Source organism: Diceros bicornis, chromosome 10, assembly GCF_020826845.1.
Source record: "Diceros bicornis minor isolate mBicDic1 chromosome 10, mDicBic1.mat.cur, whole genome shotgun sequence".
Taxonomy (NCBI): Eukaryota; Metazoa; Chordata; class Mammalia; order Perissodactyla; family Rhinocerotidae; genus Diceros; species Diceros bicornis.
In genome coordinates, this window is record NC_080749.1 from 71,872,773 (window position 1) to 71,944,861 (window position 72,089).

The window sequence follows — 72,089 nt, forward strand, 5'->3', positions numbered from 1 at the left end:
GAAATATGCCTCCATAAAACTCATTCCCAGAAGGAAATGATGGCAAGGTTGTACCTGAGTCAGTAGGAAAGCTACTATTCTTCTGAGAAGTCACAGAGTCACAGAAGGAGTCATATGGTCAAAGAAAAGAATAAGTGTGCCACATATAATCTGTGATTAATGCTAAGAGCAAATTACTGTATCTTCCAAATGTTTATTAAGCGTCTTGTACAAATCAATATCCAAGTGCCCAGTAGGTGCTCAAAACATACTAGATAGATTGAGAGAGAGAGAGAGAGAGTGAGAGATACATACATACATACATAAATACATACATACCTATATACATACTACATACACGAAGAGAGGTGGGGGAAATGACTGATTGGTGGAGCAAATGAACAAATCAAAGAACACATGAATAAACAGAGAGATTTATTCCACTGACTTTAAGCCAACAGAATACTTACAGCCTCTCTTTTGTTTTATGCTGGAAAAATAGTGTTTTGTTTTAGACCTTGAAAAATATGGTGATTTTTTTCTTTGCTGTGAAAGTTAATGAAGTTAATATTAAGATAATAAATTAAATTCAAGTAAACATATTGTTTTTACAATCCTGGCATATATACTATAGATACTTTTACACTTTACATACAAACCCACACGCTTTTTTGCTTTCTTCCATGATTTTTTAAACTTACCACTTAACTACTTATTTTTTAATTTTGAGTGAAGGAGACGGTGTTTCTCGTTACCCTAACTTTGAATTTTCAGTCTATATGAAACTCAAAGATGATGAATATGAGCATACCTAGTATAGCAAAGCTATATCCATCATTTTAGTTTGGGAACTGTTATAATAGAATCTTAGTTATTACTAGTGAATAGAATCAATGAACTATGAAGATATTTCTCTATGTAAAGTGTATAGCTCCTTTCAACAAAAGGCTTTCAGGTGTCATTCTTTTATTATTTAACACTTTGTTAAATTTATTGTGTGATTAGCCAGAAAGTGTATTGATTGTTAGTACAACCTAATTCAACTGAGATATTTTATTGAAAAATCATCATGAGATATACTGACAATCAATAATACTTGGCAAAAGCAATTTATACCATATGATCACTTTCTTTAACACAGAAAAATTTGCATGGGAATAAACATTTCAATAAATAAACACAACCACTAGTAAAATAAATTCATACTGATTCCTAAAATGAAAACACAGAAAGACACAGACACACATAGGATATTTTTAAAGTAAAATAGACTGATAATTCGTTCAAATATCCCTGTATCTATGTATTCAATGTCTCTTAAAAAATCCTTTCCTATTCACTTGGTTTCAGCACTTATTTTGCTTTTAAGTGCAATCCATATGTTATAGATTAGTGATGAAGTAAAAATTCACATAATGTGGAAACACACAAATGATAATTCATCACCCTACATACTGGCCTCTTATTCCATGTCCTGTGTTTAAACAGCTTTATTAAGATCTGATACATACACCATAAAATTCATGCATTGAATATGTTCAATGGTTTTTAGTATATTCACAGCAACCACCACTACAATCTAAATCTAGATTTTATCACCCCAAAAGAAATCCTGTGCCCATTAGCCATAAGTCTCCACACACGTCCCTGTCAGCCAGCCTTATGAAACTGCTCATATACTTTCTGTCTCTATAGATTTGCCTATTCTGTACACTTGTATATAGGAAATCTTACAACATGTAATCTTTGGTGACTGGCTTCTTTCACTTAGCATAGCATTTTCAAGATTTATTCATGCCAAGTATATGTTAAAATACTTCATTCTCTTTATTGCCAAATAGTATTCAATTGTTATAGATACACGTATTTATTTATCCACTTAAAAGTTGATGAACATTTAGGGGCTGGCTTGGTGGCATAGTGATTAAGTTCACGTGCTTTGCTTCGGCAACCCAGGGTTAGCAGGTTCAGATCCCAGGCACAGACCTATGCACTGCTCATCAAGCCATGCTGTGGCGGCGTCTGATATACAAAATAGAAGAAGATTTTCTCAGATGTTAGCTCAGGGACAATCTTCCTCAAGCAAAAAGAGGAAGATTGGCAACAGATGTTAGCTCAGGGACGATCTTCCTCACCAAAAATAATAAAAAAAAAAAAACAGACATTAATCCTGTCACAGGTCTGGAGGCTAGAAGTATGAAATCAATATGATGTCATGATTAGTCCTTCTGAGAAACTAGAAAGGAAAGATATGTTCTAGGTCTATCTTCCTAGCTTTGTAGATGGCCATTTTCTTCCTTTGTCACTTCACATCAACTTCCCTCTACACATAACTTTCTGTGTCAGAATTTCCCCCTTTTTATAAAGACACCAGTCGTATTGGATTAGAGCCCACCCTAATGACCCCATTTTAATTTTATTACCTCTGTGAGGACCCGATTTCCAAATAAGTTCATATTTTGAAAGACTGGAGGTTAGAACTCCAACATATCCTTTTTTGGGGGGGACACAATTCAATCCATAACTAACATATATAATTTTAGTGATTTTCTTTGATGGGGGTGTGAAACTTCATATACTGAAAAACAGAGGACACATGCTTGGGATATTTATATTTGAAATAGCTTCAATGTTTTGCACCTAATGCAAAATGACATTTACCTAGATAAACATTAGCCTATGCTTTCCAATCATTTTTTTAAGAGGGAGTGGGTGAAAGATGATATATTCTTTCCAATAGTGGCTGAGAATTAGCTATAATGTTATTAGTTTATATTTTAAATTTTGTAAGTATGGAATTACATGTAGAATGTATTAGAGTCAGAATGGGTTGTTTCACAGTCTCAGAATTACAAATTATTGCTATGCAAAGTTTCTTCAGTTTTGCTTTAAATTGGCTCATAATCTGATTCTTATAGGGCCTGGCACTAATATGAAGCATTCACAGTTTTATATGGTCAACATTGCCCTCAGGGGGTAAATATCATTTCACTTGTAATTATCAGAGTCACTTTCCTAATTTTTTTTGTTTTATTTGGTTTGTTATTCTCTGGTCAGGATTATTTTTAAGGATTTGAAGATACCAAACCAAATAAGATATATTGAATATACCCGAGGTCTATTAATGAAAAGAGAGACACGATAGAAAGTAATCCAGAGAAACTCAATATCAGGAAAGCATTTCTTTTTCACTAGTTTGACCTAAAATATTTGGCTCTCAAAAACAATGATTAAAACAAAGCAGCTGGTTTTGTTTTGTTTTATTTTGATTTTACATATGGGACTTGAAAGACATAAACTTCTAGGGATATCTCTGCGCCAGGAATTTAGATCTTTGCAATATTTCTCTTTAATAGGGCCCAGAATCCCTGAACAGAATGCAGTTTCTATTTCTGGGATAAGGAAGAACACAGAAGCTAGAAAATGCAGATACTATTAATTGTATCTGAAGAGCTTTTGAATGCGGCTTGTTGAAGGAGGCTGTAAGCCAAGCCTAAAGACCAAAAACAAAAGTAATTTGTAATTTAAGAAAAATGGGCAATCATACACAAATCAAAATTTTAGAACAGTAGCATTCAGACTAAGTAAAAAACATATTTTGGTTCATGTAAAAGAAAATTAAGATAAAAATTTTGGCCACAGAAAAGGCCAATATATTTCTTTAACTTGGTTTAAATGACATGTTTGGGGAGTCTCTGTACGAAACATATTTGGACTATCCTGTTAATTAGGTCTTCCTGCTCGGTAATGTTTGCGTAGAATTGGTCCCAAATCCCAGGCCATGCTGTATCAAGATTTATGCTTTATAGAAGATTACAAAACATACCCAAGAGCCCTAGGATCTCATGCTCACCTATTACTTTAATTTCCTACTTGAACTGAAGTAGTTGAAGTTTTGAATTATTATATTTTCTTCTACATCCTATTTTTTTCAGTCTGCCCCCTGAGTTTGTAAAATATTCGTTAGTTTCCTCTTTATTACATCTCCCCCCCACACACACAGATACACACACACTCAATTTAGAAAACACACTCACATACAATTTATGTGTTGTGAGAGAGGAAAATGATGTGCTTTGCTAGAAAACAAGATAATTAAAATAAAAAATAGATACATTTTAAAAATTCCTTATCCTTTTACCATACTATCCTCTTATATTCATTCTTATCTGTTCCACATCCCTAAATTCCTATAAATTTCCTTTGAAAAATACTATTTCTACCTCCAGTGTTACCAACCTTTTGATACAAGCACACCTTGGAGACATTGCATGTTTGGTTCCAGACCACCATGAGAAAGCGTCACATGAATTTTTTGTTTCCCAGTGCATATAAAAGTTATGTGTGGACTCTACTGAGGTTATTTTTATTTATTTATTTATTTATTTATTTATTTATTTATTTATTTTTATTTATTATTTTTTTTTGTGAGGAGGATGGCCCTGAGCTAACATCTGCCAATCCTCCTCTTTTTGCTGAGGAAGACTGGCCCTAGGCTAACATCTGTGCCCATCCTGCTCCACTTTATATGGGACGCTGCCACAGCATGGTTTGACAAGTGGTGCGTCGGTGCGCACCCAGGATCCGAACCAGCGAACCCCGGGCCGCCGCAGCGGAGCGCGTGCACTTACCCGCTTGTGCCACCAGGTCAGCCCCTCTACTGAGGTTATTAAGTAAGCAATAGCATTATGTCTAAAAAAACAATGTACATAGCTTAATTAAAAAATATTTTACTGCTGAAAAATGTTAACTACCATGTGAGCCTTCAGAGTCGTACTGTTTTTGCTGATGGAGGGTCTTGCCTTGATGTTGAAGGTTGCTGACTGACCAGGATGGTGATTGCTGAAGCCTGGGGTGACTGTGGCAATTTCTTAAAATAAGAGAGCAATTAAGTGTGCCACATAGATTGACACTTCCTTTCATAGATGATTTCTCTGTAGCACGCAATGCTGTTTGATAGTATTTTGCCCACAGTAGAACTTCTTTCAAAATCGGAGTCAATCCACTCAAACCCAGCCACTGCTTGCTCAACTCAATTTACACAATATTTGAAATCCTTTGTTGTCCAACAATTGTCCAACAATCTTCACAATATCTTCACCAGGAGTAGAATCCATCTTAAGAAACCATTTTCTTTGTTCATCCATAAGAACCAACTCCTCATTTGTTAAACTTTTATCATAGGATCACTGCAATTCAGTAACATTTTCAGGCTTGACTTGTAATTCTATTGCTATTTCTATCACATCTGCAGTTACTTCCTCTATTGAAGTCTTGAACCCCTCAAAGTCATTTATGAGGGTTGGAAGAAGTTGATTCCAACAGTTGGCTTAAAATATTCAGTAAACTGTGTTGTAAACAGATGTTCTGTCATCCAGGCTTTGTTGTTCCATTTATAGAGCACAGGCGGAGTAGATTTAGCATAATTTTTGAGGGCCCTAAGGTTTTCAAAATGGGAAATGAGCATTGGCTTCAACTTAAAGTCACCAGCTGCATTAGCCCCTAACAAGAGAGTCAGCCTGTCCTTTGAAGCTTTGAAGCCAGGCATTGACTTCTCCTCTTTAGCTATGAAAGTCCTAGATGGCATCTTCTTCAGATATAAAGCTGTTTCATCTACATTGAAAATCTATTGCTTAGTGTAGCCACCTTCATTAATTATCTTAGCTAGATCTTCTGGATAACTTGCTGCAACTTGTACATTAGCACTTGCTGTTTCATCTTGCACTTTTATGTTATGGAGACAGCTTCTTTCCTTAAAAGTCATAAACCAACCTCTGCTAGCTTCAAACTTTTCTTCTACAGATTCCTCACCTCTTGAGAGTTAGGGCCTTGCTCTGGATTAGGCTTTGGCTTAAAAGAATGTTGTGGCTCTTTTCATCTTCCATCAATACCACTAAAACTTTCTCCATATCAGCAATAAGCTGTTTTGCTTTCTTGTCATTTGTGTGTTCACTGGAGTAGCACTTCAAATTTCCTTCAAGAACTTTTCCTTTGCATTCACGACTTGAGTAATTGTTTGGTGCAAGAGGCCTAGCTTTCAGCCTGTCTCAGCTTTCAACATGCCTTCCTCACTAAGCTTAATCATTTCTAGCTTTTGATTTAAAGTGAGAGATGTGTGAATCTTCCTCTCACTTGAACACTTAGAGGCCATTGTAGGGTTATTAATTGGCCTAATTTCAATATTGTTGTATCTCAGGAAATAGGGAGGCCTGAGAAGAGGAAGAGAGATAGGGGAACGGTTGCTGGAGCAGTCAGAACACACACAACATTTATTGATTAAGTTTATCGTCTTTTATGGGCACCATTCATGGCACCCCAAAACAGTTACAATAGTAACATCAAAGGCCACTGATCACAGATCACCATAACAAATATAATAATGATAAAAGAGTTTGAAATATTGTGAGAATTACCAAAATGTGAGATGGAGACAGGAAGTGAGCAAATGCTATTGGAAAAATGGCACCGATAGACTTGTTCCATGCAGGATTGCCACAAACTTTCAATGTGTAAAAAGTACTATATCTGCAATTTGCAGTAAAGCAAAGTGCAATAAAACAAAGTATGCCTGTATTCCATGCCATCTTGGTCCTAGCCCTCAGCCTGCAAAGCTTTTCAATGTAATTTCTTATGCAAAGATTTTTGTTCCTATTAAGATTTCTATTTCAAAATATTAAAATGCAATCTACCTCTCCCAGCACACAGGATATGAGTATATAATTTCTAAAGTGTCATCTAGCTACAATATTTCAAATTCCATAAAATATTAGGTGGATGCTGGAAGATGATGAATTAGGAAGCTGCAAGAATCAGTTCTTCTAATAAAACACCTATTGAGTCCATAAGAAGTGTCAAAATCAACTTCTGCTGAAATCCAGATACTAGCCAAACTCTTACAGCTTCCAGGACAGTGCTTGATAAAGAAAGAGGCTGGTAAATTTTGGTGAATTTTGGTGTTTTGCATAGCAGCTGCCATCCCCCATCCTCAAGTTCAGCAACAGGCAATGGTAGGACAGTGGCCTGGTGTGGCTTGCTAATACCAGGGTAGGCAATAAGACCTTGACCTCCAAAAATTGGCTTTGGATGTTTTGATCTGCCTAGTGGTTCACTGAGGGACTGGCAAAGAGGTAGGACATTCTTTCAACTCCCAGGATCTCAAGTGAATTGTCAGGCAGCATCTGTTGAAAGAATTTAAAGAGGAAGAACATCTTTATTATTTTCTTATTGGATTTAGGTATTCAAGAAAATCTTTGTGAGGGTACTGACTGACTATAGAGATAAATAGATAGAAATTTCAGTGACTATACTGACAAAGAATATGGATTTTGCAAAAATAATCTTAATTAACTAAACAGATAACTGAGCCCCCAAAAGTAACAACAAAAAAATTTCCAGGGGGGAGTGAGAATCTGATTTCCAGAGCCACCGCATTATGATATTCCATGTATCCAGTTCTTGGTAAAATATTATAAAGTATACAAAGAGGAAAATATGGTTCATTCACAGGAAAAAAAATTGACAGGGAACCATTTCCAAGAAAGCCTAGTCATTGGACTTACCAGACAAAGACTTTAATTTAACTATCTTAAATGTGCTAAAAAAATAAAAGCCAAAGGAAACCATGGACAAAGAACCAAAGGAAATCAGAAGAATGAAGTATGAATTAGTAGAGAATATCAATAAAGATATAGAAAGGATAAAATGGAACCAAATAGAAATTATGGAGGTGAAAAATACAATAGTGACAATGAAAATTTTACTATAGAGGTTCATCAACATATTTGAGAAAGTACAAAAAAGAATTAGAGAATTTGAAGATTGGACAATTGAAATGACCCAGTCTGAGGAACAGAAAGTAAAAGGTGTGAAGAAATATGAACAAAGCTTAAGGGACTTATGGGATGCCATCAAGTGTGCCAACATCTGCATTCTAAGAGTTCTAGAAGTAGGATAGATAAAGAGACAGAAAAAATATTTGAAGAAATAATGAGAGAGGATTCTGTGATGATGTCAGAGTAGAAGGCATCAGGAATCTGTCTCTTCACCTAGATAAGAAACACACTGGCAGAATCTGTATAATGTAACTATTTTTAGAACTCTGGAGTCTATTGAAGACTTGTAACTTCCAGGGGAAGGCTTAAATTGGACAATAAATTGTAGTTAATTTTAGTAAATTTCAGCTTTTAGCACATAGAAGGTAACCATTCCCCTTTATCCAGCCACATGGCAGGCAGCCCTGCACATGTTCCAGGAGGAGCTTCCACAGGTAAAGGTAGGGTAAAAAAGATCCTGTCCTCCATATATCAAAGATGTGTGCTCTGATTGCTGATTGCTGATTGCTGACTCTGACTACAGAAGTGCAAACAAAAAGATGGCAAGCCATTGTTGTTGCACCTCCCGTTGTTATTGTAATCCCCTCTCCTTATAATTGAAGTGACTTTCAGGGGACTTAAAGGACTGGTCCTCTTTTTTCCCCTTCCTTCATTTTTCTATTTTTCCCTTTTCAGGATCCAAACATTAAAGATTAGGACATTCAAAAACAACTGCATACATAGGAGAAATTAGAAAGTCACCGTCCATGCCCAGGGAAAGGTGCAGGTACAGGAAAGACCTGAAAAGACCATAAATTTACACTGCAGGATGATTCTCAGGACAGAGACAGCCTATAACAATAAAAAAACTAGTAAGTAAAAACATAAAAAACAGCAAATCCTGGTGAAGGGTGAAGGGGCAAATCTGATGTTTGCAGTTACCACATTATTAGATTTAAATGTCAAGTTTTCAACAAAAAAATCACTATACATACAAATAAATAAGAAAATATGGTCTGTTGAAAGGAAAAAAAAAAGGCAACAGAAACTGTTTCAAGGACAACAGAAACTGTCTTTGCAAAAGTCCTGATGGCAGATTAATTAGACAAAGACTTTAAAATGACTGTTGTAAAGATGCTCAAAGAACTAAGAGAAGACATGGAGAAAGTAAAAAAAAAAAAAAAAAAATTAATGAATGAACAAAATAAAAATATCAGTGAAGAGATAAAAAACCTAAAAAGAAACCAAAAAGAAATTCTGGGCTGAAAAGTACTTCAACTAAAATAAAAATTCACTACAAGGATTCAAAGGCAGATTTGAGCAGGCAGAAGGAAGAATCAGTGAACTTGAAAATCGAACAATGGGAATTATGGAGTTTGAGCAATAGAAAGAAAAAAAACATTGAAGAAAAGTGAACAGGGCCTAAGGGATTATGGAGCACCTTCGAGTGGATAAACATACATATTATGGTAGTCCTGGAAGAAGAAGAGAGAGAGAAAGGGAAAGAGAGGATATCTGAAGAAATAATAACTGATAACTTCCTAAATTTGATGCAATACATGAATATAAACATCCAAGAAACTCAGTGAACTCCAATTAAGAAGTACTCAAAGATACCCACACTGAGACATACTATAATCAGACTGTGGAAAGTCAAAGAAGAAGAGGGAATCTTGAAACCATCAATAGACAAGTGACACGTCACATACAAGGGATCTTAATAAAATAACCAGAAGACTTCTCATCAGAAACTTTAGAGGCCCAAAGGCAATATGCCTATATATTCAAAGTCTCAAAAGACAAAAACCTGTCAACCAACCAAGAATTCTATATCTAACAAAGCTGACTTTCAAACGTGAGAGAGAATCTAAGACATTCCCAGGTAAACAGAATCTGAGGAAGTTGAATATCATTAAACCTGCCCTGCAAAGAATGTTCAAAGGAGTATTGCAGGGTGAAGTGAGAGGCCACCAGACAGTAATTTAAAGCCATATGAAGTAATGAAGATACCAATAAAGGTAAATATATGGGCAATTCATATTATTGTAACAATGGTTCATAACTCTACTTCTTGTTTTCTACAAGATTTAAGAGACAAACACATTATTTAAAAAACCAATTATGAGTCTAAAAGCTAGTATTATTGTAACTTTGGCTTGTAACTCCATGTTTTGTTTTAACATAATTTAAGAGATAATACATTTAAAGAATTATTAGTTTATGTTTTGGGGCACACAATTTATAAAGATATAATTTTATAACATCAACAACTAAAAATCATGTGAATGAAATTCTAAAGGAGCAGAGTTTTGTGTGTTATTAAAGTTAAACTGACATAAATTCAAGTTAGAATGTTATAAATTTAGAGTATTAAATGTAATCCTCATGGTAACCACAAAGAAAATAGCTATAAAATATACACGAAGGGAAATAATAAAGGAATTTAAACATTTTACTATTTTAAAAAATAAGCGAAACACAAAAGAAGACTAGTAATGGAGGAAATAAGGGACAAAAAAAGCTATAAGGCATATAGAAAACAAATAGCACAATAACAGAAATAAGTCCTTCCTTATCAGTCATTACTTTAAGTGTGACCTTATGTTAGGCCACAAATTAAGTCTCAAAAGATTTAAAAAGATAGGCAGCATTCAAAGTATCTTCTCTGACCACAACAGGATGAAGATAGATATAATCAATAACAGATGGAAAACTGGAAAACCCACACATGTGTGAAAATTAGACAACACACTCTTAAACAATCAGTGGATGAAAGAATTAATCACAAGGGAAATTTGAAAATACATAGGGATGAGTGAAAATGAAAACACAACATAACAAAACTTATGGGATTCACCAAAGGCAGTACAAAGAGGAAAATTTATAGCTATAAACACTAAATTAAAAAACAAGAACCACCTCAAACTAACAATGTAACTTCACAATTTAAGACACTATAAAAGCTAGCAGAAAGAAGGAAATAATAAATATTAGAAGATAAACAAAATAGAGAATAGAAAAACAATAGAGAAAATCAATGAAACCTAAAGTTAGTTCTTTGAAAAGATCAATAAAATTGACAAATCTTGAGCTAGATGAACTAAGATAAAAAGAGAGAAGACTCAAAATACTAAAATCAGAAACAAACCAAGGATATTACCACTGGTTCTATAGAAATAAAAACGATTAAAAGAGAGTACTAGAAAAATTACACACCAACAAATTGGATAATCTAGATGAAATGGACAAATTCCTAGAAACATAAAACCTACCAAGACTAAATCATGATGAAATAGAAAATCTGAATAGGCCTATGACTAGCAAGGAGAATAAATCAATAATGAAAAATCTACCAACAAACAAAAGGCATAGAACTGCTGGCTTTACTGGTGAATTCTACCACACATTTAAAGAAGAACACTAGTGCTTCTCAAACTTTTCCAAAAACTTGAAGAGGAGGAAACATTTCTTAACTCATTCTTTGAAGCCAACTTTACCTTGGTACCAAAGCCAGAAAAAGACACTCAAAGAGAACTACAGACCATTATCCCTTATGAACATGAATGCAAGAATCTTCAACAAAATAGTTGGAAACCAAATTCAGCAGAATATTAAAAGGATTACATACCATGACCAAGTGGGATTTATTCCTGGAATGCAAAGCTGGTTCCATGTGTGAATATTAACATAATACACTATATTTACAGAAAAGAGAGATAAAAATGATCCTCTCAATTGATGCAGAAAAAGCATTTGACTAAATTCAACACACTTTTATGATAAAAACACTCAACAAACTATAAATAGAAGGAAAATACCTCAACATAATAAAAGCCATATATGAAAACCCATAGTAAACACCACCCTTAATGGTGAAAGATCAAAAGCTTTACCTCTAAGGTCAGGAGCAAGGCACTGATGTCTGCTTTCACCACTTCTGTTCAACATAGTACTGGAAGTTCTAGTGAGAAAATAAGGCAAGAAATGAAATAAAAGGCATCCAAGTTAGAAAGGAAGAAGTAAAAATATTTCTGTTCACATATGATATGATCCTATATATAGAAAACCTTAACGTTTCCACACACAAAAACACTATTAGAACTAATAAGTGAATTCAGCCAAGCAGCTGAATACACAATACACAAAGTTTAGTTGCATATCTATACAATAACAATGAACAGTCTAAATTGGAAATTATTAAAACAATTCAATCTACAATAGCACTAAAAAGAAAAAATTACTTAAAAATGAACTTAACCAAGGAGGTAAAAAAAAAAAAAACTTGTACAATGAAAATTGCAAAATATTTCTGAGAGAAGTTAGACATAAATAAATGGAGACATATGCCATGTTCATGGACTGGGAAACTTTATATTATAAAGATGTCAATACTACACAAAGAGATCTACAGATTTCAATGTAATCCCTATCAAAATCCCAATGATGATTTTCGCAGAAATAGAAAAACCCATCCTAATTCATCTGGAATCTCAAGCGACCCTGAATAAACAAAAAATCTTGAAAAAGAAGAACAAAGCTGGAAGACTCACACTTTCTGATTTCAAAACTTACTACAAATATACAATAATCAAAATCGTGTGCACCGGCATAAAGACAGACATAGAGACCCATAGAATAGAGAGAGAGCAAAAGCTCCACAATCTTGGATTTGGCAATAATTTCTTGATTATGACACCAAAGACTCAGGCAAGTAAAGAGCAAATAGACAGACTGGACTTCATGAAAATTTTAAAAATTTGTGCATCAAATAACATTATCAACAAAGTAAAAAGGCAATACACAGAATAGTAGAAAATGTTTATAAATCATATCTAATAAGGGTAATATCTAGACTAAAACTCAGCAAAAAAACAAACAACCTGAATAAAAAAATGAACAAGGGACTTGGATTAACATTTCTCCAAAGAAGATATACAAATGACTAATAATAAGTACATGAAAAGATGCTCAACATCACTGATTATTAGGGAAATGCAAATCAAAACTACAATGAGATAACACCTCACACATATCAGGATGGCTACTATTGAAAAAAAAACAGAAAATAACAAATGTTGGTGAGGATACAGAGAAATTGGAACCTTTGTGCACTGTTGGTGTGAATGTAAAGTGGTACAGGCACTGTACCATATTGAAAACAATATGGCTGTTCCTCAAAAAATTAGTATTACCATATGATCTAGCAATTCTACTTCTGGATATATGTCCAAGTGAAATGAAAGCATGGTCTCAAATAGATATTTGTATACCCATGCCCATATGTTCACGATAGCCAACACGTGGTAGCAACCAAAATGCCCACTGATGAATGAATGGATAAGCAAAATGTGGTCCATACAACAGAATATTATTCAGCTTTGAAAAGGAAGGAAATTCTGACATATACTACAATATAGATAAACCTTGAAGATATGCTTAGTAAAATAAGCCAGTCACAAATAAAACAAATACTGTATGATTCCACTTATACGAGGTACTTAGAGTAGTCTAAATCATAGAAACAGGAAGTAGAATGGTGGTTGGTGGGGAGAAGGGGAGAATGGGGAGTTTTTGTTTAATAGGTATAAAGTTCAATTTTACAAGAGGAAAAGAGTTCTAGAGATGGATGGTGGTGATAGAAACAATTCCATTTACAATTAACATCATCTAAAAGAATAAAATATCTAGGAATAAATTTAACCAAGAAGATGAAAGCATGTTCACTAAAAAGTACAAAACATACTAAAAAAAATTAAAGAAGACTCTAATTAAATGGAAAGATAACCCATGTTAATGGATTGGAAGACTTAATAGTGTTAAGATGACAATACTCTCCACAACAATCTACAGATTCAATGTAATCACTATTAATTTTTCCAATTTTTGAAAAATTAGAAATTTGATCCTCAAATTCATATTGAATTACTTGGGGCCCCAAGCAGACAAAACAATATTGAAAAAGAAAAACAAAATTGAAAGATCCACATCTCCTGATTTCAAAACTTAATACAGAGCTATATTCACCCAAACAACGTGATACTGGCATGAAGATAGATGGATAGATCAATGGCATAAAATTGAGAATGCAGAAATAACCTCATATATCTATGGTCAATTGATTTTAACAGTGGTCTAAGACCATTGTATTAATCATCTTATATTCATCCCATTCATAAGGGAGGGAGTCTTACCTGGGGTTTAGGGTATGGATGAACACAATTGGCCCTGGGAAGATGAAACTGATAGCAGTTTATTAGTCAAATACATTTAGAGTTGATCCATGAAGGGGGGACACTGCATGCCATACAAGGTCACACTAGAGTTGCGCTTAGGAACAGAATGAATGACAAGGTGCAGGCAGGGTTTGTAGTATCAAGAGGTTGAGGTGCCCCTGGTGCCTTCAGGAGGATGTGATGGTTTATTTGAACAATTTCTGTGGGCTGGCAGGGAACTGAAACTCACTGTTCAGGGATAAACGGGATCTGCGCTTGGTCTGTTTGATAAGGAGGGTTGTTTGGATAGGGGCCCCATTGCTGGAGCAGCATAGAGAGTGAAACTTTCAGTTAGGCCATTCGAGGCACTCTCTATTTTATGAGGTCTCAAGTCAGCTCATAATATTAGACCATAATATCAAGCCTTTCACCACACACATGCAAAAGAACGAAATCAGACCTCTAACTCACTACTTATACAAAAATTAACTCAAAATGGATAAATGCTCTAAATATAAGAGCTAATATTATAAAACAGAAGAAAACATAGAGGTAAATCTTCATGACATCAGATTTGGCAATAGATTTTTAGATTTGACACCAAAAGCATGAGCAACATAAGAAAAAAAGAGGAAATATCTGCACTCCTGTATTCATTGCAGCATTATTCACGATAGCAAAGATGTGGAGGCAGCCTAAATATCCATCCACAGATGAACGGATAGAGACACTGTGGTATAAACATACAGTGAAATGTTATTATGCTTTAAAAAGGAAGGAGATCCTGCCGTATACGGCAACATGGATGAACCTGGGGGATGTTTTTGCTGAGTAAGGTAAGCCAGTTAGAGAAGAACAGACGCTGTGCCATTCTACTTGCATGAGGAATCTGGAATAGTCAAATTTATGGAGGCAGAGAGTACAGGGGGTGGTTTCTGGAAGCTGGGGGAAGGTGGAAATGGGGAGTTGTTTTTCAACAGGTATAGAGTTCAATTATGCAAGATAGCTAAGTTCTAGAGATCTGCTGGAAAACATAGTGTCTGTATTCAAGAATACTTAAAATTTTAAGAGATTGGATCCCGTGTTGTGTTCTTACCACAATAAAATGAAAAAAAAAATAAATTAGATTTTATAAAAATTTTTAAAAAGCTATTTTTTAATCAAATGACATTATTAAACAAGTGAAAAGACAACATAAAGAATGGAAAAAAATATTTGCAAATTATGTATCTAATAAGGGTTAATATCTAGAATTTATAAAGAACTCTTAAAACTCAACAACAAAAAGACAAACAACCTAATTTAAAAATGAGCAAGGGATTTGAATAGACATTTCTCCAGAGATAATTTACAAATGCCCAACAAGCACTTCAAAAGATATTCAAGGTCATTGATAATTAAGGCAATGCATTTCAAAACCACAATGAGATACCCCTTCACATCCACTAGAATGGCTATAATTAAAAGGGACAAAAAGTAACAAGTGTTGGTGTGGATGTGGAGAAATAATAACCCTTATGCATTGCTTGTGGGAAAGTAATAATGATACAGCCGCTATGGAAAACAATTTGACAGTTCCTCGACGAGTTACAATAGAATTATCAGGGGGCCGGCTGGTGGCGCAGTGGTTAAGTGCGCCCGCTCAGCTGCGGCGGCCTGGGGTTCACAGGTTTGGATCCTGGCTGCGCACCAATGCACTGCTCGTCAAGCCATGCTGTGGCGGTGTCCCATATAAAGTAGAGGAAGATGGGCACAGATGTTAGCCCAGGGCCAGTCTTCCTTGGCAAAAAGAGGAGGATTGGCATCGGAAGTTAACTCAGGGCCAATCTTCCTCATAAAAACAAAAAAAATAGAATTACCATATAATCTGGCAATTCTGCTGCTAGGTATATATCCATGAGACATGAAAATAGATGTCCACGTAGAAACTTGTACACAAATGTTTATAGCAGCATTATTCATAATAGCCAAAAGGTTGAAACAACCCGAATGTCCATCAGTGGGCTGAATGGATAAACAAATTTTGTTATATAAGTACAGTGGAATATTATTCAACCATAAAACAGAATGAAGTATTGATAAATGTTGCCACTTGGATGGACCTTGAAAACATTATGCTAAGTGAAATAAGCCAGACACAAAATGTCACATATTGTATGATTCTTTTTAAACAAAATACCCAGAATAGGCAAATCCATAGAGTCAGAAAGCAGAGTACTGGTTGCTAGAGTGTGGGGGAAGGAAGGAACAGAGAGTGATTACTTAATGGGTATGGAGTGTTCTTCTGGAGTAATGAAAAAGTGTTGAAACTAGAGAGAGATGGTGGTTGCACAACACTGCAAATGCACTAAATGCCACTTAATTATACACTTTTAAATGGTTAATTGTGTATTATGTTTATTTCATCTCCATTAAACACGCACACATTCACTCACACATGCACACATGCGTGAAACAGACTCTCAATCCTTCAATCTGAAGTTTTAGCCATTTTCATCTTCTGGGAAAACATAGTGTGGGAAAACATAGTGTTGTTGAAAAATATGCTTCCTTTTCTGAAATTATGAATTGAAAGTATAAGGTTAATCCAGTTCTTATTTTGGGATTTATAAAAGTAAAATATACATCTGACACTAATGTGCCTATGATATAGACCTATATTTCATGGAATTTTTCAACTAAAATTTTACTGTATTGCTGATGGAAATCAAGAAATACATAATGACAAATAACTTCATTTAAAATTCTGAGGAGTGGTTAGATAAGAATTCTACCTTCCATATCCAATTTCTCAAAATATGTATGCCTTTCTTGGGTACAGAGAGCCAAATAATTTCTTTGTATCTTCTAATTTTTCTATTATCAATAATTCAATTAGACTAAGCCTTCAACACAGCTTGTCTTGTTCTCTGACTTACACACACTTACTTGAGGGTTAATATAAGTGATCTATTTAATGCTATTTTATGAAATACTGCCTTCATATGCTATCTCAGGCTTCTTCTCAGGAATGGGATGGCACTTCAGGGAGTTACTTGATCTATGCAAATTGAGCACGGAGCTATTGCTCTGTCTTTTCCGTCTTGGCCTGTAGGGAGCTAAAAAATGAACACCAGGTGCATCCTGTGGTAAGTTTTTGAGTACTGCTTCCCTTTATTTGGAACAATATGACAAACTTGAAATGTACTAACCATTTTATGACAGAAACTGACATAAATCAGAGATGTTTTCTGAAGAAAAGGAAAATAGTGTAAGGAGAAAGAATCTACAGTGAGTAGCTGAGATGCATTGGAGGAGAGAATGTTAACCATATCTTGATTTTTTTCCATAGGATTTCCCACACTTAACATACCTTTCCCTCAAGATTGTCTTAGGAGAGTCTAGTATTTGTGACATAACACATGTCAGGGCAAGGTCACACATAACAGGATGCTTGAAGAAGTACCAAAGGACTGGGGAATATAGATTTTAATATCAACAGGTTCAAGTTGCTGACAGATTGGACATACTTGCTGAGACATCTGATCCCACAGGAAAAGTGCATTTCAGAAACTGATAGCTGATCTGACTGTTACAGTGTACTGGGAAAAGGGAAGCAAAAAGAATGTGTTAAGGCTGAATGAACTTGTAGTTTTCTGATTAAATTTTGTGATTCTGATAGATTTTAATTATTCAAAAATGTGTTGTAAACTAAGATAAAAATCAAAGCAAATTTTTTTCATGGAAACTGATTATGTTTTATTTGTGAAGCTACTGATGAATAAGAGTATGCAAATGTATTAGTTGAGATTTTGTTCTATGAAAGAATGTCGTATGCAGGCCCATTAAAATATATGTATATTAGAAAAAATTAGATATTTCCACAATTACGTCCAATAATACTGTCAGTGTCACCATTACAAGGAAAAGATGGTGACAAAATATATTAATCATTGTTCTCTTGAATGTAGTGAAACTTAAATCCGATAATATCATGTCTCTTAATAGATTTTCCAGTATATGCCTGAGGATGTTTCTAACAGCAATAAAGACTTCATCCAAGGCAGCAAAGATGAGAGCTGTCTGTCACTGGGAGTTAGTGCTAATACAAGGTTTCAAGTGAGGGTATTGATTAACTTACAAGAGGAAGGAAGCTACTTTTAGAACATGTGACAGGATATTTAGGGATTTTCTTTAAATCTTTATCTTCAAGAGCTAAATGTTTTTCTCTCCTTTCTCCAGAACTTGCAAAAATCCAAAAATAAAAGCACGTCATAATAACACATCAATAGATTTTTATAAATTCAAATGACAGAGTATTAAACACTTATGTTCAAGTGTTATAGTTTGCCCTGCTCTTTTTATAACTAGATAGCGGTACATATGTATGTGTACATACGCATATACATATATAGCATATGTATATACGCACAAATATACACACACATACATATATATAATTTTAAATACATGGTAAATTTTATTTAGAATGAATAAAACAAAGTCTTTTTAAGCTAAAATAGAAAAACTCATTGTACCAAGATTTTAGATCAAAATGGTTTGTTAAGCTAGTATCTAAAACTTGATGTAAGGTTGTAATGGCTAAAAGTAAAAAAAAAAAAACAGAAAACCTTGGGCACTGTTGGTATGTGGTAGAACACATAGAAAACTATATTATAAAATCAATCATTTTCTCCATCTCCATGATTCAAAGAGACTGTTGCCTGGACCATACTGTTGTGCTTCTTACAGTCAGAAAATTGGAATAAATCTCAAGATCTGGTTTTAATTGTACTGATTCTGGTTATGCATCTTATATAAACAAGGTCATCATTTCCATTTAACTCACTGAAATTTTGTAAGGGCAAATATCACCTTACCTGCCACAGAAATACTCCACATTTCAAAGTCTACTTATCCCCCTCTCACCCCACATCAACTGTTCTGATCCCTCCAGACTTGAACCTAGATATAGAACAGAAAACTGTGTATAATGAGGCACATGGCTAGTTAATGCAAACAGTTGTGTCCTAATTTTCCCTCAAGATGGTACAAACAAGTTTGAGAAAAAATTGGAAAAGAATTTTAACCAATTTGAATATTTGTAGACTGTACTCAAAACTTGTTTTGGGAACCATCAAATCAGGACCACAGCAAACATTTACCTCTCTGTAGCTACCAACCATTCCAATTGTTTCTCATGTTATGTAAAAGATACATTAGATATAATTACAGAGATATAAATATACACACACATACATATGTATAATTTTAAACACTTGGTAAATTTTGCAATATCCAAATAATAAGGGCAAAAACAAACTATTTCTTTTCTAAACCTATGGTCAGATTTGCAGCATCACCTTGGAGCTATATATAAAGCCTTTCATTTTAAAATATTGCAAAAGACTTTTCAAAAATAAAATATATTTTTTATTTACGTTTCTTTTTTCTTCACTTTGTTCCTACTCCTCCCTGTTTGCCCTGATACGACTTCTCTATCTCTTCTGTTTTTCTCTGTCTCTTCTAAAAATGTTTTATATAGTGAGAGAGAGGAGTTAAAATAACTTTATCTGGTAAAATAAAAAGGTCAATATATGTAATTTATATATATATATATAGGATATCATTTCACATAAAGTTTATAAATCTAGAGAAAACCTACTTATAAAACCATGAGTTGCGTTTTATAGCTGATAATAAAAATAAATGACCATAGGTGGAATTAACTCATGTATTTCTCCATTTTCTACCCTACCATCTCTCTGCTTCCTAACTACTAACGAGATAACAATAAATCGATAGATCAAAATAGCCTTATTGCTGATGCCGACTTCCAAAAATAAGTGTCTTAGCACGTTACCCCCATATTTCCCAATCTACTAATCTATTTATATGACCATTTTTTTTCCTTAATTTTCTGAACTTTTAGTGACATCAGTTATCTGCTTTTATTCTCTTCAATTCCCTTGTCACAGTGGAAGGAGAAGGGAGAAAAGATAAACTCAAGGATTGAATCTACCATCTTTAAATAATTTTTCTAACTAGTGTCTAAATTCCTGATTGTCATAAGTAGATTGTATATGTTTTGCAGTGCATGTTCACAGTTAGTTGTTGAAGGAATGCATAAATATTAAAGTCAAAATACCTACGTGTAGTTTATTTTATTTTTATTTTTTATATATTATGTATTACTATTTTATTTTAAAGGCAAAATAAAAAGTTTAGTACTCCATTTTATCTAAATTTAAGAACTAAAAATATCTCATAAAAAGAAACCAGGAATGATCTAAAATGTAGTGAATTTATTAATTGGAAATACATAAATAAATAATTTAAACTTTTTGAAAAACAATTTTTTTCTAAAAGTTTAATATTTATGGTTAATTAAAAGTTATGATCCTTTTTACAACAAAAGAGCTATAATTTTAGATAAGGAACATTTGTTGTGGTAGTTGTTCATTATTTCCCCCTCGAGATTACTTCCATTCCGTCTCATTTGCCTTAAATAAAGCATCTTCAGTAGTAACAGATCATTGGAATGTCCAGGTTACAGTCTCACACATCTAGTGATTGTGCCTCAAGTCCATCAAGGAAAGAATGCACAAAATATCTTCTTAACCCTAGAGATAAATATATTCATTTTTATGTTGGTAATTATTTAAATTTATACATTAATCTTTTGTTTCAGAAGTGCCTTTTTGATACACTGTATATAGATTATAAAATTAAGAACAAATATGACATGTAGATTTCCAAAAAATATTCATATGCAAAAAAATAAGCAAAGTAAAACCATTATCATGTTTAAAATATCTGACAATTTAACAGAGCATTTTTTTCCCTGAAATCGATTATATATAATTTCTGGGATGTCGATTCCAGCATCTTCTATAAAGACTTTCTTTTATTTAGATGTTAGACGAATACTTTGCACAAATAGAATGAGATCTGTAGATGCTGGCAGTACCTGCAATGGATGAATTCATATATTACTCAGCTCATTTCTTAATGATAGATCCTTTTCTAAATGCTATGACTTAAGAGCTATAGGAATATACAAGGCTCAAAAGAGTGCCACAAATGTGAATGTAGAGTTGAGACATTTGTTTTTACTTAGGGCAACAAATTATTTATTGAACTTTTAACATCTTGTGAGATGAATCCAGGGAAAAAGGAACTGTTTGACCTGGAAAGTTCATCGGGATTGCTTGGTGGTTGGTGTGTCTCCTTGGCAAGCTCAGACATGAGCCTCAGAGTTTACTTGTTTGTGAAAAAGCATTGATATCATTGCAGTTTTATTCTGTGAGGCATAATTTAATGAACTAAAGTGTTAATCGAGCTATTTAAGAAAAATTTAAAAACTTTGAGTTTATTAAAACAAAAAATGAAAAAAGCATGCAATCTTATATTTTATACCAGTAGAAAATATAAAGACTGAGAAATGTGTTTTGTTCTGACATTTACCAAATAACGTCAGTGCACTGAATCTACTTTCTGTCCCATCACTAAGACTCATTGGTAATTTTCCTAAGACAAACGCTAGTTCTTTAAAAAATATTTTTCTGTTTATGCATCTTTTGGTTAAAGATACCAAATAATATTTACAGGACAATATTGTTGACTATATTCCACATTGTAATAACTTTGTATGATGACAGTTGGTAATTAGTCTTATCAGTGCGATCATTTTGCAATGTAAATAATTTGACACTTTGTAATGTCAAATCACTATGCTGTACGCTTGAAACTAATACAATAGTGTATGTCAAGTGTACGTCAATAAAAATTAAGTAAATAAAACATTTACAGGATAATTTTCATCTCAATTTTAAAAATACTATTGAATCTCTGACCATACATTTTCAAAGTAATGGTTAAAGAAGTATATATATGATGCTATTATTTATTAATAGAACTAATGCAATCTAAATATCAGGATCAATAGAAGTATAAGACAGGTAAAGACCAATGAACCACAAAAGCATGTGGAGCTGGTTGAGGATACTTATTCCACATATGTTGCCTAGCAGTAACTCCTACCCAAGGCTGATGCTAACTCTAGGAAGCAATTAACGTTGAAGTGACTGGAAAAAATCCATGAGAAGGCAATGCATCACGTCGAGAAAAAATGCCCCACTTTTAAAGATGCTTAGTAGGATACACAGTCTAAAGCTGGACCAATTTCAAAAGGATCATTGGTTCCATAAACAGAGATTTCCAGGTACTTACAAGAAGCTTCAAAAATGATTTTTTTAAAAAATGCACAACAGAGCTATATCTGTTATTCAGAGCTATACCTGTTATAGCATTATCTTCACAAAATGATAATAAGGATATAACTTTTCATCCATCTATGACAAAGTAGTGTTACTTTAATCTGTAGATATTATGTTTCAAAATACAATCATGAGTAAGATGTGAGCTTAAATTGTATTTTAGCAAGAGCACCATGCTTCATTTAACTTAGTAATTCAGGAATATTTCATAAAATTTAATTAATATTGTATACAATATTACCTCAGTTATAGAAACATAAACATAATAATAAAAATGACAATATTAAGCTTCCCTGTTCTATAAGAGAGGAAAATGATGGATTATAGCATAGTGTAAAAGGGATCTATGGATTCTCCAGTTCAGTGTAACCATGCCCAAAGCCAATAATTGAAACAGCATATTCTGAGAAAAAGCATGAACTGAACTTCCTAGAGTGAATAAGACATTGGTATCGCTCAAAGAAAGCTGTTGTGAGTAAATACTAAAGAGTAAATGGAGCTAAATTATTTTCTAATAATTTCATTTCAAAAATATTAATACTTTCCTCCCTACCCACAAACTATCTGAATAATTCAATGCTTTTAAAGAAAAATTTTATAAAGTCTGTAAAAATACAGCCAAACCAAGCATCTGCAATCTAAAAGATATCCCACTGGATTAATGAAGTATTTTTAAGCTATGTGCTACGTAGCACAAGAGCTATTCTATTAATAAAGTGGGGCGGGGGGGAGTTGTGGGGAGGGAACAATTGCAAAAGCCAAAAAATAAAATAAAGACTAGTTGGGTTATTGCTGGGTGGACAGGGGAAAAGAGAAGGCAAGCAGAATAGATTCTTCACAAAGCAGCTCCAGTTCCATCTGCTTCATATTTTGGGCATGCAAGTAAAGCTGCATTTGAACAAAGCTTTTCATGGATGAAAAAAAAAAAACACTCAAAAAATATCAGGTGGTTTCTATAATATATCATAAAGCAAGTTTAAGGAGATATAGCATTAGTTACTAACATCATTTGCCAAGGTAATGAGTATTCGGAACTTGTATGCTTTTGGGCTATTCTGAAATATAGGTCAGGCAGTCATATCAAAACTAATTAGAAATTTAGTTAACATTTTGAAATAACATTTAACAAATATTTAGGTCAGTAAATTCACATGGAAATAAAAGTTCCTTATATTAACATAATGAATTTTCCGTCACATCCAGGTAGCTGAAGGGAAGAAGACATTGCTTTAATGTATTTAATGAGATCTCAGTTGTAGATTTGAATGTAATCATTTCAATCACTATGTTCTTAAGTCATACATCACACATTATTATTTCACACCAAAAAGAAAAGTTATCCACTATTCCTTTTTCTCTAAACAATGATATTTTCTGTCTATAATCATCATCTTTTCATTTATTGCTATCTGAAATAATCTTACTCTAGTTACTCATTTTTAGCCTTTCTCCCTTTAAACTCTGAAAAGGTTAGAGTCCTTGCTTATCTTGTTCAATTCTATATCTTCAGCAACTAGAAGAATGTCTAGCACATAATTAAGCAATCAGTAAATTTTGTTGAATGAATGAATCATTATGACCCATTGGTTAAGACAATTTCTCTACACTTTAGTTTCATAATCTGCAAAAAAATGAGACTGGTGAGGAAGGGAATTGTATTAGGTGTTTGTTCAGATTTCGCCAAACTCTAAACTGTAAGTAATTTAAGTGTTCAATCCTCAAATAAAGCTAAGTGAGGGGGCTGAAAACCAGTATTAAATACCAAATGTATAATATTTCAACATGTAAGAAGTCTAGAAGTAAACATTATTTATTGCTCTTAATAAGGAATGCTATTTCCATGGTGAAAGTCTGTCTATGAATGTTATATTTGGTCATGAACAAATTGCAGGCAGGCTGAGTGGATATAAATAGTCAATAGCTATATCCTTTTCACCTTGAACATGGTAACATTGATGATATGAACATAAATATACAAATGGAAAGTACATGTAAAAATACAAGTTAATTAGAGAAAAAAATGAAATTTTAATCAAGACCTTAATTCCATTAATGCTCTGCTTTAAGAAACTATATCTACAAAATTTCAAGCTAATGTTTTAGCCCTTTGCTGAGTGCTATGAATAAAAATATAAATAAGGTTTTGGTAGAGAGATTGCAAGTTAGGAGAAAAGAAAGAACATTATTTTACTTTCTGTCACAAATCATTTTGGATATAGAATTTTCAGCACAATCACTATTTCCCTTTTTGTAAGTAGCTATGTTATACATAGTTTGATGATGTTATGATGAGGCTGAGATTCTTTAACTGTTTACTAATGGAATATGAATTTACTTTATGTGGTCTATCCTACAGCATATTTTCCCTCAGAAAAAGAACCTTACATTTTGTGTGTGTGTGTGTGAGGAAGATCAGCCCTGAGCTAACATCCATGCCAATCCTCCTCTTTTTTTGCTAAGGAAGACTGGCCCTGAGCTAACATCTATTGCCAATCCTTCTCCTTTTTTCTCCCCCCCCCCTTTTCTCCCCAAAGCCCCAGTAGATTGCTGTATGTCATAGTTGCATATCCTTCTAGTTGCTGCATGTGGGATGCAGCCTCAACGTGGCTGGACAAGCATGTGTCGGCACACGTCTGGGATCCGAACCCAGGCCGCCAGTAGCGGAGCATGCGCCCTCAACCACTAAGCCACCGGGCCGGCCCCAGAACCTTACTTTTTAACATTAAATAAAATGCATTAAGAATACATTCAATCCTCAACAAAATACTAACACTGAGTTCAAGAATACATTAAAAGAATTATACACCAAGATCAAGTGGAGTTTATTCCAGCCATGCAAGGATGGTTCAACATATGCAAATCAATAAATGTGATACACCACATAAACAGAATGAAGGATAAAACTCATGATCATCTTAATAGATGCAAAAAGGAATTTGACAAAATTCAATATTCATTCATGATAAAAACGATCAACAAACTGGGTAGAGAGGGAATGTACCTCAACATAATAAAGGCCGCATATGACAAGCCCACAGCTAACAGCATACTCAAAGGTGAAAAGCTGAAAGCTTTTCCACTAAGATCAGGAACAAGACAAGGTTGCCCACTCTTGCCACTTTATTCAACATAGTACTGAAAGTCCTAGCCAGAGCATTTAGGCAAGAAAAAGGAACAAAATGCATCCAAATCAGAAAGGAAGAAATAAAATTGTCTCTATTTACAGATGACATGATCTTATATGTAGAAAACCCTAAAGACTCCTTCAAAATACTGTTAAAACTAATAAGTGAATTCAGCAAAGTTGCAAGATACGAAATCAACATACAAAAACCAATTGCATTTCATACATTAACAATGAACTATCTGAAAGAGAAATTAAGAAAGCAATCCTATTTACAATAGCATCAAAAGAATAAAATACCTAGAAATAATTTAACCAAGGAGGTGAAATATCTGCACACCGAAAACTATAAGACATTGATGAAAAAAATTGAAGAAGATACAATTAAAAGAAAAGGTATTTTATAGTTTTGGATTGAAAATATTAATATTATTATATATATATATAGTATCCATTCTACTCAAAGCAGTCTACAGATTCAATGCAATCCCTACCAAAATCCAATGGCATTTTTCACAGATACAGAAAAAACAATCCTAAAATTCATAGGAAATCACAAAAGACCCTGAACAGCCAAAGCAATCTTGAGAAAGGAGAACATGGCTGGAGGCATCACATGTCCTGATTTCAAACTATATTACAAAGCCATAGTAATCAAAACTCTATGGTATTGCCATAAAAGCAGACATATAGACCAATGGAACAGAATTGAGAGCTCAGAAATAAACCCTTGCATCTTCATTCAACTAATATTTGACAAGGGTGTCAGGAACACACAATGTGGAAAAAATAGTCTTTTCAATAAATGGTGTTGGGAAAACAATATTCACATGCAAAAGGGTGAAAATGAACACTTATCTTGCATCATTCACAAAAATTAACTGAAAATGAGTTAAAAACTTCAATTTAAGACTCAAAACTGTAAAACTTCTACAAGAAAACATAGGGGCAAATCTCCTTGACATGGGTTTTAGCAAATATTTTTTGGATATGTCACTCAAAGTACAAGCAACAAAAGCAGAACCAAACAAGTGTGACTACATCAAACTAAAAAGCTTCTTCAAAGCAAACAAAATGTTGAACAAACTGGAAACGCAATCTGTGGAATGGGAGGAAATATTTGCAAACCATATATTTGATAAGAGATTAATATCTAAAATATATAAGGAACTCATACAACTCAATAGCAAAAAAATAATCAAATTAAAAAATGGCAAAGTACCTGAATATACATTTTTCCAAAGAAGACATACAGATGGCCAACAGATACTTAAAAAGATGCTCAACATTACTAATCATCAGTGAAATGCAAATCAAGCCCACATTGAGGTATCACCTCACCTGTTAGAATGACTGTCATAAAAAAGATAAGAGATAACAAATGTTGACAAGTATGTGAAGAAAAGGGAACCCTTATACACTACTGATGGGAATGTGAATTGGTACAACCATTATGAAAAACAGTATGGAAGTTCCTCCAAAAATTAAGGATAGAACTATGATATGATCCAGCAATCCTACTTCTGGGTATATAACTGAAGGAAATGAAATCAGTTTCTCAAAGAGATACCCTTACTCACATGTTCATTGCAGCATTTTCCACAATGGCAAAGACATGGGAACAACCCAAGTGTCCATCAACAGAAGAATGGATAAAGAAAATGTGGTATATATGTACAGTGGATTATTAATCAGCCATAAAAAAAGGAAATATTCCATTTATGACAATATGGGTGAACCTGGAGGACATTATGTTAAGTAAAATAAGACACACAAAAAAATAAAAGCCAGTTTCACAGAAATCGAGAATAGAATGTTGGTACCAGGGCTGCCTTCTTTTATTTCTTTATCAATTAGCCACAAATCTGATCAATTTATGTGATAGTCTAAAAACATTGTCTTTCCCAAGTCCCCCTGGGATTATTGTACACTTTTTATACTTATAGACCTTACTACATCCACTTTGGTAAATCACCAGGTCTAGGGTCTTGGATAACTTATCTAATGTATGTGTGCATCACTTTTCTTCTCTGTAAAATGGAGAGGATAACAGACCTATTTCATTGGGTTGTTATTAGTATTAAATGTGTTGATACATATAAAGTGATTAGAAACAGACTGGCTTATTACAAGCATATTTGACATTGATAAATAAGGAAATAAAAATACGAGGACCAATTTCACAGTAAAAAAAATTAAAGAACTAAATCTTAGTGAAGGAAATCAATCCTAAATATACGTTTTGTACGTTGTTTCTTATTTTGAATTTATGATAATGTTTTGATTATAATTAACACAGTATACATATTTGAGAATTATTTTATGCATAGCTTTGAGAAAAAGTCAATAACATCAATTCGTAAGAAGGAATTTATAAAGTTATAGTTTTACTTTATTAGTTAAATATTAGATTATGATTTGATAAACTGATTAACAGGTAAATAATTTCATAATGTAAAATATATTCTATCCTAAAATTATGGGAATAGTAAATGATCCTGTAGATTTATTAAGAAACGTAAAATAGGTAATGCAATGTGACCACATCACACAAATAACTATAGTATCTAGTAACCATACAGCAAAATAAAGGAGAATGCTGACTCTTGTTAACTGCCTCATTTCAAGAACTCTAAGTTGGCAATGATTGTAAAATGCATGATTGTTTTTTCTACTAAGGAAAAAAGCTATAAATTAAATCATGGTAAAAATGAGTTCTTACCATATAGACTTTTATGTTATACATATTTACAGAGCTCTTTTAGACATAATACAACAAATACTAATTTATATGCCAATTCAATCATAAATCAAAGGAAAATTTGGTGAAATTAACCAATTAAAATATTCTCAGAGTCATCTTATTTGTGTTTCTTTTCCATCAACAAGAGTGGTAGGAAGACAATATGTCTGTAAAGAATGTTCTACTCTTCTCTCCACCTTCTTCTCCAAGCCACTGACAGCCTTTTGTGCTTTTTAAATTTTTGATTCAAAGATAAAATGATTTTAGAAAATGGTCAGGAATCATATCTCTTCCTCAAATTGCCCTTGAATATTTTTTTGACTAAAGCACCCAGACATTGCAATTGTCCAGTATGTCATTGGTAATTTCAACCACATTTATGCATGTCCAAGCAATAAAATCTATGTCATGCCTGCTCCCTGGGTGACAGCAGTTCTAAAATGACATTGGCTGTAGGTATGTCTAGATTGCAGAGATGTTAAAATGAGGGGAGAAAAAGTATGTCTTATGATCTATGAAATTTGGTATCTAGGAACCAAACTGCTAGATGTTATATGTTGTGATGTTGAATTTTAATTTTTTATGGATTAAAACAAAAACAATGAAAGGAGACTGTGAACCTTAGGTTATTTATGTAAGTCCTATCGGTAATCAGTAAATGAATGAGGATTTAATCTTACATCTTTTGGCTTCTAAAGCTGGTGTTAATTCTATTCTAGTAGATGACTTAGAAAAGCTTAATTCAGGAAATATAAATAATATAATAATATATAATAATAATAATAAATAATATATTATATTATATGTAATATAAAGCTTAATATTGGAAATATAGACTATATTTATCTCTCATATAGTGGCAGCATTAACTGAAAGAAAAATTAAACATACTTTATTAAATGTGTGCAATATATAAGATATTATTATGGGAAGAAAATAAGATGAGTAAGATCTAATCTTGGAAGTGGCAGCGGATGGACAGTGGAGAGAAGAGAGGCTAGCTGACAATTACAGATATGCATAGTTAAAAGTAGAAGGCAACAATTGCTACACTTCGGGATTCTTGAATAGAAATATATCTAATCCAGGTAGAAAATGTTTAGAATGGGAGCAAAATGTATTATCAGGAGGTTAAGACTCACAAGGATTAGTTTTCGTTTATTTTAAGTGACTTCATGCAAGTTACTTAACTTTTTTAACCTCAATATTTTCACTTGTAGTATTATCTATCCAGCATACCTCGCAGAGTTTTTGTGATGAGCGTGTGAATTGCATGCTTAGTGTTAGATGAAGTTAAGATACAATGATTCCTAAAAGAAGATTGCTTTTGCCTACATAAAGTCCTCGATCTAAATTCAGTAAGGACATTGATTAATAAAAGAGTAATGAAGATAGTATTCCCCATTAAATGAAGAGCATGTCCAAGACATAAATATGTGAACATACAAAGAACACACGTGAACAATGAAGAGACATAGAATAGAAAAGGTTTTTAAAACAAACTTTTTTTGAGGGGAGAAGTCAAGATGGCGGCGTAGGCAGACTCTGAACTCACCTCCTCCCGCGTACACAGCCAATTTACAACTACTCGTGGAAAAATCACCCCTGAGAAAGAACTGAAAACTGGATAAGAGGAACTCCTGCAACAAAGGACAATCCTAATTGAGGTGGAAGAGGCAGAAACTCCCTTCTGGAGAGGAAAAACACCGCCTTCACAAGCCACCAGCCTCATGGCCGCCTGGGAGCAGCTCACAGGTACACAGCCCTCCCTGGAGGCGTGGGGCCCGGAGCCGGGGAGCGCCCCTGCTGTGGGCATTTTGTGGACCCAGCACAATCGAGATGAGTGGCATAATATCTGACTTTGCTTGCTACTAAAACACAGGGGAGTACCCCCAGAAAAGCTGGTTCACAAAGAAAGTAAAACTGGCTCTTACAGGGCCCACGCGCAAACTGACCCATTTCAGAAAGCAACGTAAAATCACCAGAAAGAAAGGTGCACAGTGCTTTGGTGAAGAGAGACTCACCTGATAGGCCCTGAGTGCATCTTGGTGAGAGGTGAGACCTCTCCAGGGACTGGGACATTGGCGGCGGCCATTGTTGTGGCCTGGTGTGGGCATGCTGACACAGATGCCATTGGAGTTCTCCCTGGGGCCTGCTAGCCCAGATCTGCCCCACACACTAGAGCATTGATTTAATCCAGCTCAGCCAGGGCAGGCAGCCCACCCTAGAGACTGGCCCCACCCAACAACAAGCCCTCAGGCAACTTGTGGACCTGCATAGATTGGTTACTGGATTCTCTGCAGCCTGGCAATTAATCCCACTTCAGTGGGGCAGGGCGTGCACAAGGAGCAGGTGGAGAGTGTTTGGTGGTGGAGTGTGTGGGGCTCCCGCCATGGAGAGACTGGGTCCACGTCAGGAGGTCGGGGCGCACACACGGGGTAGGACTGTGTTGACTGTGTGTGGACCTGTGGGCGGCAGTGCTTGTCAGCTGCAGAAGACTTGTGCTTCTCAAAGACCCACATAGGGGGTTTGCCCCACCTTCCAAAGTCTGAAACACTTGGGTGCTCCTGTGCCTAAGGCCAGCCCCACCCAGCTGCAATCCTCAGAGAGCTGACAAGAGACCTAAAGGCTGGAGGCTTATAGCAACTGTAAGCACCTGAGCCTAACAACCTGCCACGCTGGGGGCCTACTCACTTAAAAGAAATACTGCAACACAAATGTGGTATTAGAACTTGCAGCCAACTGTGCTGGGGCTCCCCACACTTGATAAAGAGACTGAAAAGCCCACAACAAACACAAGCAGTTGAGCATTACAAGAGCTGACCAGGAGCATAACTTGACCTCCCTGGGCACATACCGGGAGAGCGAATAGGCCACAACAGAAGGACACACATAGCCCACATAGGGGTCACCCCTGGAACATTGAGAACTGAGGGAAGCATACTGCAGGACTCCTAAGGCATCACTTGTATAACGTCACCTATCCAAGAGCAGGAGACGTAGCTGACCTACCTAATACGTAGACACAAGCACAGGGAAAGGGGCAAAATGAGGAGGCGAAGGAATACATTCCAAGTAAGGGAACAGGACAAAACTCCAGAAAAGGAACTCAGTGAAACAGAAATGAGCAACCTACCAGACAGAGAATTCAAACCAAGAGTATTAAGGATGCTCACTGATGTGGGGAGAAGAATAGATGAACTCAGTGAGAATGTCAACAAAGAAATGGAAGATATAAAAAAGAACCAATCAGAAATGAAGAATACGATACTGGAAATGAAAAATTCGCTAGAAGGACTCAAAAGCAGAGTAGAGGATACAGAAGAACGGATCTGTGAGCTGGATGAAAGACTAGAAGAAATTACCCAAGGTGAACAGGTAAAAGAGAAAAGAATTAAAAAATTAAAAAGAGGACAGTCTAAGGGACCTCTGGGACAACAACAAGCTCAGTAACATCCGTGTTATAGGTGTCCCTAAGGAGAAGAGCGAGACAAAGGGGCAGAGAATCTATTTCAAGAAATAATAGAGGAAAACTTCCCTAACCTAAGGAAGGAAGCAGACATCCAGGTACAGGAAGCACAGAGAGCCCCAAACAAGATAAACCTAAAGAGGCCCACACCAAGACACATCATAATCAAAATGTCTAGAATTAAAGATAAAGAGAGAATCCTAAAAGCTGCCAGAGAAAGACAAGTTACATACAAAGGAAACCCCCTAAGGCTATCAGCTGACTTCTCAGCAAAAACCTTACAAGCTAGAAGAGAGTGGCACGATATATTTAAAGTGATAAAAGGAAAAAACTTACAGCCAGGAATACTCTACCCAGCAAGATTATCATTCAAAATGGAAGAAGAGATCAAAAACTTCCCAGAGAAGCAAAAATTAAGGGAGTTTGTCACCAAGAAACCAGTGCTACAAGAAATGTTAAAGGGACTGATTTAAGGGGAAAAGACAAAACCACAAATAGGAAAATTATCTATTTCCATGATAAGAGGGCAATGGATACAAATGCACAAAAAGGAGATTAGATATGATATCAAAAACATAAAATGAGGGAGGAGGGGTGTTAAAGAGTAGAGCTTTCAGACAGAAGTCAAACTAAAGAGACCATCAATTCTGTACAGAAGGAGAAAGGAACAGAGAAGGACTACTAAAACACTGAGAAAAAAAGTTAAAAAATGGCAATAAGTACATACTTATTAATAGCTACTTTAAACGTCAATGGACTAAATGCCCCAATTAAAAGGCATAGGGTGGCTGATTGGATAAAAAAACAAGATCCATATATACGCCGCATACAAGAGACACACTTCACACCTAAAGACACTCACAAACTGAAAGTGAAGGGATGGAAAAAGATACTCCACGCAAATGGCAATGAAAAGAAAGCTGGGGTAGCAGTACTCATATGAGACAAAATAGACTTTAAAACAAAAACTGTAGAGAGAGACAAGGAAGGGCATTACATAATGATCAAGGGAACAATCCAACAAGAGGATATAACACTTGTAAATATCTATTCACCCAATGTAGGTGCGCCTACATATATAAAGCCATTATTAACAGACATAAAAAGAGAAATAGACAGTAACATAATAATAGTAGGGGACTTTAACACTCCACTTACACCAATGGATAGATCAGCCAAACAGAAGATCAATAAGGAAACATTGGCTTTAAATGACACACTAGAACAGATGGACCTAGTAGATATATACAGAGCATTCCATCCAAAAACAGAAGAATACACGTTCTTTTCAAATGCACATGGAACATTCTCCAGGATTGATCACATATTAGGCCACAAAACGAGTCTCCATAAATTTAAGAAGATTGAAATAATATCAAGCATCTTTTCTGACCACAATGGTATGAAACTGGAAATCAATTATAGGAAGAAAATCAGAAAAGCCACAAATACGTGGAGATTAAACAAAATGCTACTGAACAACAACTGAGTCAATGAAGAAATCAAAGAAATCAAAAAATACCTGGAGACAAATGAAAATGAAAATACGACATGCCAGAATTTATGGGATACAGCAAAAGCGGTTCTAAGAGGGAAGTTTATAGCAATACAGGCCTATCTCAACAAATAAGAAAAATCTCAAATAAACAATCTAACAATGCACCTAAAAGAATTGGAAAAAGAAGAACAAACAAAGCCCAAAATCAGTAGAAGAAGGGAAATCATAAAAATCAGAGCAGAAATAAATGAAATAGAGACTAAAAAAAAAATAGAAAAAATTAATAAAACCAAGAGCTGGTTCTTTGAAAAGATCAACAAAATTGAGAAACCTTTAGCTAGACTCACCAAGAGAAAAAGAGAGAAGGCACAAATAAGTAAAATCAGAAATGAAAGAGGAGAAATTACAAAAGACACCTCAGAAATACAAAAGATTATAAGAGAATACTAGGCAAAGTATTCAACAATCTGGAAGAAATGGATAAATTCTTAGAATCATACAATCTTTCAAAACTGGATCAAGAAGAAGTAGAGAATTTGAATAGACCAATCACCAGTAAGGAGATCAAAACAGTAATCAAAAACCTCCCCCAAAATAAAAGTCCAAGACCAGATGGCTTCCCTGGTGAATTCTACCAAACATTCAAAGAAGACTTAAGACCCACCCTTCTCAAACTCTTCCAAAAAATTGAGGAGGGGGGGAAGCTCCCTAACTCATTCTACGAAGCTAACATTACCCTGATACCAAAACCAGACAAGGACAACACAAAAAAAAGAAAATTAGAGGCCAATATCACTGATGAACATCGATGCAAAAATCCTCAACAAAATACAAGCAAATTGCATACAACAATATGTTAAAAAGATTATACACCATGATCAAGTGGGATTCATTCCAGGTATGCAGGGGTGTTTCAACATTTGTAAATCAATCAACGTAATACACCACATTAATAAAATGAAGAATAAAAATCACATGATCATCTCAATAGATGCAGAGAAAGCATTTGACAAGATACAGCATCCATTTATGATAAAAAGTCTGAATAAAATGGGTATAGAAGGAAAGTACCTCAACATAATAAAGGCCATATATGAGAAACCCACAGCTAATATCCTCAATCGTGAAAAACTGAAAACTATCCCTCTAAGAACAGGAACCAGACAAGGATGCCCACTGTCACCACTCCTATTTAACATAGTACTGGAAGTCCTAGCCAGCACAATCAGGCAAGAAAAAGAAATAAAAGGGATCCAAATTGGAAAGGAAGAAGTGAAACTGTCACTATTTGCAGATGACATGATTTTATATATAGAAAACCCTAAAGAATCCACCAGAAAACTTTTAGAAGTAATAAACGAATACGGTAAAGTTGCAAGACACAAAATCAACATACAAAAATCAGTTCCACTTCTATACACTAACAACAAAGTAGCAGAAAGAGAAAGTAAGAATACCATCCCATTTACAATTGCAACCAAAAGAATGAAATACCTAGGAATAAACTTAACCAAAGAGGTGAAAGATCTGATCACTGAAAACTATAAAACATTGTTGAAAGAAATTGAAGAAGACACAAAGAAATGGAAAGATATTCCATGCTCTTGGATTGGAAGAATTAACATAGTTAAGATGTCCATACTTCCTAAAGCCATCTATAGATTCAATGCAATCCCTATCAAAGTTCCAACAACATTTTTCACAGAAATAGAACAAAGAATCCTAAAATTTATATGGAACAACAAAAGACCCCGAATAGCTAAAGGAATCCTGAGAAAAAAGAACAAAGCTGGAGGTATCACACTCCCTGATTTCAAAATATGCTACAAAGCTATAGTAACCAAAACAGCATGGTACTGGCACAAAAACAGACACACAGATCAATGGAATAGAATTGAAAGCCCAGAAATAAACCCACACATCTATGGACAGCCAATCTTTGACAAAGGAGCCAAGAACATACAATGGGGAAAAGAAAGTCTCTTCAACAAATGGTGTTGGGAAAACTGGATAGCCACATGCAAAAAAATGAAAGTAGACCCTTACCTTACACCATACACAAAAATTAACTCCGCATGGATTAAAGACTTGAATGTAAGAGCTGAAACTGTGAAACTTCTAGAAGAAAACATAGGCAGTACGCTCTTCGACATCAGTCTTAGCAACATATTTTCAAGCACCACGTCTGACCGGGCAAGAGAAACAATAGAAAAAATAAACAAATGGGACTACATCAAACTACAAAGCTTCTGCACAGCAAAGGAAACCATCAACAAAACGAAAAGACAACCTAACAATTGGGAGAAGATATTTGTGAACCATACATCTGATAAGGGCTTAATCTCCAAAATATATAAAGAACTCATGCATCTCAACAACAAAAAAAGTAACAACCCAATTAAAAAATGGGCAAAAGACCTAAACAGACATTTCTCCAAAGAAGATAATACAGATGGCCAACAGACACATGAAGAGATGTTCAAAATCATTAACTATCAGTGAAATGCAAATCAAAACTACAATGAGATATCACCTCACGCCCGTCAGAATGGCTATAATTAACAAGACAGGAAACAGCATGTGTTGGAGAGGATGTGGAGAGAAGGGAACTCTCATACACTGCTGGTGGGAGTGCAAACTGGTGCAGCCACTATGGAAAACAGTATGGAGATGCCTCAAAAATCAAGGATAGAACTACCATATGATCCAGCTATTCCACTGTTGGGTATTTATCCAAAGAACTTGAAAACACCAACGTGTAAAGATACATGCACCCCTGTGTTCATTGCAGCGTTATTCACAATAGCCAAGACTTGGAAGCAACCTAAGTGCCCACCAAGGGACGATGGATAAAGAAGCTGTGGTATATATACACATTGGAATACTACTCAGCCATAAGAAACAATGAAATCCAGCCATTTGTGACAACATGGATGGACATTGAGGGTATCATGCAAAGTGAAATAAGTCAGAGGGAGAAGGTCAAATACCGTATGATTTCCTTCATTAAGTAGTAGATAATAACAACAATAAACAAACACATAGAGACCAAAAAAAAAAAAGAAACTTTTTTTTTCCTAAACACGTCTTTTCTCTGGTCACTGAAAAGGTTTAGAAGGACTGATAACCCATTAATAATGACCAGCCTTAGTGTCCAGATTGTGGTTTCTAGATACCATTTCCCACTAAAATGAACAAGGGAAAGGCTGATTCCAGATCCGGGACAGGAAATATGAAAGATGAAGTGGGGACGTTATCAACAAGCTGCTTGTATCATGTAAGAGGATGCAGGAGCCAATTTAAAAGGAATTTCACTGCTCTGAGATGGGGAAAAAAAAGTATTGTAAAGCATAATTACTGCAATGGATTGAAACATCTTAAATACATTAAAAATCCATGAATTTATTAAAATTTCATTGGTTACCTTTGGATTCCTAGAACACTAGATGATTATTCTCAAAATTGAAAAATAAAGGAAAACAATTGAGAATTTATCCTGCCTTTCCTCTATGTATTATATTTCAGGGAATTCACATAATGAACAAATCAGAGCTAATAAATGTAGGGAATGATTGAATTAGATTATCATCCTTTTAAATTTCTCATGAAAGAATTCATCTAGGCAAAGAACATCGAAACCAAAAATATTCGGTAAATTCTACTGAAGAACTTGATGAATCATGCTAATGCTATAATGGAATTCCCTGATCAATCTTGACAAAAGGCGAAGCAATCTGACGATATGTCACCTAATATGATGAAACAAGAAATATGCAGCCCCTTTTGTGAAGTAATCATAGTCAAAAGAAAAGCACTAATAAAGCATCTAACATTAACCACCAGTTTAAGGATATAAGGAGACTAGAGGAACGTGTTAAACGAATTTAGGAATCAACCAAACCCTATAAGTGAGAAAATCTATAAGACGAATATCTTACTATAGATTTCTCGGAAGCTGATCCTTGGACAAAGATTATAGTGCAGGGGCCATGAACGAAGAGCGGCAAATGGGGCAGGGAAGAGAAGGAAGGCTTGACAACCGTAAAGACTGCATTATGAACTAGCTCCACCAGGGGGAACCAAAGCCTAACCCCATCGCACTGGACACTGCTAAGAACGTACACCATACTCTTCAGAGGCCTTCCAACCAAAGGGCTAGGGAACTGGGGTGTTTCTGCACCAACAGCTTTCATTTCTTGGTTATAATTTGATTTCAGGGTGTTAATTCTAGTTTTCCTTCCAGGATTAGAGTGGTTTCTGAAGCCTTAATGGAAGCCCGCAGGCAAAAAAGAAGTCAGATACTACTGGCTACACTAAAAGGTAAAGCCTAGATTAGGGCACTGACTTCACAGATGTCTACCACAGGAGACTCACTGTCTTCCATACATGGCATGGAAGCAGGAGGAGGAGGGAGATGGAATGGCTAGAGATTAAAAGAAACTTCTAGATTAATGAGCTCTATACATATTCATTATCTTGATTGTAGTGATGGTTTTACAGGTATATATATATGTCAGATCTCATAAAATTGTATAGTTTAAACATCTGCAGCTTATTGTATGTCAGTTATACCTCAATAAAGTGTTTTTATTTTTTTTTATTTTTTAATCTTTTTTTTTTTTTTCTGAGGAAGATCAGCCCTGAGCTAACATCCATGCCAATCCTCCTCTTTTTGCTGAGGAAGACCGGCCCTGAGCTAACATCCACTGCCAATCCTCCTTCTTTTTTTACCCCTTTTTCTCCCCGAAGTCCCAGTAGATAGTTGTATGTCATAGTTGCACATCCTTCTAGTTGCTGTACGTAAGATGCCGCCTCAGCATGGCCTGACAAGCGGTGCGTCGGTGCATGCCCGGGATCCAAACCTGGGCCGCCAGCAGCGGAGCGCGTGCACTTAACCGCTAAGCCACAGGGCCGGCCCCAATAAAGTGGTTTTAAACAACAGTGGGCGAAAAAACAGCAGGAAATCATATCAACTAAGTTAAAAAAATTTATTTGGGTCTTGATTAGAACAAAGCAATTTAAAAAAATACATTTGTATGATAATTTAAAAAATGTACAGACTTCAGACTGACTCTAGATGATATAAGAAACTACAGTTAATTTTGCTGACTATGATGATTCCTATGTAATTATGTTAAAGTATTATCTATTAGATATGACGTTTGGGATTTTTTTTCAAATACATTAGTGAAGAGAAAAAAGTTTGGAAGGGCATCAGAGAAAGCAAGAATAAGCCATGATGGTTTACTTTGCTGTTCCTTCTACTTCTGTTATTCCCTCTAATTCTGTTTGAAATGTTCTATAATAAAACATTAAAGATCACAATCTTAAAACCAAAACAAACAAATGAAAAAAAAAGACTGTTTTCCATTTTTGGAAGTAGATGAATGAATTATGTATTTAATGACTATTACTTTCAACATAGCACAGTTTTTGTTCTGATTTTGATAGATGTCTGGGTTTTAAAAACTCTATCATACACCAAGGTTTATACCATGGTGCCTCTATTGCTCAAAGTATTGCAAAATCATTAAAACGATTGGAGGCATAATTTTACACAACAAATTTATTTATTTTAAATTTTCAAATGACATTTGTATTAATAGGTTTTAATCAGTTAAATGTATTTTTTGTAAAATGGGGTAAATCTCGTGAGGCATTCTAAGTTATGTTTAGCTGGGCTATTGGCATACCATGCTTTTTTGCCGCATGAGTATTTAACTACCGTTAATTGTTTTGAATAAATTTGGTTTGCCCTCTTTCTTCTTCCCTGCACTTTCTTCATTGACTAGCTAAGCTAGAGTTCCCCTTATTAAATTTCTCACAATACGTTTTCACCAATATGTATTTCATCCCAAAGGAAGATTTCATTCTCTTTTTAAAAATCTATCTATATTTTGCTATACAAACTGAATTTTTCAGCAGTCTATGTAAGAATAAAATATAATGGTTATTTTACCACTGCCTTTGCTCTACATAGAATTTGTTTTACTATGCAGCTTCATTTTAAAACATCTTCCCTATTTATTCACTTAATAATAAAGAAATATAATTCTTGAATTATAGTCATTCGAAGATCATGCTCATTGAGTCCAGTTTCTGACTTAATAGAACCTATAATAAGGTAGAAGTTTGAAAATGTAAATAGAATGGCACATATTCTGAGTATTTTCTAAAGTTAAAGAGAAAAAAAATTGGATGAGGAAAAAGAGAACTTGAAAAACTCAGTTAATTTAATGTGCAGTCAGTTCAATGTAGTGTGTTGAAAATCCAATAAGACATTGGCATTTTCTGTAAGAAATGTACTTTTAACACAACTTAATAAGTAGAGAGGAAGACAGTCTGCTAAAAGAATAATTTCATTTTTTACTCAAGATAACTGCTACATCATAATGATAAAAGATTTCTTCTTGTGTGTGTAAGACAAAGCTGAGCTATAATGAGGTTATTCATTTTTTCTAGAGCAGCAAATGAATTATAAGAAATGGGTTCCAATTTAGAGTTCTTTTTTCATGCTGAAAATAGGGACTTTGCAAAACTCTGATATATTTTTGAGTGCCTCTGCATGCTTTTCAGTCATTAGAAATGAATTTATAGGGGTTGAGGGGAAAGGGAAGCTAGAGTTCTATTTATATTCTATAATATAGTAGCATTGTCATGAAACCCTGAGGCTAAACTTTCTAAGGAAAATAAATAATGTCTACAATGAATAAACTAGAAAAGAAACTAATCTTAAAAAAACCTAATTGACACTAAACCAAGTAAAGCCACTTTCTTAAAGAAAGACTTTTGTAGGAGATTTTTAAAAAGTAATGTGACAGAATGAAGGCACAGTAAAAATACATTTGATAATCGAAAGAAAATTTGAATGAGTTACCAGCTAGTTGTTCTAAGGGATGGAAAACATTAACTGGTGCCATCTGTATCCTGTTTGGCCATTCTGAGGTCTTCAGGCATATATTTCCAGTGCCTGAAATTCATTTCCATTATCTTTAATGCAGATGATATATATACTCTGTAAATCAATTGCCTAACCTGGTCTTATAAATAAAGAAATCTGTGTTTGAAAAGACATTTGAAAGTGAGAGTGGTTTTAACACTGTATTATGGAAGACCATTTTTAGCGATATTAAAATAGAGTGTTAACTATTCATCTTCTTGCTAGAATTTTTCTGTGTATGTTCTAATAAAAGTTGATTTGAGAAAAGAAAATGTAAGGAAACACTGTGGGAATGTTTTTGAAAGTAACACATTGATTTATTTCTAGTATTTACATAGTTACTTGCAAACTGAAACTGAATGCTCTTCTGACATTCCTAATATCTGATTGTAGGTAGTAGTGGTTATGGACTTGATCAGTTGGGAAAAAAAATATTTATGGAATGATGTCCATATTTCTGAGAAGCATTAATATGTACAGACAGGAAAACTTGACACTATGTTTAACTGAATTTTTTGTGTGTGTGTGAGGAAGATTGGCCCTGAGCTAACATCTGCCAATCCTCCTCTTTTTTTTTTTTTTTTTTTTTTTTTTGTGAGGAGATCAGCCCTGAGCTAACATCCGGAAATCCTCCTCTTTTTTTTGCTGAGGAAGACGGCCCTGGGCTAACATCGGTGCCTATCTTCCTCCACTTTATATGGGACGCCGCCACAGCATGGCTTACCAAGCAGTGCGTTGGTGCGCGCCCGGGATCCGAACCAGCGAACCCCGGGCCGCCGCAGCGGAGCGCGCGCACTTAACCGCTTGCGCCACCGGGCCGGCCCAATCCTCCTCTTTTGCTGAGGAAGACTGGCCCTGGGCTATCATCCATGCCCTCTTCCTCCACTTTATATGGGATGCTGCCGCAGCATGGCTTGACAAGCGGTGCGTTGGTGCGTGCCCAGGATCCGAACCAGTGAACCCCGGGCCACCGCAGTGGAGCGTGCACACTTAACCACTTGCGCCACCGGGCTCGCTCTTAACTGAATTTTTTAATAAAAAAATATCAAAGTGGTTTTTTTTTTGTGTGCTATTTTCAGTCTACATATTTTACTGAAAATCCAAGAGACCAAATAAGATTAAACGCATTTTACATCTCTTCATACTAGTTAATGGGAATTGGAAAAAATTATATTAAACAAAACGTGTTTCATAATAAAACATCAATGGTAGAAAATGCCTCTTACTTTTCTCTCTATATGTGTGCTTATTTTATGATCACATTTGCTTTTGTTTCTATGTTGAGTAAATTTATATTATTTTAATGTTTCTTATATGTATCTTTATCCATTGTAAGTACAGAGTCTACATTTTATGATCAATATAGTCATCTTTTTTTGATAGAAATATCATCTGCAAAAATTAAAATTTGTTCAATAAAAATTTGTGTACTTACAATGTTTTAGATATTATACCATGTGTTAGTAATAAAAAGATTAATATAGGTATGCAAATAATTACAGTGCAAGGTGGCCTATGAAAACATAGATTAAGAAATATAAGAATGATGAGATTCTGCTAAACATACAAGGATTAATTTTATCAAGATATGATATTGGGAGGAGGAGAAGAAGAATTATTACAAATTTTCAGAAAGGAGGCAAGAGTTACACTGCTGAAGTTGGCAGGATGCACAAGGCAGGACAAGTGTGAGACAGGCCTGGCTCTTCTATAGGATTCGTGGTGATTTCTAGCCTACTCTCTAAGGGGAGTGGTCAAGTATAATTGCTAAGAGCTCAGCCTCTGTCCAGAAAGCCAGCATGCAAAGTTCCAGTTTCCATACTTAGTAGCAACCTGACACTGTGCTCTGTTTTTTTATCTGTAAAAGGGAGATAATTAACACCTACCTCATCAGGTCACTGTAAGGCTTGCTCAGACCTGGCACACGGTAAACATACAGGAAAGCTGAACTCTTCCAGCTTTTATGGCTGTTTCTCAAATTCTCCATATACCACAACACTGTCTGAAGCCCTCTTAATGGTCCGTTGGGAAGGAATGCTCGCACCTCTGCTGCATTTCATCCTGTGTTTGTTCTTGGCCTACAGCTTCCCATTCCCTGTTCTCCATCAAGGTGTACTCTTTGGTTTCCCATGTTTCGGAGATCCCTGAACCTGTATTACTGGTGTACCATTGGCTCACTAATATTGCCTACCTTCTCTTCCCAGCCATGATGTTGTTCTTTTTCATACCTACTTACTAATGTTTAAATGATAATTTAGAAGGAAGTAAGGCAAATACATTCCTTGCAAATACATTCACAAATACATTTATTCCCGACAACTTAACCAGATGCCTGAATATGCCATCTTTTGAAATATTATTTTCAAACATTAGTAACGACAAGCTGAAATAGGAAAAAAAAAAAAAAAGGACATAGAGATATCCCAGCTGGGAAGTTTCTCCTATTTCCCAAAACCATGTTTTTGTTTGTTTTCTTTCACTTAGTTTTAGTGTTTGATTTACTGTAACACTTTTACTCCTTCAAAATATTGGTCATATTAGTTCTTAACAGTCTTCCAAGGCAGGCTAAATTGAGAAATTTATATGGCAAGAACTTTCTATTTTGTCATCAAGGAAGAAAAGGTTTATGTGGTTTGTTTGTTGGCCTTTCTGAGACCACATAAGGATCTTGACACATACTGTAAGACAACATTGCTGATGCCATACCTAATAGAAAACCACAAGGAGATTTACAAAAAATGTAAAAATATTTTCTACAACAGAGTTGAGGGTGACTGATCATTTTTAACCTAAGAGGAAGTGAGTTCTTTCTAATCTAAGAGAACCTTAAGTACAGAATGCAAAATTTCTGCAAAGAATTTCTCTCCTTCTCCCTCTTACCCCCAAAAAGTCACTTTCCATCAGTGGCCTGCCATCCGTATGTCATCTATGATTTAATCTGATTCATTCAGCAATTCTAAAAATCAGAGACTTAGAATGGTTTTTATTTTATTTAAATGCTTAAACGTCTATTTCTGTTATGGAAAAATGTCCTTAATTCGTTTCTTAAAAAATGTATTAGCATGTGTATTTATATTATTTCTTTTCTCTGACATCCTTTTGCGATTATATCCAAATGAAAATGTGCTGAAAATCTTCAGAATTACTCACGGCACCTTTCTCCTTTGGGGTAACACGAAGCCTCAATCTCATAGCCATGTGACCCTTTAAGCTGTGGTGCAGCTAGGTCAACGATCTTATTGCACAAGGATGTTTTTGGTGAAAGATCGAAAAGATGCCATATTTACCTTTAGAACCTGGCATGAAACAGATGGCACACTCAACTTGGGTAATCTTAGGAGGAGTTCAACAAAGGGACTATTTGGAAGGTGTAGCCAGAGATCAGAAGAAGTAACAAGGGATGGTCCAGACCCTTAGCATGAGTACATGTGGGAATACTTTACTACCTACTTTGAAAGAGTTTATTGTGTCAGTACTTTTCTCTCTGTTTATATACATATATGTTCTAAATTTTCTTAAACATACATGAAATCCTACTTGATCAAGATATTCTGCAATTTCTTTCTTTTTTTTACTTGGCATCCAATTTTGGAAATCCTAACTGCTACATATCATTCCTTAGTATGGATTTACCAAAATTTAAAATACTAAAAAAAAAAAAAGTAAGAGTAAGCAAATGTGAAATAAATAAACATATAAAATAAAGAAATAACTAAATAAGTGAAAGGAATGAAATAAATAATAAAGATAAAAATGCTTTAAAGTTGTGAAGTTTTATTACACTAAGCTTATATATTTGCAAATCATGAAAACAAAAATGACCTATATGAGAAAAATCTATGGATGGATATACTACACTTTATTATATGATGTGATTTATAAATGATTTGATTACACTATAATAATAACAGGTTTAGTAACAATTTTTTCAAATACTTTTAAAACACCCAGAAAATTAAACACTAATTTTTACACATGAAGCCTACATTCCTCCAAATAGATAAGGGAATACTTCCTATCCCAATTACTATTTTTTTTTTATTCCAAGCAAGCACATTCCAAAAATATTGCTAGTTTCATAAGAATATCTCATTGGTGAATTGACTAAGCCTTCACCTACAAAATCATGTGGGGAACCTCTATAATAAGTAAAGCTTGTTTCTTATCCCTTTGTCAGTGTTAGTGTAAGGAATTACCGTTTGTGTTCTTTTTCTAGACTATTTCTATTAATTGCTCTATGCTTTGCTCTGAATTAAAGAAAAATCCATTTCTTATTTGTTTGTATTTCACCATGTATTTCTTGCATAATTTCATTGTGTTTTTCTACTCGATCTGAATCCACCCACTTGGCAGTGAGAGAGCACTGCAGAAAGTGGGAAATGGGAAGAGAAGGCTGGCCCAGCCAGGGTAGCAGGCAGCTCATGTCAGTTATTAGGTTCTAGGAGAATAAAATTGTAACAAAATTACCCAACTCTCCCCCTACACCCTCCACCAGCATGTTAGTAATAGCAAAAAAAGGTTCTTCAAATCAGTATTTTGGGTAAAACTAATGTTCAAATGAATCAGGCAAATTCAAAAAAACGTGAAGTCTGAAAAGCCTGTTTGTATTCATACCCGTGAATACGGAATTAAGAGGAGGTAAGGAAGCAAAAACAAAACCAAACAAACAAAACAGCAAACATACAAACAAAAAACAGTATAACTTCACAAGCCATTCATCTACCATAAGTAACTCGATCAGTATGTGAGTATAATCAGCTTAGGCATGCTGGGTGAATTCAGAAACCCAGTGAGCTGACGCACACCTTCTCCAGTGAAGTCTGAACCCCTTCCGAGTTTGTCCCTCTGTAGGTACTCTCCCTCAGCCCTAGAGTACCGTATAGTACAGTTTTCTGATATCTAATAGTTGCTCTTTTACCATAGTTAATAATGCTTATATTAAATATATCTTGTTTAGCCTATTGTATGGTTTTTTATCTCCTGATTAGACCCAAATTGCCACATCATTTTAATTCGGTATTCTCATTCACAAAGCATGGAAATTCACATGCTTCTTAAAGAAAGTTTGTGAATGACTTCCTGTCATCATAAGCAAGGCATTGAAATATTTTAAAACGCCATTATTTACTTGCAGTTATGGATGATTTTAATACTGTACAGAATGAATGGGTATTTTCAAGAAAGTAGCATACTAATTAAAATATTGCAGATGGGTTCCTGAAATAGAAGATTATATCTAACTTAATGGAGTCCTTTGAATATCCAATTGACATCAAAAGTGTGTGAATTTAAGGTTTCTATTAATTTACTGTTGCCTTTGACATTATCCTATATTTAAAACTGGTGGCTGGATACAGTCACACCTGACAAGAAAAATGAGGAGAAAATGTATATAAGAAAATCATTAAAAATACACACATCTTGGGACTTTGTAAAAGAAAAAAACCTTAGTTAACATTTCATGTTTTTCTCTTATTTTCATAAGTAAATTTGACAAATTGAAAACAAGAAGTTTCTAAGATTTGGTCTGTAATGCATTTAATACATTAAAAAAAAATGAGTGTAGAAGGTTTGGAATCATGTGTATCATTCAGATTATATCAGAAGTACTAAAGACTCAAGCCAAAAATGCATTTATTCAGAAAAATCTATAGATGCCTGAGCTGGGAAGTTTCTAAACAATATTATAAGGCTATGAATTATGTTTGAGGCATACAAGGTTTAGTTCTATTTGAATTTAATTAGTGATATGACTTAGTAGCCCAATATGTTAGAAAACAGGGATAAATATGATCCCTATATAAGGTAATCACTTGGCATTCCTTCAGTTTGAAAACTCGGATCTGGGCTGTGAGAGATTTTTGGTTTTGGTGGTGTTATTATATCTTATTGAGGAGCACACTTTTTTTTACTACTCTTTTAAATTTCCATGTGGGGGAAATTAATCTAACCAGGCTTGTGAGAAAAATATAGTTGGTCAGTTTTGTGAAGGGATGGGTCTCCAGACACCGAAGCTACCTGGCACCGTGGCTCTCCTTCCTTCAGTGATACTTCAGTGATCATTACAGATGGAAGTCCCGGGCTCTCTCTTCTAGTCTCTTCCTTTGTTTTGGCTCAGCCTAGAAAAGCCAGTGTCCAGTGAACCATAAAAACATTATTTAAGATTAACATCTAATAATACCACAGTGCTTTTAGGTTTATAAAGTTCATCCACATACAGATGGTCCCCAACTTACAGTGGTTCAATTTACCATTCTTTGGCGTCACACTGGTGCAAAAGCGATATGCGTTCGGTAGAAACTATACTTTTTTGAATTTTGATCTTTTCCTCGACTAGTGATATGCAGTACCATACTCTTTTGTGATGCTGGGCAGGGCAGGGCGCCACAGCTTCCAGTCAGCCACCCGATCAGGAGAGTAAAATACCAATACACTTACAACCACTCTATACCCAGACAACCATTCTGTTTTTCACTTTCAGTACAGTCTTCAGTCAATTACGTGAGATATTCAACACTTTATTATAAAATAGACCTTTTGTTAGATGATCTTGCCCAACTGTAGGCTCATGTAAGTGTTCTGAGCATGTTTAAGGTAGGCTAGGCTAAGCTATGCTGTTTGGTAGGTTAGGTGTATTAAATGCATTTTCAACATGATATTTTCAACTTATGATGGGTTTATTGGGTCGTAACCTCATTGTAAGTTAAGGAAGACCTATATATTGTTTCAATAAATCCTTACAGAATAAAGTACCCAAATCAAGCAAGGAGGATCCCTTCATAATATAAAATTCTTCTCAGAGACTTGGAAGTTAATGCCTATCTTTTCTTAAACACAGTTCGATGTAGACTTGAAATAAGAATTTTACATGCAGTATATCATTGAATTCTTCTAGCAGCTCTGGCGATTTTACTCAGATTTTTAAAGACTGCAAGCAAATTTTAAAAAATTAAGTTGTTTCCCTAGGCTCAGAAAATACATAAATAGTTTAGCAAAGATCCAAATCCAGGACTATCTAGTTCTCAAATCCATGTATTTTTCACTGCACCTTAATAGCTCTTCTTCCTTCCTTCCTTCCCGCCTTCATTCATTCAAACACTGATTTACAAAGTAATAAATGAGATGATGTGCTCAATGCTGTCTGCAGACATATAGGTGAGATTCAGTTCTTGTGTTGAGGGAGAAGTTTTGTGGACAGAATCCGACTAAATAATTACTATACAAACTCAGGCCCTTTCACATTGACCCAGTTCTTTTTCCACTTTACGTTGGTATAGGCTTTCCATATTGGACAGTGACATGCTCATACATGTGGAGAGCAGAGCCCCTCCCAATGAAACTGGAGAGCAGAAAATTTTTCTCTTCAGAAAACACAGTTCTAGCTCAAAGGCTTTCATGTGAAACTTTGGTTTTGGAGGTGACATCAGCAAGATGGAGGGCTAGGAGGGCCCAATACTTGTCTCCCTCACAAAAACTACAAAAACAATAAATAATCAACTACAAACTGATGAAAATAGCTCTGAGAAACCTCTGGCCTAAAAGGAAGAAGCAACAGAAACCCTGCAGAGCTCAAAAACTGAGGATAGCTGGAAAGAAAAGTGTAGGAGGCATTTTATCCATGTCACCCCATCTCCCAGTCTAGAGAAGCATGGCCCCTAGAGGGATCCCCTCGGAGGGATTTCACTTCATGGAGAAAAGGAAAGCAGGAGAATCCTGGAAACCCTTGCCGCCGTGGACATTTGATACCAGGGAACCCTGCAGTTTCACTAAGGCTGAACCCAACTGACAGAGCTGCCTGAAGTCCTCACTGCTGTGTCTCCTCCCCAGGGCTGGGGATGTCGCTGTGGTAAGGTCTGACACCAGTGGCCCTTGTCCTGACTGTGCCCTGCTCTCCAGGATCAGGGTGCCATAGCGCCTTGCCATCTGCTAGACTAGAGCTGCTGTTGCTCTGTGCCCCCACCCCAGGCCCCAAGTTGCAGCTTTGACCTGCCATGACCAGGGTCATAGTGCTGCTGCTCTGCACCCCAACCTCTGTGTCCTAAGTTGGGGCTTTGATCAGCCATCACTGGGCCACACTGCTGCTGCTCTGTGATTGCCCCCTGGGTCCTAAGTAGTCTTAGCTTTGACCAGCCATCACTGCGCTGTGCTGCAGCAGCTCTGTGCCCCATCCCTGGAGCTTTAACCTGCCATCACCAGGCTGAGCTGCTACTGTTCTATGACTGCTCCCTGGGGCCAAAGTCAGGACTTTGACCCACAGTCCCCAGTGTGTGCAAATTTTTTTCCCGTCACTAATGCATTCTATGCACTTTCCCAACTACAAAGTCTTCTGTTAACACGTGCAATTTCTTATGTCTTGATATTGATTGTGCAGATATACCAATACATAGAGAAACAAAGAATATTATTTAACCTAGTAATCTTGACTTAGCTATAAATTTTCTGATATGACTCAAATATACACAGATATAAGAAGTGTAAAAGTAGGTAAAAAATTTAAGTTTGAGGCCTTTGGATGCTATAGTAGATTGTGTCATTGATGGGTATATTGAACTCATCCCTAGATCCATGTCCTTCACCATGTCACTTCAATTTGCCCACTGGTTGACTCTGGGCTTGGTCACGTAATTTGCTTTCACCAACTGGGTGTTATCAGACACGACGCAAGCTTGAAATGTGACTACATGATGGGATTTCTCTTCTCTCTCTAGTACTTCTATCAACACGATGAGAATATGCCCAGACTTGTCTACTGGAGTATGTAAGAGACATGCCTAGTATAACTGAGTTGCTCAAGATAAGCAAATAAACTAGTTAATCCCTAGACAAATAAGGAGCCCAGCCAAGAATAACAAATCACCTACTGACCCAAAGACAACTGGGGGGAGAGGATTGAAACTAGGTATTGTGTATTTTATTATATTTTTTCTAGAGTTATTTAACTTTTAAAAATATATTTTTATGGAACATGAGTAGAAATAAGGATTCATTTTAAAAATTAGATTTTGGTCCTATGTTTTGTTTTGTTAAGGTTATTACAGTGTACATCTATTCTGATTGATATTCTTAAAAATTAAAAATAAATTTAAAATAAGCAATCACCATTTGGGGTTTTTTTAAATTTCTATTTAATATGAACATTTCCATATACAACAGAACTGCAATGTGCACTTGACGATAGCAGCAACTGCTTACTGATGAGTTTTGAATCCTGAGCTATTTTGAAGGCTAAACCCAGTGGGAACTTTGTCAGTGTCAATACCTATTAATAATTGTTGACAAATTATCAGCAGTCCAGGAGCAAGTTTTCTGTTGATGATTTGTGAAAAACAAACATACGGTAACTTTGAAGTTATCTTAATTTTCTTGCAGTTGATATTTCACTTTGGTATGAAGAAAAGACATAGTTGATTTCAGTAAAGTTTATGTGATATTGGTAAAGAGTATGAAGAGTTTTTTCGTTGTTTGTTGTTTCGATATGACTTTCTGAGAAGGAGAAAGTGCATCTGGAAAAGCACTGGATAAAGTCAAGTATGATAATGAAGTAAAGAAATTTCCATTAGCAAAATAGGCTTTTAGGAACTTAAAAAATGGTATTTTCAAGCATATGTTTTCATTTGTGGTATTCTCGTCTGCAGTTTCCTTTTCAAATGTAGCAGGGCCTAATGTAGCAATGTGAGTGATCAGATAGAAGACATACAGGTTATTAAACATGAGAGATTTTTTTCTACTTTTATTTTTCCCAAAAAGATGCTAGCTATAACATGGTATAGCCAAGATAGTAAATCATTTTTTTTTGTGTGTGTGAGGAAGATCAGCCCTGAGCTAACATCCATGCCAATCCTCCTCTTTTTGCTGAGGAAGACCGGCTCTGAGCTAACATCTATTGCCAATCCTCCTCCTTTTTTTCCCCAAAGCCCCAGTAGATAGTTGTATGTTATAGCTGCACATCCTTCTAGTTGCTGTACGTGGGATGCTGCCACAGCATGGCCTGACAAGCAGCGCATCAGTGCGCTCCCAGGATCCAAACCCGGGCCGCCAGCAGCAGAGTGTGCGCACTTAACCGCTAAGCCACGGGGCCAGCCCCAGTAAATCATTTTTAAAGCACTAACATTTCTTCTTTGAAATGGAAATTCCCCATGAAATCACAGAGACGGCTTCTAAGTCGACAGAGGGCATCTTAGAACAAATGAGGCTAGTTTTCTTGTGAAGGGTGAGCCTGACTCATTGATTTCATTCTCTTAAGAAAATTATATATTAGGGCAGTTTTTGAATTGTAAAAATAAAAGCTGAATTCTACCTCCACTTGGAATATAAAAAGTTGCTATTGACTGTCACTCTCACCCTAACATACAAAACAGTGGGCGATCACTGATTTTTCAGAAGCCCCTTGGGCATTGATAAACCTGGATCTGGCTTAATTGCAGATTTGAAAAGTTGTCAAACTGTCTGTGGTTTGTGCAGAACTTTAAAAGTGACAGAGGGTGGCAACAAACAGCCCTAGCAGTTTGAACATATTCCAGTTATCTCCTGGGTTAGCTCATAATATTAAGCAGAAAGCCATGTAACAGAGGAAGCCACCAGCTTAGAGGAACCACTTGCAGGAGACATAAAACTAGAATGGAATGTACTAATAGGCATATATGGGCTTTACTGCATAATGTGTGTGTGTGTGTGTGTGTGTGTGTGTGTGTGTGTGTGTGTGTATAGCAACACCAGCAACACCAGCCCACCTATAGTGACCCTTCTCAAAAGGAAGCAAAAAGCAAACACTAAAACCTATTCTTTCTCACTCCAAATATATGGCACTATTTTCCCTGTCCAATTACAACCGGAAGCGTGGGGTCAAAGGAAACCGTTGTTGCTGCACTAAGGGGGGTGGGGACCATTGAGGCACAGAGCAGGGTGGATAGGGATGGAGTTTAGATCTGGAGGGAAAAAGGAAGGGTAACTAGCACTACTCCCTGATAACACCTTTTTTTCCCCAAAAAGAAAAATGGAATAAATATATTGGGTTCAATAGAAGAAAGGAGGGCAGTGAGATAGATAATAACTGCCTCCAAACACAATGTCCTGTCAATTTTTTTTTGCTTGAAGTTAAGTGAAAATATTTCTTCCACATCTGTTAGTTCAATATCCCTGTCAAGGACATTGAAGAGTTTGAGATTTTTACCCTACTTTCATTGTAACAAGTTAGCCTGCCACACTTTCATGGATGATGGCCAAAGACCTAAGATCGCCAGGTCAGAATCAAAGGAGAGTTTATTACTCACAGCAATACCAATAGCCAGAAAATCAGCAACTATGCTCGTTCCCTAACCCCCAGTTCTCACAGGGTATCAGACACACAGTAGAGTTTGTCACAGGAGAGAAACCCTAACAAATTTGCCCTTTGCTTCAACGGTAAACATTATCTACATCTTCCAAGACTTTTGGCTATACAGACAGCATTGAACAAATCATCCAGAACAAAGGCAGTCAGTACCTCTACTTGCAAGATGGACAGAAACTTGAGAGACCCATAGAGAATATTCTCTCTTTCTCAGATATCACCTGTTCTTCTAGAACTCCATCTCCAACCATCCACAAACAAACAAACAAAATCTACTGCAATTAAAAAAAAACAACAGATCTCCACACCTGCATGAGAGTACAAATATTCCTTAGGTTTTCTAACCAAGACTTATTCTGTGGACAACTGGCAAATACTTTGATATCATGTAAAAGGACTTTTGCTGACAGGGTTTTGAAATCGGGTCTTAACGCACATTGTTTTTCTGCATATTTTAATGTTTTGTGGTGAGATACATGAAACAGTAATCTAAGTACTCTCTTCCTCTATTCTCTCTTTACAGTAATGTTTCAGGCAGGATTATTATGTCACATCCCAGGGGTGTTGATAGGTTACAACAGATGTGGCTCAACATTTATATCTATTTAAGATGGCCATTGCCGTATTGGAGGAGGATAATATTTTCATAAAATTAACTAGTAAAAAAATAAAAGTGCAAAATTTTTCATCTTTCTTTCAAGGTGACCACTCATTATGTTCCTCTGAGGCTCCGAGGGAAGCTAGATGTCAACTTCAGCTGTGACTAGCATGGAGCACAGACTTCTTTGACATCTGTGCCAGCTGTTTCTCCATTTGAAATACATTTTGCTTCTGCAGTGATGAAAAATGTTATCTTTATATAAAAAGGTGATTTGAAGCTTGACTATTTTTTAAATTAAAATATGCCTCTGTCATTTCTATATATTGAGGCAACCAATAATATTAATTGACTCTAATCACCAGCAGTGTTTTTAGAATAATTAAAAGTAAAATCTTGTAATGTATACCTCATTAGGTTAGTTGCTATTATTTCATGCTGGGCAGGCCATTTCATAAATTCAAATTTTATCTCGAAGCATATGACACTCTCTCGCGTTTTGGAGTGCTTGAATTTTCAGCATGCCTGCCAATACTTGCCGTTTTCTGTGATTTCCTTGCAGTTGGTACAGGCAGCTTAAACCTTAGCTTAGAGAGACAGAAAAGAATTAATTTTTGTCTAAGAGTTTCATTGCATAATATAGTAGGCAAAACTCCTGAAATTTATGTTTTTTATTTTTGCTTATTTTTTCATTTCTAACATTTCAATATCAATGCCTGATTAGAATCTTTATATTGTTGAATAGTATCAACATATTACTGAATTAAGAAATCTTTTTTGTCCCTCTACTCTCAATAAGAACATCTATGGTTATTTGCGAAGATAATATCCTGATTATTTGTACAATGAATTGGGGAGAAAAGGTATAGAAAGACACATAGAATGCATGCCTGGGAAGTGTGGCTCTAGCCTAGACATTGAAGGATGTTCATGCCACAGCCAGATACCTGAAAATAGGAAAGCTTTTCAATGCACTGAGGCAAAGGGCGTAAAATGGTTTGAGGAAGGGTAGAGAATGTCAAACTCAGGCCAATCCTCTAAATGTTATCTTTCAAATAAAGGTAATAGCCATTCCAGTAACATGGAAAGTAGACACCGAGTAATAGGAAAGACAATACTATCCATACAATATTGATGTAATGAAAATGACAAAAAATTTACTTCAAGGAGTGGGAAAATACAGAAATACGCTAAAAAGATTCTCAAATTTGAAGAAAATATTGTTGAAGAATGTATTGTTGAGTTGTGCATGAGTCCCAAAGCTATGGGACCTTGGGATTTAAAATCAAGACAGGAAAATAATCACCGCTATTTCTTTGTTCTAGACTTTACCTTGTAAGGCGTGACTTTCATCCGACAGCAGATTCCACCCTCATACCGGCAGCATCTCTGCTGACCCAATGCCTCATGGGTCTTCGTAACTATACTTAGCCAAATGACATATGCTGCGTACATTTTCTATCCATTCTATTCTACATCCCTCTTTTCCCCATGCCATTATTTGCTGTGGTGACCCTCCATATGATTCAGCCACCAGGGTTCCAAAGTGGTCTTGGATCGTGTGAAATCTTCAAGGCACTGGGACGGTCCTGAGTTTTATTCATAAGTGTATAGAATGCCTCCCTTTTTCCCCAGCCTCTGTGTATGGCACTTGCACATGGGCACCAAAAGAGTAGAGTTACTGTCCTAAGTCTGCAGAGAGACTTTGAGTGAAAACAGTAGTTTCCATTGTGCTCTGGAGCTCTCTCCTCTCCCTCTCTCTCTTCCCCCCTCCCTCTCCCTCTCTCTCCCTCTCCCTCACTCTCTCTCCCGGTCTAATACCTCTCCCTCTCTTACTCTTGCCCTCACTCATTTATTGTCTTTTCTTATTTAATTACCAATTGTTTGAGAATGAGCAAGAGTCCAGGCCATGGAAGCTTACCCCAGGCTGTCTTTTCAGACTTTTCCAGTCATATACCCCCCTTTTTTTTTTCCCTCCACCAAAATCTTATTCCTTGTTTTAATTTTCCAATTTATTGAAACTTTCCTTAATAAATTGCTTTTCCCAGGAAGATGAGAGGATGGTGCAAAAAAAGACCGGGCAGGGTTCCACTCTGCTGTTCACAGGGTCGCTAGGAGTCGGAATACACTGGAGTCGGCACTAACAACAAAAAATCAGTAGTCTTATGATTAGAACTCATAAGATCTAAGTATTATATAATCATAAATATAAATATTGTAGCTTTATTCTTTTATGGTAACATTGAAAGAACCATTACTATTTTCAAATTTTAAGTGATTGATATCAGCACAAAGGTAAGTTAGTGATTTTATTTTGATTAAAAAGTGTTCAATTAAAATAATTTGGTATATGTTGAAGTACTAATATTTTATAAACCATAATTATATACTTATATCAAATTGACTCTATACGACTAGGTATTCTTAAACAAAATAAATTATACAGTACATTACATCCTAAAATTTTGATCTAAATGCAAATTTCCCAATTTTAAATTGGTTCTTTATCAATCTCTAAGTAACAGCATTTCTCTCTAAGATCTCAGAATTCATTTGGATTCTTTTTTTAATTTTAATATATTGTAATATATAGAGATCATACATTAAAATTATACACAAAGAAAACATTATATAAGTATATCTTTGTTATATTTTTAAGTAATTTTTCATCATGCAAATGCAACTTTCCTTTTAGTTATTTGAATGCTTGTATTTAGCTCAGATTCTGAAAATTAATTTGTGATGATGGAACATTGGCAGTTGTAATAAAAGTCACTCTCTGCGGTACGCTGAAACAGAGTCCCCCAAAAGATATCCATTTCAAATCCCTGGAATCTTATTTGGAAAAAAATGTCTTTGTAGCTACGATCACATTAAGGAATTTGAGATGAAACGATAATCCTGGATTATCCTAGAGCGTCGTAAATCCAATCATAAGTGTCCTTATAAAAGAAAGACAGAGAGAAATTTGAGACTCAACAGCAAAGAGTCAGTGAACGGGAGGAGGCAATGTGACCACAGAGGCAGAGATTAGAGTGTTGTGGCCATAAACCAAGGAAGCATCAACCACCAGAAAGTAGCAGAGGCCTGGAATGGATCCTCCCCTAGACCTTTGGCAGGAGTGCAGCCCTGCTGACACTGCTCTCAGAGCTCTGGCCCCCTGTTCTGGGAGAGAGTAAACTTCTGTTGTTTTAAGCCACCAAGTCTGTGGTCGTGTATTATGGAAACCCTAGGAAACTAATACATTCTCTAAAATGCCAAAATTGATTATACTTTTCAAGTTACCTAATAGCCTATTTTTCCTTTTTTTAAAAAAATTACTATTATTATTACTCTTTAGGGGGCAAAATCCACATCAGAATTTGACATACTACCAAAATGGGTGACTTAAGGTAGTAAGAGAATGTTCTATTTCTCAGTAAATGTTAAAGCTTTTATTCTTTAGAGCAGGGTTTCTCAACTTTGGCACTGTTAACATTTTCAGCCGGACAGGACCATTCTTTGTTATGGGGACTGGTATATGTTTCTTTCCAGTTTCGATAGCCATAAGCATCTCCAGATGCTGTCAAATGCCCTCTTGTGTTCCAAAAGGCCCCCAGCTGAGGACTACTGTTAAAGGATCATCTGAAAGTATATCTACTATTTGGGACAAAATTCTCAGTGTCTTCCTCTGTTGAAGATTTTATTATCCAAAAAAGGGCACAACAGCATCATGCATGAATATGCTTTTCTTGCAATGTGACTTTGACCTTCCTGTCTTTGAGAATTGGGGTCTATGTTATATCCTCTTATATATGGGTAGACTTGTGACTACACTAGAAGTAACACTGTGTGACTTCCAAAGCTCTATTATAAAAGACACTACATCTTCCTCTCGGTTCTCCTGAAATGCTTGCTTTTGGAACTCAGCCAGCATGCCCTGAGGAAGCTCAGGAAGCCTGTAGAGACACTCATGTGGAGAGGAACCAAGGCCCCCAGTCTGCAGTCCCAGTAGAGCTCCCTAGTGACCTCCAGCCCTACTTGCCAACCAGATGATTGAGCCATCACAGCAGTAGATCTTCCAGCCCCCAATCAAACAACAGCAGCTGATGCCATCTGGAACAGGCATGAGCTGTCCCTGCCATACTTTACCCCAATTGCAGATTTGCGAACAAAATAACTAATTTTTGTTTATTTTAAGCTACTAAACTTGGGGTGGATTTTTATGCAGCAGTAACCAAATCATTACACCAGTATGCTAAAATACCCAATAAAGGGAGAGGAGCATTGGAGGACTATTTCTAGAACCTTCAATTTGACTTCTTTCTTTCCTCTCTCCCTCCCTCCCTTCCTCCTTTCTTTCTTTCTGAACAGCTTTACATGTTTTTACCCATACATTGTCAAATGCTGATTACATTCACTTGTATATTTACCAACATTTCCTAGTTTGACAATATAGATGACACGTTTGTTTTTGTGTAACTATGATGAAGCTGTTCATTCATGCTGGAATGTATCTGTGCATCACAGTCCTTCTAACATCCTCCACTCACCCTTCAAAACCCAGGACAAGCAAAGTCCTCTCTGGGAGAGCCAAGTGTAGTAGATCACCCCATCTTTTGTACTGCTGACACACGAATACTATATCACACACTGCCTGTTTACTGTTCTTTCTCCTTTGTGCGCATGCGCACGACTTGAGAGCAGGGACTATATTGTATTCTGTCTTTACATTCCAGCTCCTGTACAGTGACAGGTCTTTAACAAATGTTGAATAAATGAGCCTGTAAATTGCCAAGTTGAACATTTGACAACTCTTCATAAAAATTATGTGTTGGTATGAATGAGAATGAATAAAGTAATTACTTAATGTAAGTCAAAGTCATATAATTGGAAACGTTATGATTAGCACAGAGTTTGGAAAATAAGATGAACGCATGACTCAACAGGCAAGGCGTGAGTCTGAGACTGCAGAGGTAATCCAGTAAGAAGTTTTGCATTTTAAGATCATTGCTCCTGGGATAAATAACCAGAGTAAACATAAAATTATAACTATGTTTTAAATAAAATCATGTTTATATAATAAACCACATATTATCAATTAAAACAAATACTACTTTTCAAAATATGGTTAAAAATTCAGAGACATAGGAATTTAGAAAATTCTGGTAGTAGATAAAGCCAGGTGCTAAAACAAATAGTATGAATAAAAAATCTAGAGAAAGAAGATTTTCAAGAAAGGTCTATTTTAAAAAGAAGTGATATATTTCTAAGCATTGATTTATTACCAATGGTATACAATTTGAGTCTAGAAATATAAGAATAACTTTTTTTTACTGGAAACTGTATGAAAAGATACAAAAATCTAGTCTTTTACTGATCAATAAAAATGTACATTTATGTTTATCTCGGGACTTGTTTCTGAGATCTTGCATTATTCGAGTCTCTTAGGTTTCTTTCTTGCTTGCTTGCTTCTTATTTAATTTTTATTTGATAATGGAATACTTAAAAATTTTATAATTACTCTCTTAGACTGAGACTGTTAATAAAATTGCTAGTTAAAAAGCAACAAAAATGTTAATTAAGCTGCCACTTGTTTGTCTCTAGAAAAAAACTGGTCTTTTTAAAATGGTAAATTAGACTGTTAAAATGACTTAAATGGCCTCATACAGTATATAATTTCCAGATTAAGACAAAAAAATAATTTGTAAATACTACCCCACTAAATTTAACATCTTTATAAATATTTAATTATACATGTTTTTAATTTCAGTTTTTTGAAATAATATATAAATATTATGTTTATAAGTTATACATTACATCGAACAATGCTAAATAATTTCCCCCTTGTCATGATGCCCATTAACCAAATTTAAATTATAGAATAGCTGGATGATTTTAAGTATATGCCTTTAAAATACCCTTTCTAAAATCTTCCCCCCTTAAAATTAGCATTTCTTACATGCTTGTGCTATTACAATTTCTTTGTTTGATAAACTGTATCCTATTCAAGCAACCTCAAGCTTAATATAGTACTGAATATGTATCTTGTTGATTTTCAAAGGATCACAGCTGGGAAGCCATTCATAAGTAAGCTGAAAGATAATACTACTACTCAACATTATGCAGCATTTTTCAGATTCACAATAGTGTATAGATTTTAAGTAATTATTACTCATAATAATCATGGAAATGCTATTTTCTCTCTCTAGATGGACAAATAATCTCAGATCCTAAATTGAGAAATAATTTAAAAGGAATAACATAAAATGCATCTTTATCACTACTTCCTTAAATCACCTTACAGGTACACTTACCTCTAATAGGAAGGCAACCACACACCTGATTTTTTTAATAATAAAGAAACCAAACATCAGAATCTTTGATATCAACTTAAGCATATTATTATAATAGTACTGAATTTGTCCAGTTAATTATAGCATGTAATAGAGAAAAAATTCATGTTCTAATTTTGATGTTCTGTTAGTCGCTTTAGAGATCAGAAGATGTCCTACCCACCACTCCACAATATGACATATATTTACAGTATTTTTTTTTCTGGTTTATGAAGAAGCAGGAAAATAACTAATTCTACTTACTATTATTTATCAAAAGCTTGCACCCATCTCTGTATGTACATTTTGCATTAGAATAAATATCAGTTTACTCCAGCAAATGTAATACGAAGTACTTGCAATTCTCTTGTTTAAAACATTTTCCCCAGCTTTCTATTTAATGTTATATTAAATGAGATATCTGTGCATTGAAGGCCCTTCAAGTGAGGTACCGAAATTATGATTGGATATTAACACTGCCAATCTATTCTGCCCCTGAAGTTGATTAAAAGAAACAGAATTCCTCCCTACTTTGAAGTACCTGCCCATTGTGGGAAAGATGAAGAGGAATCTTCATAAAGATGAAGAGGAATCCATATCTGCAAAGTCATATGAAAAATGGGACAAAAATCTCAATTTTCAATATATTGTATATATTCAATATTGTGTAATATTATTTTGCATAGAGAATAATGAAAAATCAATTACTTCTTTTTGACTGGTCTCTAAGTCTCTTGGTGTCTTGAAAATTTGCCTCATGGCTTATTAAAAAAATAATAATAAACCAGCTTTGAAAGGGGATTCATCCCTGACATTCAAAAACACCTAAACCGTTTGCTCAGGAAAGAAGTCCTATGTACCATATGCAACCCACACAACACCAGAAAAACCTCCAGTATTAAATGGAGAGTTGACCCAGCCTGCTCTAGCCTGTGGGTCCTATAATCTGCTAATTCTTTAGACACTAAAAAGTCTGTTATGCTTCTCTGAACATACCCTTTTCGCTATAATATGATGAGTAAGATTAAGGCTGGCCACTTTAACTGCCAGTATATGGGAGTCATAGAATAAAAGAGTTTTCAAACCCTGGGTACTTCCTTTGATGTTATCAGGTACAGGGGTAGGAGTCATCAGGTCTTAAGAAGCAGAAATTTTGCTGCTGAATATCAGCATTTTTCCCCTGGGTGTTACCTATACATCCTAATATCTTGGTACAAATATTAAAACAGGAATATTTGCAAAAGGAATTAATATATTTTAGATAAGAGTACATGAGAGAGACTTCTTTTAATTAGCTCTCAAATTTTATTTTCCTTGGCTCTGAAGGTTTTCCATCTCGATATATGTATATATTTATATGAACTTCTATGAAAATCTCTGTAAACTCAATTTAATTTTCTGTTTTATGCCTTCTTTTGTTTATTTCTTTTTTCTATAAATAATTATATTTTCCATTATTCTCCATTATCCTTCACTGGGGAAAAATAACACTCTAGTTTAAATTGAACTCATCAAGAAGAAAAACTGAATTCCAATTTTAAAAAAGATATATTTTTCTGTATATATGTGTGTGTGTGTAGAGGGAGGCTATGTGCGTGTGTGTGTGTGTGTTTGCACATACGGATAATTCTAGAACTCCTCCTTTCTGACCATAAGGAAACACTCAGGTGATTCATTTAAGAGAGGACTTTCTGAAAGTTGTTCTCCAAAATACTAGTTCCATGGGATATTAATATATTTTGCTTGGAAAAGAGAGATTTCTTGATCAAAGAACAATGGGGAAAATTGTTTTTGAAATATACAGTTTCTTTATTTCACTACTTATCAAAAGTGTCAGTTGAATTATGACTCTGAATGAGATGTTACAAGTCATATCTAAAATAAATAACATTTCCTCAGCTTTTTGACCATAGAATCTGTTTCCACAGATCACCTCACAGGGCCAGTCTCCTGAAGAGTGCACTTTGAAAAATGAGTAAATTGAGGCTCAGAGAGGTTAGTTACCTTCAATTCATAACATCTCAGATTTTAATTCAGACTTCTGAATTGGCTCATATGGTCCATGAGCCAACTCATGGTGACTTAGCCAGAATTTGGGAACATCAGGAAATAGCTTGCTAGGCACCTTATGTCAGATAAAAGGAATTTGCGCTTTTGTCATTGGAATAAAAACAATAAGGAATATCTTAATAAGATGAATAGAGCTTGTGTTCCAGTGATGACAGAACAAGAATAGGAGGTATTAGCAAATAGTAAATCATATAGAGAATTTAATCCCGTAGGTTTAAAAATATAAGGTCGAAAACAGTAAGAATGTATTTGAGATGGTACAGGCAGGATTTTTAAAGGTGGTAAAATATTTTCAGGTTACTTTCAGTTATATTAATCTGTCTTATTTAGCCTACAGTGCAGAATTATGAACAAGTGATATTTTATATATTATTTTTCAACTTTAAATGCATACTCAATATCTCTTTTGTAGTTTTTTTGAAAACAATGTGACTTAGATGTTCAGTATAGTCTTCACAGTTAATAAAATGCAGATGCTGGAAAGGAGCAGATTTTAGTGCTCCAGTAGCAGAGTAATAAAACCATCAGAGTCTTAGTGCATATTCTCATTTTATATTTTAAAGACATTCATCTATGTTACGAGTTTTCAAATGGCCAATCATTTTTATGCATAATGTCACAATATTTTTCATCTAGGAAATATATATAACTTTCCTTGACTATTTAAATACCTTCTGAGCAGTTCATAAAAGTACTTCAAGAAAAATTATAATTTTATTTCAATATGTATTAGACTGTCATTCATTGTTCCAGAAAAGGAGTTATGCTCTCTCTTACTCTATATAAAGTACATAGACATTCATCTTAGCTTATAAAGGCAGTTAGAACAAATGAAAGATCCCCAAATTTACTGATCTCTATGAAACCAGAGAGGAGTTATCTGAAAGTTGCTGGTAAGTAACTAAAAGAACATTAATAAAGACAATTATATTTACTAATCTGATGTTTGGACCATATTAACACAGGCTATTTTTATTTCTTTTCTCATTTACTTTTTCTTGCATAAACCAAAATTCTAATAGTATAATAGCAACATTTCAAATAGAACTTAAGTTCTGCTCCTGGAGGAAGAACAAGAATATTTGATAAGTCCAGCACTAGAGTGAGAAGAGGGTGACAGCCACATCCCCAGGCCCCGGATTCCAGTGCCTAAGTCTGGGCTGAATCAGAACATAAGAGAACACTCCCCTCCCACACCCCACCACCATGCTAACAAAACTCAGGTAAAACTAACCACGAAGTACAGCAGGGAGAACCACAAGAGATAGATACTCTGTGATGAGCAGTTGCACAGTAGGAGGAATCAGAGACAAGCTAGGAGCAGAAATTGAGAAAAACTTTCTGACTAACCCACACTCTAAAAACAAGATATTATTATCAGAATTTCAAGCCTTGGGTGCACCACAGATAAACGAGTTTCAAATCCAGTCCACTTCCTGGCTATGAATACAGCCCCACAGTAAAAGCCTAACAGAAAGAGAGACATGCTCATCTCCAAGAAGATATGTATTTACCTCAGTTTCTACTCTCCAAACACCATGTTTGGTTTCAATGTAAAAGTACGTGTCATGCAAGATACATTTTGTGTTTTTAAGATAAAAACAGTTTGAAAATGCAATAATAACTCAGATATGATACAGACATTGGAATTATCAGAGAGGGAACTTTAGTAAATATGATTAAAATGTTAAAGGCTCTGGTGGAAAAGTTAGACAACATGTAAGATCACGTAGATAATTTAAGCAGAAAAATAAAAATGTAATTAAGAATCAAATGGAAATACTAGAAATAAAAAAAAAAACAGAGATCAAAATGAAGAATGTCTTCAATGGGCTTGCTGTTAGACTTGACACAGCTGAGCAAAAAATTAGTGAACTTGAAGAAAGATGAAGAGAAATTATCTATATTGAAACACAGAACATAATTCAAGAGTTGTGGGTCAATATCAAACACTTTAAGATACTCATAATTGGAATCTCAGAAAGTCAAGAAAGAATGAGGCCAAAGAAATATTTGAAATGATGTCTGAAAAATTTTCCAAAATCAGTAATAGATACCAAAACATAGTTGAAAGAAGCACCGAGAACAATAAACAGAGTAATGACCAAACAATACCGTACGTAGGCATATAATATTCAAACTGCTGCTGTTCCACTGCTGGGTATTTATCCAAAGAACTTGAAAACACCAACGCGTAAAGATACATACACCCCTGTGTTCATTGCAGCATTATTCACAATAGCCAAGACTTGGAAGCAACCTAAGTGCCCATCAAGGGACGAATGGATAAAGAAGATGTGGTATATATACACAATGGAATACTACTCAGCCATAAGAAACAATGAAATCCAGCCATTTGTGACAACATGGGTGGACATTGAGGGCATTATGCAAAGTGAAATAAGTCAGATGGAGAAGGTAAAATACCATATGATCTGATTCATTAAGTAGTAGATAATAACAACAATAAACAAGCACATAGAGACAGAGATTGGATTGGTGGTTACCAGAGGGGAAGGGGGGAGGGAGGAGGGCGAAAGGCCTAATTAGGCACATGTGTGTGGTGATGGGTTGTAATGGGTGGTGAATATGATGTAATCTATGCAGAAATAGAAGTATAATGATGAACACCTGAAATTTATACAATGTTATAAACCAATGTTACTACAATAAACAAAAAATTAAACAAACAAACAAACTGCTGAAAACTGAAGACAAAGATAAAATCTTGAGGGCCAGCCCAGTGGCCTAATGGTTAAGTTCAGTGCATTCTGCTTTGGTGTCCCGGGTTCGGATCCTGGGCACAGACCTACACCACTCGTCTGTTAGCAGCCGTGCTGTGGAGATGGCTCACATAAAAGAAAAAAAGGAAGATTAGCAATGGTTGTTAGCTGAGGGTGAATCTTCCTAAGCAAAAAAGGTAAAATCTTGAAGGCAGCCAGATTTAAAAAGCATATTACCTACAGTGGAAGAAGGGTAAGAATTATAGTAGACTTCTTATGAGAAAACTTGCAAGCAAGAAGATAAAAGAGAGACTTCTTTGAAGTCCTAGAACCAAAAAAAAAGTCAACCCCAAAATTTACATCCATATAAGTATTCTGCAAAATGAAGGAGAAATAAAGACTTTCTCAGAACAACTAAAATAGGGTATACTTTGCTAGCAGACCTACTCTAAAAGAAATGTTAAAGGAAGATGTTTAGTTAGAAGGAATGTGATATAAGGCAGAAACTTGTATCTATCAAAAAAATTAAAGAAAGATGAGCATTTGGTATGGAATAAATGAAAGTAAAATAAAATTCTTATATTTTCTTCTTTTTAATTGCTCTGAAAAACTGAATCAAAAATAGTAATCATCTATATTTTGTCTTTAGAGCATATTTAAAGCTAAAAATAAATGATCATATATTAATAGCATTTTGAAAAATGAATTAGGTTTTACTAGGTGATTAGAAGAAATTATATAAAGTACTTCTGAATAAATATGTCAAGGTGCAGAAACATGTAGTTACTTATATCTAGGAATTTCTGCTAACCAGTTTATAAACGAGGTAAATGAAACAGTACCTGCCATTTATTTGCTCTATATAGTTGTATCATATTATATTTTGACCTCTGGGAGATAAGCAGAAGAAATAAAGGTAAAAATGTTTACAATTGTTTCAGTAAATGGGGTACGATTACATTGATTTAAAAGATACTTCAAAATGCATATATAAGTATATATCATTTTACATAAATGCCTATAAGTGATCATATCATATATATTTTAGGGAGGTCTTTTGCCCCCTTATTTTCTTGTTTCTACTAATTTTCCTTTCATCTTCTGTCCATATCACTTTTTCATACTAATTAACCACATTTTCAACCTAATTTACACTTTCCCATAATTTTCTCTATACCTATATTATCATAGATAGAGACAGACACATACAAACAATAACAGCAAATATTTACTTTATGCTAATTGTACCAGATCATGTTCTAAGGGTTTTAAAAATATTACCTCATTTAACATTTAGGATAACTACCAGTTAGGCAGTTATTATCATCTCTATTTTCCAGATGGGAAAATTGAGATACAGAGAAGTGAAACAGCTTGCCCACAGGCACAGAGCTGGTAAATTGCAGATTTGGAATTCAGATCTAGGTATATATCCAGAATCCATGTTCTTAACTGCCATGCTATCCTACCTTTCACTGCCTCCTAACCAGTGGCAACATGAAGTATTCAACCTTATGCAATGATACATTCAGAGACATGATCTCATATGATATCACTTCTCATATGATAATGTGGAAGAAATAACTAGGGAAATCCTTTAATCAAATTGTACATTGTATTAGGTTAATTAAATGGACCTTAAGACAGAAAGGAGATATTATTTTTGGTAGAAGGGGAAATCGTTAATGGGCTAAATAAAATATTTATGAAGTTTTTATTAAACTGTCATTTAATTGTTCACTGACTTGACTAATTTTGTCTCTGGTAAATTACGCTCTAAATTGTTGTTATTTTTAGTAGCTCTTAAATAAGACATTCTAATGAATGAAATCTGGCAACCAGCAAGAATAAATAAGCACATGTATCTCCATATATTTATACCATGTTGATGGGTTTCTGAGATACGAATTTAACTCTACATTTTGTGTAAATAACACACAGTGACTTTACTCTTAATCCAAAAGAATATACAGAGATAGATGTACAGTACATGGTATAGGGTCAAGAAAAATTCTGGGAATGTTAAGAGAATTAAATTATTTTAAATTATTTTATTTTTTTAGCAATTATGCACAGACGAATTTAAATTGAACATTAGACGACATTCTAATGCACCTAGATTTTATATTTGCAAATTATTTGATTTTATTTGAAAGTCTCAAGATGTTCAGGGAAGCCAATTTATTTCTTTGTAATCATATTTTTAAAGAAACTTGATTTAAATCCAATCACATATTCATGAGATTTCTTTCTTAAAAACAACTTCCAATATTGAGGCTATTCCAAACAAACTGAAGATTTTAAAATAAATACAAAATTTCATTAAAATGCAAAACTTTATATATGTAAACTAGTAGAATTAGTTTATTTCTTAAATTTTGGCTTGGATTTTGGTTCTATTAGAAGCATTGGTTTTGCATTAGTCAAGAACATTTTAGGTTTAAGAAATAGAAATCAATCCAAGCTGCCATAAAAGAAGAAACCGAATAAGATACACACACACACACACACACACACACACGCACACGCACACAGAGTGGGGCAAAATGGGCGGGAAGTATGTAAAGATACATACACTGCCACTTCATGGAAATCAAAACCAGATGGGGAATGCAGTGGGGCCACCTAGGATACTACAGGTAGAAAACCGCTGGGCCCTGGCATCTAGCTTCTCAGGCTTTCCCTGTCAAGTGTCTCATCTCACCTACATCATTCTCTCAGCAAACTGGATTCCTCTTCTCCATAATCTCATCAGGAAATGTCTATTCCAATACAATTCATGATTGCATTTTCTCTCAAGTTGCGCACTATTAGAAATTGACTAGGTTCTCAATCAGCAAAACAAATTCCCAGGAGAGACTATCTGCCTGGTCTGTTTCATTTATCCACTCAGGTTTCAGCTCCTACCAGAGAGTGCCTCATTCACGTGGGAAAAACTGACTATAGAGATCCTCCCCACCAAAAGCCACACATGGATTCTTTCTTAATTGTAAACATATTTTAAATAGGTTTTTCGGTGTTTTACAATATACAGTGTAATACATAAGGGGAAACTAAGTAAATCAAGAATGAATTTAAATAAATTTTTAGAATAAGTAGAGGAAGAGCAATTATTTGATAGAGAGTAAGTTAGAAATTTTAGTGGAGGTTCTTTGAAGAAGTTAGAAAAAAATTGAAATTTGAATACCACTTATACATAAACAAGGTAAATGTGTAGGAATCACTAGTTAAAGTCTAACTCACTTCGGTATACATAGAGGGTGCTCAATGATGATATTTCTTGATGAATAGAAATTTTATTAGATTTTATTCTTCAGGAATTTATGGGCTTCTATATTGTCGTTCAAATAGGAAATAATTGAATTTAAAGTGAGCTTCAATGTATTATAAAATGATCACCACTAATTGGGCTATATCTTCTTGGCAAGAAATCAAATAATATTCATGTAAATAAAATATCTATCATGTGTCAATAGTAAAATATAAGAAAGTTTTCTGGTTCATGTTTTTGTTCATATTTATTTGATTACTATTTATTTTATTTTATAAATTTCACCATGAAACTGAGAATAAATTATAAATTTGGAAAAATAAATTATGAGCACTCATTAATATAAATTTTTTTCTCAGTGAACAGACATTCTGAATTTGGTTAGTCTTGTTCATACTTTACAGGGTTTTAACAAATATTTTAATGGACTACCTTCAAAAATTTGCATTTAAAGGTCTGGCCTTAAATTACTCCATCTGCTAAGTAAAGAAATATTTTAAATGTGTACTCCCCCCCCAAACTTTGTAAAATATTAATGAATTTTGCTTTAAAGAGGAAAAAAGAATGTTCAAAACATGAGAGTAGGATTGAATCATGCTGAAAGAGAATTGTCTTGCAGATATAGGCACATATAGACTATTTCAACTCAAATTATCTTCAAAATGGTCTTTTAAGTGCAATCGCAATATACTATACATATAAGCATACACACACATTAAACAGTCAGTCTTCTTATTTCAGATATGTAAACTGCATTTCAAAAAATAGGTAATTATTTCCCTTTGTCATACTTGAGATGTTTTTGTTTTGTTTTGTTTTATTGCAAATTGCTTAAAAGCAAATAGAACTCTCAGTAGCCATGCTGATAAATCTTTTGATTAGAGGATTTAGAGAGGAGTCAAGATGGCGGCGTAAGCAGACTCTGAACTCAGCTCCTCCTGTGGACACAGCCAATTTACAACTACTCGTGGAAAAATTACCCCTGAGACAGGACTGAAAACTGGATGAGAGGAACTCCTGCAACAACGGACAATCCTAACTGAGGCAGAAGAGGCAGAGACTCCCTTCTGGAGAGGAAAAATACCGCCTTCACAAGCCACCAGCTTCACGGCCGCGGGAGCAGCTCACAGGTACGCAGCCTCCCTGGAGGCGTGGGGCCCTGAGCCGGGGGCGCCCCCGCTGTGGGCACTTTGTGGACCCAGCACAATGGAGACCAGTGGCATAATATCTGACTGTGCCTGCTACTAAAACATTGGGGAGCACCCCCAGAAAACCCGGTTCACAAAGAAACTAAAACTGGCTCTTAAAGGGCCTGCACGCAAACTCACCTGTTTCAGAAAGCATCCTAAAATCACCAGAAAGAAAGGTGCACAGTGCTTTGGTGACAAGAGACTCACCTAATAGGCCCTGAGTGCATCTCGGTGAGGGGTGAGACCTCTCCAGGGACTGGGACATTGGTGGCAGCCATTGTTGTGGCCTGGTGTGGGCGTGCTGACACAGACACCATTGGAGTTCTCCCTGAGGCCTGCCAGCCCAGGGTCTGCCCCACCCGCTAGAGCACTGATTTAATCCAGCTCAGCCAGGGCGGGCAGCCCACCCTAGAGACTGGCCCCACCCAACAACAAGCCCTCAGGCAACTTGTGGGCCTGCATAGATTGGTGACTGGATTCTCTGCAACCTGGCAACTGAGCCAATTTGAGCAGGGCAGAGTGTGCACAAGGAGCAGGTGGAGAGTGTGGGGCGGTGGCGGAGTGTGTGGGGCTCCCGCCGTGGAGAGACTGGGTCCACGTCAGGAGGTCGGGGCGGGGCGTGCACACGGGGCAGGACTGTGTTGACCGTGTGTGTGGACCTGTGGGCGGCAGGGCTTGTCAGCTGCAGAAGACTTGTGATTCTCAAAGACCCACATAGGAGGTTTGCCCCACCTTCCAAAGCCTGAAACAATTGGGTGCTCCTGTGCCTGAGGCCAGCCTCACCCAGCTGCAATCCTCAGAGAGCTGACAAGAGACCTAATAGGCTAGAGGCTTGCAGCAATTGTAAGGCCCTGAGCCTAACAACCTGCCACGCTGGGGGCCTACTCACTTAAAAGAAATACTGCAACACAAATGTGGTATTAGAACTTGCAGCCAACTGTGCTGGGGCTCCCCACACCTGATAAAGAGACTGAAGGGCCCACAACAACTACAAGCAGCTGAGCATTACAACAGCTGGCCAGGAGCATAACTCAGCCTCCCTGGGCGCCTATAGGGAGAGCAAACAGGCCACAACAGAAGGACACACGTAGCCCACTTAGGGGTCACCCCTGGAACATTGAGAACTGAGGGAAGCACACTGGAAGCCTCCTAAGGCATCACTTACATAAGGTCACCTATCCAAGAGCAGGAGACGTAGCTGACCTACGTAATACATGGACACAAGCACAGGGAAAGAGGCAAAATGAGGCAGCAAGAGAATACATTCCAAGTAAGGGAACAGGACAAAACCTCAGAAAAGGAACTAAGTGACACAGAAATGAGCAACCTACCCGACAGAGAGTTCAAACTAAGAGTGTTAAGGATGCTCACTGATCTGGGGAGAAGAATAGATGAACTCAGTGAGAATGTCAACAAAGAAATGGAAGATATAAAAAAGAACCAATCAGAAATGAAGAATACGATACTGGAAATGAAAAATTCGGTAGAAGGACTGAAAAGCAGAGTAGAGGATACAGAAGAACGGATCTGTGAGCTGGATAAAGACTAGAAGAAATTACCCAAGGTGAACAGGTAAAAGAGAAAAGAATTAAAAAGAGTGAGGACAGTCTAAGGGACCTCTGGGACAATATCAAGCACACTAACATCCGTGTTATAGGTGTCCCGTAACGAGAAGAGCGAGACAAGGGGCCAGAGAATCTATTTCAAGAAATAATAGAGGAAAACTTCCCTAACCTAAGGAAGGAAACAGACACCCAGGTACAAGATTCACAGAGAGCCCCAAACAAGATAAACCCAAAGAGGCCCACACCAAGACAGATCATAATCAAAATGTCCAGAATTAAAGATAAAGAGAGAATCCTAAAAGCAGCAAGAGAATGTCAAGTTACATACAAAGGAAACCCCATAAGGCTATCAGCTGACTTTTCAGCAGAAACCTTACAGGCTAGAAGAGAATGGCACGATATATTTAAAGTGCTAAAAGGAAAAAACTTGCAACCAAGAATACTCTACCCAGCAAGGTTATCATTCAAAATGGAAGGAGAGATCACAATTTTCCCAGATAAGCAAAAATTAAAGGAGTTTGTCACTGAGAAACCAGTGCTACAAGAAATGTTAAAGGGACTGATTTAAGGGGAAAAGAGAAGACCACAAACAGGAAAAATTATCTATTTCCATGATTGGAATGTAATGGATACAAATGCACAAAAAAGAGGTTAGATATGATATAAAAAACATAAAAGGAGGGTGGAGGGGAGTTAACAAGTACGACTTTCAGACAGAGGTCAAACTAAAGTGACCATCAATTCTGTATAGAAGAAGAAAGGAACAGAGAAGGACTGCTAAAACACTGAGAAAAAAAAAAAGTTAAAAAATGGCAGTAAGTACATACTCATCAATAGCTACTTTAAACGTCAATGGATTAAATGCTCCAATTAAAAGGCATAGGGTGGCTGAATGGATAAAAAAACAAGACCCATATATATGCTGCCTACAAGAGACTCACTTCAGACCTAAAGACACTCACAAACTGAAAGTGAAGGGATAGAAAAAGATATTCCACGCAAATGGCAATGAAAAGAAAGCTGGGGTAGCAGCACTCATATCAGACAAAACAGACTTTAAAACAAAAACTGTAAAAAGAGACAAAGAAGGGCATTACATAATGATCAAGGGAACAATCCAACAAGAGGATATAACACTTGTAAATATCTACGCACCCAATATAGGTGCACCTAAATATATAAAGCAATTATTAACAGACATAAAAACAGAAATAAACACTAACACAATATAGTAGGGGACTTTAACACTCCACTTACACCAACGGATAGATCATCCAAACAGAAGATCAATAAGGAAACATTGGCCTTAAACGACACACTAGAACAGATGGACCTAGTAGATATATACAGAGCATTCCATCCAAAAATGGAAGAATACACGTTCTTTTCAAATGCACATGGAACATTCTCCAGGATTGATCACATATTAGGCCACAAAAAAAGTCTCCATAAATTTAAGAAGATTGAAATAATGCCAAGCATCTTTTCTGACCACAATGGTATGAAACTAGAAATCAACTATAGGAAGAAAATCAGAAAAGCCACAAGTACGTGGAGATTAAACAAAATGCTACTGAATAACGACTGGGTTAACGGAGAAATCAAAGAAGAAATCAAAAAATACCTGGAGACAAATGAAAATGAAAATACGACATGCCAGAATTTATGGGATACAACAAAAACTGTTCTAAGAGGGAAGTTTATAGCGATACAGGCCTATCTCAACAAATAAGAAAAATCTCAAATAAACAATCTAACAATGCACCTAAAAGAACTGGAAAAAGAAGAACAAACAAAGCCCAAAATCAGTAGAAGAAGGGAAATCATAAAAATCAGAGCAGAAATAAATGAACTAGAGACCAAAAAAACAATAGAAAAAATTAATGAAACCAAGAGCTGGGTCTTTGAAAAGATCAACAAAATTGACAGATCTTTAGCTAGACTCACCAAGAAAAAAAGAGAGAAGGCACAAATAAGTAAAATCAGAAATGAAAGAGGAGAGGTTACAACAGACACCTCAGAAATACAAAAGATTAGAAGAGAATACTATGAAAAGATATATGCCAACCAATTCGACAATCGGGAAGAAATGGATAAATTCTTAGAATCATACAACCTTCCAAAACTGGATCAAGAAGAAGTAGAGAATTTAAATAGACCAATCACCAGTAAGGAGATCGAAACAGTAATCACAAACCTTCCCAAAAATAAAAGTCCAGGACCAGACGGCTTCCCTGGTGAATTCTACCAAACATTCAAAGAAGACTTAATACCTATCCTTCTCAAACTCGTCCAAAAAATTGAGGAGGGGGGAAGCTCCCTAACTCATTCTACGGAGCTGACATTACCCTGATACCAAAACTGGACAAGGACAACACAAAAAAAGAAAATTACAGGCCAATATCACTGATGAACATCGATGCAAAAATCCTCAACAAAATACTAGCAAATCGCATACAACAATACGTTAAAAAGATTATACACCATGATCAAGTGGAATTTATTCCAGGGATGCAGGGATGGTTTAACATTCGCAAATCAATCAACGTAATACACCACATTAATAAAATGAAGAATAAAAATCTCATGATCATCTCGATAGATGCAGAGGAAGCATTTGACAAGATATAGCATCCATTTATGATAAAAACTCTGAATAAAATGGGTATAGAAGGAAAGTACCTCAACATAATAAAGGCCATATATGAGAAACCCACAGCTAATATCATCCTCAATGGTGAAAAACTGAAAGCCATCCCTCTAAGAACAGGAACCAGACAAGGATGCCCACTGTCACCACTCCTGTTTAACATAGTACTGGAAGTCCTAGCCAGAGCAATCAGGCAAGAGAAAGAAATAAAAGGGATCCAAATTGGAAAGGAAGAAGTGAAACTGTCACTATTTGCAGATGACATGATTTTATATATAGAAAACCCTAAAGAATCCACCAGAAAACTTTTAGAAGTAATAAATGAATATGGTAAAGTTGCAGGAT

The 72,089-nt window shown here is 35.4% G+C and overlaps 1 long non-coding RNA gene across 1 annotated transcript; it reads right to left on the reverse strand.

The window, feature by feature from the left end:
* Positions 1-4,119: 4,119 nt before the first annotated feature.
* Positions 4,120-30,301, reverse strand: LOC131410553 (uncharacterized). The gene is made up of 3 exons (XR_009221286.1): positions 30,152-30,301; positions 11,684-11,751; positions 4,120-7,157 (listed from the first exon to the last, which is right to left on the reverse strand). It is a non-coding gene; the product is annotated as an uncharacterized LOC131410553 (long non-coding RNA).
* Between the last annotated feature and the right edge of the window lie 41,788 nt (positions 30,302-72,089).